Source organism: Sabethes cyaneus, chromosome 3, assembly GCF_943734655.1.
Source record: "Sabethes cyaneus chromosome 3, idSabCyanKW18_F2, whole genome shotgun sequence".
NCBI classification, from domain to species: domain Eukaryota; kingdom Metazoa; phylum Arthropoda; class Insecta; order Diptera; family Culicidae; genus Sabethes; species Sabethes cyaneus.
This window is the reverse complement of record NC_071355.1, coordinates 123,948,917-124,021,005: the sequence shown is the minus strand read 5'-3', so window position 1 is coordinate 124,021,005 and position 72,089 is coordinate 123,948,917. Positions and strand designations below refer to the sequence as shown.

The window sequence follows — 72,089 nt, the reverse complement described above, 5'->3', positions numbered from 1 at the left end:
CCACATGCCAAATGTTGTTCTATTTGCTTGATTAGTTCTCGAGTTAGGAGGAAATTTGTATTTCATTTGTACAGGAGCCCTCCCTCTTAGAGTGGGGAGGGGTCCTAATTCACCGTAGAAAATTTTCTTGCCCTCGAAAACCTTCACATGCCAAAGTTGGTTCCATTTGCTTGATTAGTTCTCGAGTTATGGGGAAATTTGTATTTCATTTGTATTGGAGCCCCCCCTCCTAATGTGGGAAGAGGTCCTAATTCATCACAGAAAAAATTCTTGCCTCCAAAAACACCTACATGCCAAATTTGGTTCCATTTGCTGGATTAGTTCTCGAGTTATGAGGAAATTTGTATCTCGTTTGTACAGGACCCCCCCTCCTAAAGTGGGGAGGGGTCCCAATTCATCATTGAAAAAAAAATTGTCTCCAAAAACACACACATGCCAAATTTGGTTCAATTCGCTTGATTAGTTCTCGAGTTATGAGGAAATTGGTATTTCATTTGTACAGGAGCCCCTCCTCTTAAAGTGGGGAGGGGTCCTAATTCACCATAGAAAATTTTCTTGCTCTCGAAAACCTTCACATGCCAAATTTGGTTCCATTTGCTTGATTAGTTCTCGAGTTATGAGGAAATTTGTATGGAAGTCCCCCCTCTTAAAGGGGAGAGGAGTTATAATTCCTCTTATAAAGAGGGGAGGGGTCTCAATTCACCATAGAATAAGTTCTTGTCACCAAAAAAAACACCCACATGCCAAATGTTGTTCTATTTGCTTGATTAGTTCTCGAGTTAGGAGGAAATTTGTATTTCATTTGTACAGGAGCCCCCCCTCTTAGAGTGGGGAGGGGTCCTAATTCACCGTAGAAAATTTTCTTGCCCTCGAAAACCTTCACATGCCAAAGTTGGTTCCATTTGCTTGATTAGTTCTCGAGTTATGAGGAAATTTGTATGGCAGCCCCCCCTCTTAAAGGAGAGAGGAGTTACAATTCCTCTTATAAAGAGGGAGGGGTCTCAATTTACCATAGAATAAATTCTTGTCACCGAAAACACCCACATGCCAAATTTGGTTCTATTTGCTTGATTAGTTCTCGAGTTATGAGGAAATTTGTATTTCATTTGTATAGGAGCCCCCCCTCCTAAAGTGGGGAGAGGTTCTTATTCATCATAGAAAACATTCTTGCCTCCAAAAACACCTACATGCCAAATTTGGTTCCATTTGCTGGATTAGCTCTCGAGTTATAAGGAAATTTGTATTTCGTTTGTATAGGAGCCCCCCCCCCCTCTTAAAGTGGGGAGGGGTCCCAATTCATCATAGAAAAAAATTTTGTCTTCAAAAACACACACATGCCAAATTTGGTTCCATTTGCTTGATTAGTTCTCGAGTTATGAGGAAATTGGTATTTCATTTGTACAGGAGCCCCCCCTCTTAAAGTGAAAAGGGGTCCTAATTCAACATAGAAAATTTTCTTGCCCTCGAAAACCTTCACATGCCAAATTTGGTTCCATTTGCTTGATTAGTTCTCGAGTTATGAGGAAATTGGTATGGAAACCCCCCCTCTTAAAGGAGAGAGGAGTTATAATTCCCCTTATAAAGAGGGGAGGGGTCTCAAATTACCCTAGAATAAATTCTTGTCACCGAAAACACCCACATGCCAAATTTGGTTCTATTTGCTTAATTAGTTCTCGAATTATGCAGAAATTTGTGTTTCATTTGTATGGGAGCCCCCCCTCTTAGTGGGGGGAGGGGTCTCTAACCATCACTAAAACCTTTCCTGGCCCTAAAAACCTCTACATGCAAATTTTCACGCCGATTGGTTCAGTAGTTTTTGATTCTATAAGGAACACAAAACAGACAGACAGACAGACAGACAGACAGACAGAAATCCTTCTTTATAGGTATAGAAGATGATACATGACATAAGACATCTGTCCTTTAAAATATCACTAACGAAAACAAATCTTACAAAGTTACTACCGTGCAACGTTTACTTCCTATTTTTCATATAACATTTCTAAGCTCTAGTATCTATGGATTGAAAAGAGCATCTATTAATGCGCAAAATTTGTATGAAATTTGTATAAATTTATTTGGAAAAATCAACTCACTAGTATTTTGATCCTATACACCACTATATGTACTTATATACCTAAATTAACTGCTTTTCTCCGCTTTTTGCTTTTCTTGTACAATTGTGAGTAACAGCAAGTGAAGAAAATGACAATTGAAATCTAAAAAAGAAAAGAAAAAACTTTTCGATTGAATCCCACTATTTAATATTTATTTGCGACAGATACGTAGTTCGCCTACGACGTGCAGGCTTCATCAGTGTCTTATTTCAAAGCGTATACGTATCTGTCGCGAATAAATATTAAATAGTGGAATTTACTGCCCATGGATGCATAGTCGACGTAACGACCAGCACCATGATTGTTGAGAAAACGCATTTTTATCGTGAAAAACGTTTAAAGCCATATAATCTTTGCTATAAACTTTTTCAAACGAATAATCTAGAGTAGAGTTTATTAATCAAAACAGGACTGATGGGGTTTTATGATTCATTCCTCATTTATTGTGTTTAAAAAATGCGAACGCCAGTTTATGTGAATAAACAGACTGTTTTTTGAACGATTATTCCCATAACTTGGCGTAAAGCTAAAAAAACAAATAGGTTACTATGCTGATTGATTATGCAGGAAATTACGTCAACCATTAGCAGTACGTGAAACCAATAGCAGAGTAACTCAATTTTCCTAAATTTCTCGAATATTTTCGAAGAAACATATGTTGTTTGAGTATTGGGCATGTGAACAACATAGTTAAGAGTGCGTAGGACCGAAAAAGTATATTTTGGTCATTTTGGTTTTTACGTCAACTATGCATCCATGGGCGTTTAGTCGGTAAAAGTTTTTTTCTTTTCTTTTATTTCAGAGTTCGTATTCCGCTAAGAGGCTTCAAAAACTTCAGACTATTGACATGTTTCTCACTTTTCTTGAATTTCATTGCAAATTGTCATCACATACACATACATACATACATACATACATACAAACAAACAAACATACATACATACATACATACATACATACATACATGAATACATACATACATACATACATACATACATACATACATACATCGCACACATTGAATACAATCAACATTTGATTGATATGTTTTGATTTCACACGTTTTAACGGTTTAATATACGGTGCTAAAGTGTTAAAGTTTGAATAACTTTTGAATGAACCGTCCGATTTTAAATAACTCGGTTTCGTTTGATAGATGTCAGCAGTAATTTTCAAATAATAATAAAATGTGTGATGTTTTTCATTGAATTAATTCTTAAATGTTACCAAAATAGGTTTTAAATACTATTTTTTCATATTTCTTTATGTAACTTTCAAACTACAAGTCCAATCGTCATGAAATTTGGAAGTTAAGGGTTTGCAAGGCTCCTCTTTCATATGCAATCAATTTTGTTCAAATCGGTTAAGGGAGCTATGAGATAATGAAGTCCCATATTTTTCGTATTTTTATACATAACTTTTGAACTAAAAGTCCGATCGGTTGAAATTCAATAGCAACCAATGGGACACCTAGACCTTTCATTTGACACTAAGAACATTAAAATCGGTCCAGCCATCTCCGAGAAAAGTGAGTGAGATTGAAAGCGTTACATACACACACAAAGACACACACACACACACACACACACACACACACACACACACACACACACACACACACACACACACACACACACACACACACACACACACACACACACACACACACACACACACACACACACACACACACACACACACACACACACACACACACACACACACACACACACACACACACACACACACACACACACACACACACACACACACACACACACACACACACACACACACACACACACACACACACACACACACACACACACACACACACACACACACACACACACACACACACACACACACACACACACACACACACACAGGCTGGTGAATGGCTATAACAGTGTAACCTGACCACTTTCAGTTATAGCAACTCTTACCCCTACCTCCTCGTGGTGCCAGCTGGTAATACAACCAAGTCCCGGGAAAAACCAGAAACTCCCCTCTGGTTGGACCCGTGGTTGTAAACAGACAGGGAGAGAGGGACACCTAGACCTTAAACTTCTGGTCTACCAGGTGTCTGAACGGTCCGTTGGGACCCATTGGGGCCGATGCCAGTAAGGTTTCAACTTCGGTAAACTGGCGGCTATGTTATTGGACATGATTCGGACACGATATACAACACGACTTAGGGCTGGCATTTGCGACGAGCTCCCCTAGTAAAGTCACGTGATAGCGACTTGAAACGGCGAGGTGGCAAACGGTGCATGTGTCTCCGTCCCGTAAAACCTGGCAGGCCTTCAAGTACGTTCCAAATCTATCGACCGGCGACCACCGGGCGGGAGTAGGTTCAGATGCTTTTTCCTGATTTACGCCGATCTGGCTCTGAGGTGCAGTTGCCCATAAGGCGCTGCCCCAACCCTCGCATGGTTCTCCCTGTTCCATAGATCGCCATGGGATCATTAAAGCGACTACTTCAAATGGGTTTGGATAGCGGCTTGAAGGGGGACCCTTTAGAATCAGAATGAGTCTTCTAAACAAATTTACAGCAAGTGCGGATACGGTGGAAAACCCGTTCGCGAGGGGAGGCATCCAACGTTCTCCACCAAGGGTGGAGAAGGATGCAACCCGAAGTGCTAGTGTGGGTGGCAAGGGCAGCGGTACGCCTGCCACGCCAGACACAGCGATGAACGGCCCATCGCTAATCAAGGCGATGGGAAAGAATAGAGAGGAACTACCCAAAGTGGTAGCCGCGTCACAGCAGCTCGATTTAATCATCGAGTTCACGTCAGGTCGCGGCAATTTCTCCAAGGACCTGAAGCAGAGCTTGCTCATGCTTCGGAGAACCTTGTGTGCTGCGACCAAAGTGCATAACGACCTCGTGGCGCATGTAGGAGAGGTGAAGACCGTGAAGGCGTCGAAGTCGGTACAAACGGATGCCTGCTCGTTGACGGCGTGTCGCAACGTGGCCCTGGAAGCCACGGAGAGCGCTACCAACAGCGGTAAGGTATCTGCTAAGCGTCTGAGACAGTCCCCGGGGGATGGCACCCCTGGTGGGCCAAAAAAACGCCTGATCGGTAAAAGCCCTCAGGCTAGCGAGTTGGGGGAGCCAACCGACCAAGCAGCGGGAAACACCAAGACGGGTGGCCCGTGGATCGAGGTCACGGCCAAGCGGAAGAAAAGAAGAAGCTCCACCAAAAAGAAAGCTTCACCTAAACCGACAGGGAAGCGAGCGAAGAAGGGCGACGCTCTTATCCTGAAAACCGACGGGTCGAAATACTCGGAGGTTCTGAAGGCCATGAGAGGAGATGCCCTACTCAAGGACCTGGGCGCGGACGTGCGGAGCATCCGCCGCTCACGCACGGGCGAACTGATCCTTGAGTTGAGGAAGGACGCCACCAAGAAGAGTTCCGCATATAAGTCGATAGCGGAAGGAGTGCTCGGGGAGGGAGTGCAGGTACGTGCTCTCACACCAGAAATGACTCTCCAGCTTAAAAACCTGGATGAGATCACCGATGTGTGTGAGGTCGTACAGGCCCTCAAAGAGCAAAGTGGAGTGGTGGTGGCAACCGAGGCGGTTCGCCTGCGTAAGGGTCCTGTCGGGACCCAGGTAGCCACCATACGACTTCCGCTGGCGGACGGAAATGAAGCCCTGAAAGCTGCTAGGCTAAAAATGGGGTGGTCGGTATGCCCACTAAGCGTGCTGAAGCAATCGGAGGCTTGCTTCCGATGCTTCGAGCACGGGCATAAGGCCTGGAACTGCAAAGGGCCAGATAGGAGCCAATTGTGCAGGAGATGTGGCAGTGCTGGCCATAAAGCAAGGGACTGCGCGGAGCCTCCCCAGTGCTTGATCTGTACCGGTAAAAGGGACGCAAAGCACGTAACGGGAGGTCCAAGGTGCCCGGCTGGTGTGCCGGCGACCAAGCCACGATCATAGTGCAAGTGACACAACTCAACCTGAACCACTGCAGCACGGTTCAGCAGCTGTTACACCAAGCAGTTTCCGAGTCGGCAACGGACGTTGCCATCATCTCGGACCCATATCGCGTCCCTGCCGGAAACGGCAACTGGGTGTCGGATGGGTCCGGGACGGCGGCTATATGGACGACAAGCAGGTTTCCGGTTCAAGAGGTTGTGTCAACCGCAGACGAGGGATTTGCGGTTGCCAAAGTGGGTGGAGGGTTCTACTGCAGCTGTTATGCTCCGCCGAGATGGTCTATCGAGCAGTTTACGCGGATGGTAGACCGAGTATCAGTTGTGCTGACTGGTCTAAGGCCGGTGGTTGTGGCGGGAGACTTTAACGCTTGGGCGGTAGAGTGGGGAAGTCGTCGCACGAACCATAGGGGTCGGATTCTGCTTGAGGCTCTGGCAAAGCTCAACGTAGATTTGGCCAACGTCGGCACCACAAGTACCTTCAGTAGGAACGGTGCGGAGTCTATCATCGACGTGACATTTGGCAGCCCTGGTCTGATAGGAGACTGGAGGGTAGATAATGGCTACACTCACAGTGACCATCAGGCGGTCCGCTATGGTGTCGGTCAGATAACGAGGCGGCAGGTGGCGAGTAGAGCCAACACTCCAACCACCCGTGGATGGAAGACATCATACTTCGATCCCGAAGTATTTGTGGAAGCGATCCGGAGAGAGTGCGGTGATCGCGGTATGCCCGATCCGAACGCTGATCATTTGGTTGAGGTACTGTCGCGATCGTGTGACGCTACCATGCCTAGGAAAGGTCGACCTAGGTATGGCAGGTCACCGGCTTACTGGTGGACAGATGAAATTGCGGAACTCCGCGGAGCCTGCTTTCGTGCGAGGAGAATTATGCAAAGAGCTCGTTCGGACGAAGGCAGGGTTGAATGTCGAGTAGCACTTGTTGCTGCACGCGCAGCGCTTAAGAGTGGGATAAAAGCTAGTAAACGAGACTGCTTTGAAAGGTTATGTGCTAGTGCCAATGCGAACCCGTGGGGTGATGCCTACAGGGTCGTAATGGCAAAGACCAAGGGCGTAATGGCGCCCGCTGAGCAATCACCAGAGATGCTGGAGCGAATCATCGAGGGCCTCTTTCCGCGCCACGAGCCAAGGCCCTGGCCCCAGGCCGCTGAGTCGTCCCACGGCCGACGTTCCAGTATCTCAGACCATAGCGTAGGATGGTCGGCCTCCCAGCCGAACATCCAAAGTAACGTGGGCGACGGCGGTTTGGAAGTCGGGGAGGAAGTGACGGTTACGAACGAGGAACTCATCGATATCGCTAAATCCCTAAAGGTGAGCAAGGCACCGGGGCCAGACGGTATCCCGAATATGGCCATTAAAGCGGCTATTCTGGAGGCTCCCGAATTATTCGGGGCAGTAATGAATAGATGCCTGGAAGCTGGCCACTTCCCGGACAGATGGAAGCGACAGAACCTGGTCCTATTGCCGAAGCCGGGAAAACCTCCGGGTGTCCCCTCGTCATATAGGCCGATCTGTCTACTCGATACTGCCGGCAAGGTGCTGGAGAGGGTTATCCTTAACAGACTCGTACAGTACACGGAGGGTACAAACGGGCTGTCAAGGAACCAATTCGGCTTCCGAAAAGGCAAATCTACGGTGGATGCCATCTTGTCTGTCACTAAGACAGCTGAGGTGGCAATCCAGCCCAAGAGGACAGGTATTCGTTATTGCGCAGTTGTCACGCTCGACGTGAGAAATGCGTTTAATAGCGCTAGCTGGGACTCCATAGCCAGCTCGCTTCGGAGCGTCCAAGTGCCGGTGTCGCTGTACAGAATTCTGGAAAATTATTTCCAGAATCGTGTGCTATGCTACAACACGGAGGAGGGTCAGAAATGCGTTCCAATCACCTCAGGGGTTCCGCAAGGTTCCATACTGGGCCCGGTGTTGTGGAACGTCATGTATGACGAGGTGTTGAGGCTAAAGCTCCCGGTAGGGGTGGTGATTGTCGGCTTTGCGGACGATATCACCTTGGAAGTCTACGGCGAATCTATCAGAGAGGTTGAGTTGACGGCTGCCCACTCTATAAGCATTGTTGAAGATTGGATGCGATCCAGGAAACTGGACCTAGCGCATCATAAAACGGAGGTTATTGTGGTGAACAACCGCAAGTCGGTGCAGCAAGCAAATATCAGCGTCGGGGACTGCACTATTTCGTCAACGCGGTCCTTAAAACTCCTTGGAGTCATGGTCGACGACAAGCTCAAGTTCGGGAGCCACGTCGACTATGCCTGCAAGAAGGCTTCCACAGCTATTTCGGCATTGTCTCGTATGATGTCTAATAGCTCTGCGGTATATGGCAGCAAGCGAAGGCTTTTAGCCAACGTGGTCCAGTCCATACTCAGGTATGGCGGGCCGGTGTGGTCATCGGCGTTAAGTACCAAAAGCTATCTAGCCAAGCTGGAAAGCACCTATCGTCTCATGTGCTTAAGAGTGGCGAGTGCGTATCGCACAGTTTCACATGACGCAATCTGCGTCTTAGCGGGTATGATGCCTATTGGTATCATCATCAGCGAGGACGTAGAGTGCTTCAACCAACGTGGAACTAGAGGCATACGGAGTACCACAAGATCGGCCTCGATGATCACATGGCAGCGGGCATGGTCTGATTCCACAAAAGGCCGGTGGACACATCGACTTATCCCGGAACTATCCGGATGGGTCAACAGGCGCCATGGCGAAGTCAACTTCCACCTGACACAGATTCTGTCAGGGCATGGTTGTTTTAGACAGTATCTGCACAAGTTTGGGCATGCGGAGTCCCCCGAGTGTCCGGAATGCGCGGACGTCGAGGAAACTGCAGAACATGCTTTCTTCATGTGCCCTCGTTTCGCGGGCGTGAGAAGCAACATGATGGCAGTTAGCGGACAGGACACTCTCCGGATAACTTAGTCCAAAGGATGTGTTCTAGCTCGGACGTCTGGGGTGCGGTCAATGCGGCTGCTACTCAGATCGTACTTGAGCTACAAAACCGCTGGAAAGCCGATCAACGGCGAATAAACAGCCTAACTACCATAGTCCAGTAGTTGTCTAAGAGTGTGCGTTAAGCACAATAGCCCCTCCCTGAAGTAATACCGATAAGGTGGTTCCAGGGGGGATTGAGGCTGGAGACTCGAGTAGGGTTTTAGTGGGTCTGGATCTTCACGATCTTCACGGGATACCAAACCCCACTCCCTGAGCTGTCTTCTCAGGTGTCTGATAGCAGATTTCCCTACTCGTTAAAAAAAAAAAAAAAAAAAAAAAAACACACACTCACACACACACACACACAGAAAATGCTCAGTTTTCGAAACTGAGTCGAATGGTATATAACATTCGGTCCGCAGGACCTTCTTTCCATTTCCGGTTTTCCAAGTGATTTCTATACCTTTATCTATATCTATAAAGAAGGATTTGTCTGTCTGTCTGTCTGTCTGTCTGTCTGTCTGTCTGTCTGTCTGTCTGTCTGTCTGTCTGTCTGTCTGTCCGTATGTTCTTTATAGAATCGAAAACTACTGAACCAATCGGCATGAAAATATACATGTAGGGGTTTTTTGGGGCCAGGAAAGGTTTTAGTGATGGTTAGAAACCCCTCCCCACACTATGAGGGGGGGCTCCCATACAAATGAAACACAAATTTCTGCATAACTCGACAACTAATCAAGAAAATAGAACAAAATTTGGCATGTGGGTGTTTTCGTTGACAAGAGTTTATTCAATGTAAATTGAGACCCCTCCCCTCTTTATAAGTGGAATTATAACTCCTCTCCTCTTTAAAAAGGGGGGCTTCCATACAAATTTCCTCATAACTCGAGAACTAATCAAGCAAATGGAACCAAATTTGGCATGTGAAGGTTTTCGAGGGCAAGAATATTTTCTATAGTAAATTAGGACCCCTCCCCACTTTAAGAGGGGGGGGGGCTCCTGTACCAAAGAAACACAATTTTCCTCATAACTCGAGAAGTAATTAAGCAAATGGAACCAAATTTGGCATGTGGGTGTTTTTGGAGACAAAATTTTTTTCTATGATGAATTGGGACCCCTCCCCACTTTAGGAAGGAGGGCTCCTATACAAATGAAATGCAAATTTCCTCATAACTCGAGAATTAATCAAGCAAATGAAACCAAATTTGGCATGTGAAAGTTTTCGAGGGCAAGAATATTTTCTATGGTGAATTAGGACCCCTCCCAACTTTAAGAGGGGGGGCTCCTATACAAACGAAATACAAATTTCCTCATAACTCGAGAACTAATCAAGCAAATGCAACCAAATTTGGCACGTGGGTGTTTTTGGAGACAAAAATTTTTTTTATAATGAATTGGGACCCCTACCCATTTTATGAGGGGGGGCTCCTATACAAATGAAATTCAAATTTCCTCATAACTCGAGAACTAATCAAGCAAATAGAACCAAATTTGGCATGTGGAGGTTTCTGCAGGCAAAAATATTTTCTATGGTGAATTAGGACCCCTCCCAACTTTAAGAGGGGGTGCTTCTACACAAATGAAATACAAATTTCCTCATAATTCGAGAACTAATCAAGCAAATGGAACCATATTTGGCATGTGGGTGTTTTTGGAGGCAACCATTTTTTCTATGATGAATTAGGACCCCTTACCTTTTTAAGAGGGGGGGCTCTCATACAAACGAAATACAAATTTCCTCATAACTCTAGGACTAATCAAGCAAATGGAACCAAATTTATCATGTGGGTGTTTTTGTAGGCAAGAATATTTTCTATGGTATATTTTCTATGGATATCCCCACTTTAAGAGGAGGGGGGCTCCTATACAAATGAAAAACAAATTTCCTCATAACTCGAGAACTAATCAAGCAAATGGAACCAAATTTGACATGTAAGTGGTTTTGGACGCAAGATTTTTTTCTATGGTGAATTGAGACCCCTCTCTTCTTTAGAAAGCGAGTTATGGCCCATCTCCCCTTTAAGAGGGTGGGCTTCCATACAAATGAAATGCAAATTTCTTCTTATCTCGAGAACTAATCTATCAAATGGAACCAAATTTGGTATATGGGAGTTTTAGATGGCAGAAATTTTTTCTATGGTGAATTACGACCCCTTCCCCTTTTAAGAGGGGAGCTCCCATACAAATGAAATTCAAATTTCCTTATAACTTGAGAACTAATCAAGCAAATGGAACTAGGATTGGGTAAAATTCCCGAAAGTATCGATAATTGAATATCAATATCAAATCCGCCGCTTTATCGATACCGTCGATATATCGCTCGTGAAGCATCGATATTAGATTTATCGATACTATTTAAGGCGGCATTCTGGGATTAGGAAATGCTACTCAAAAAAAGGGATTCATAAAAATTAATCAATAAAAAACATGTTGAGCAAAGAGAGGGCCCCCAAAACACGCACGCAACACATCACTCGCTCCAGTACAACTCTATTTCGGACACGTCGCTTTGTACGGAAAACCGCACCACAGCTGTTCACGCCCGACTGAATCGTATGCTGCCCCGGAATCCACAAAAATATGATGGGTTGTACTCCCGACACATCTAGATGACATGCCGAAGAGTAAAAATTTGATCCGTATTAGCACGGGCCTTCAAAAGCCAACCTGGTACTACCCTACGAACTCTCCAGCCACCGGGGATAGATGACGTAACAAAATCTGTTGGTGACTTTGACCAGCGTTATGCTGCGGTAATTGCAGCAATCTATCCGATCCCCCTTTCTGTAGATGGGACAAACCACACCCTCAATCCACTCATCCGGCAGCTCTCTCCCAAACCCCTGAAACCAACCAGTGATGTGTCGTTGCTGGCGGTTCTTGGCCATTCCTGCAGAGTTCCGCCGGGAGTTGCTCCTTTCCGGTTCTAGCTCTGCTCGATCTCTGTCCCACCTCTGCCACTTTCACCGCTATTATGGCGCGTAAAAAACTGGAAAATCTTTATGCCTTCAACGCCCAATACTACTCTATGTGCTCTCTGGTCAGTTTTGCATTGCTGAAAATCGCATATCGTACGCACTTACTGTTCAATAAGCGTTAAACACGTAAGTGACATTGTACAAGGTTTTGCATAAGAGTCAATTCCAAGGGGTCGGACACTCAGCACATTGCACAGCACGGTTGCCAGATCGATAAGATTATAACGAATTTAACAAATCTTGCAGTTCGGCACTTGTACCGAAATCGACACAGTTCGGCTCGTTTCAAGTCGTCTAACATAAAAACGGCTGTGTCGAGGTCATTTCTAATAAAGTAAATTTGAGAATTAAGCTTAGAAGCTACCCGAAAAGAAAACAGTGCGAGAAAAAATCCTAAAAATTTTGTTTTTTTGAGCATTTCCTGACCTAGTTTTAGTCTATATTTTTTCAGCTGCATATCCCGCTTTATCAGAACAGTATCGGGATGAAATTATCGATTTAGCATAATATCGACGTCGTAAGTATCGATGAAATATATCGAAATATCGGCCTTCGAGTATCGATATCGCGGGTATCGATACGGTATCGCCCAATCCTAAATGGAACCAAATTTGGCATGTGGGAGATTTTGGAGTCTTGAATTTATTTTACGATCGTTAGAGACCTCTCACCCCTGTGGGAGGGGGATATGGACTCATACAAATAAAACAGAATTTTTTGCGAAACTCAAAAACTAATCGAACTCGAGAAATTCGAGACTCTTCCATCAAACATTAGTCAATACAAGACCACAAAAACTATCTATAGTAACACTAGATCATTCAGGACGAGACGGTCGCGAGTGTTGCCGGTGACCCGCCGTCGGAAGCGCCGCCCACTGGGGGGCTTGCAAAACTCGAGATTGTGACAAAGATCATCCGAGATTCATGATTTATGTACAACACAGATTAATTTGTGGCAATACGAAGTTTGTCGGGTCAGCTAGTCTACTATATAAAAATGGATTTCTGTCTGTCTGTCTGTCTGTCGGGATGTTCTTTATAGAATCAAAAACTACTGAACCAATCGGCGTGAAAATTTGCATGTAGAGGTTTTTGGGGCCAGGAAAGGTTTTAGTGATGGTTAGAGACCCCTCCCCCCACTAAGAGGGGGGGCTCCCATACAAATGAAACACAAATTTCTGCATAACTCGAGAACAAATCAAGCAAATAGAACAAAATTTGGCATGTGGGTGTGTTTGGTGACAAGAAATTATTCTATGGTAAATTGGGACCCCTCCCCTCTTTAGAAGGGGAATTAGGACTCCTCTCCCCTTTAAGAGGGGGGGCTTCCATACAAATGAAATACAAATTTCCTCATAACTCGAGAACTAATCAAGCAAATGGAACCAAATTTGGCATGTGGGTGTTTTTGGAGACAAACTTTTTTTCTATGATGAATTGGGCCCCCCCCCCCCAAATTTAGGAGGGGGGCTCCCATACAAATGAAATACAAATTTCCTTATAACTCGAGAACCAATCAAGCAAATGGAACCAAATTTGGCATGTGGGTGTTTTTGGAGACAAAAAGTTTTTCTATGATGAATTGGGATCCCTCCCCAATTTAGGAGGGGGGGCTCCTATACGAACGAAATACAAATTTTCTTATAACTCGAGATCTAATCAAGCAAATGGAACCAAATTTGGCATGTGGGTGTTTTCGAGGGCAAGAATATTTTTTATGGTGAATTAAGACCACTCCCCACTTTAAGAGGGGCGGGTCCTGTACCAATAATATACAAATTTCCTCATAACTCGAGAACTAATTAAGCAAATGGAACCAAATTTGGCATGTGGGTGTTTTTGGAGACAAAAATTTTTTCTATGATGAATTGGGACCCCTCCCCACTTTAAGAGGCGGGGTCCTATACAAATGAAATACAAATTTCCTCATAACTCGAGAACTAATCAAGTAAACGAAACAAAATTTGGCATGTGGGTGTTTTCGAGGACAAGAATATTTTCTATGGTGAATTAGGACCCCTCTCCACTTTAATAGGGGGGGGGCTCCTATACAAATGAAATACAACTTTCCTCATAACTCGAGAACTAATCCAGCAAATGGAACAAAATTTGGCATGTGGGTGTTTTTTGAGGCAAGAATTTTTTCTATGATGAATTAGGACCCCTCCCCACTTTAGGAGGGGGGGGCTCCTTTACAAATGTTATACAAATTTCCTCATAACTCGAAAACTAATCAAGCAAATAGAACCAAATTTAGCAAGCGGAGGTTTTTGGAGGCAAAAATATTTTCTATGATGAATTAGGACCCCTCCCCACTTTAGGAGGGGGGCTCCTATGCAAATGAAAAACAAATTTCCTCATAACTCAAGAACTAATCAAGCAAATGAAACCAAATTTGACATGTAAGCGGTTTTGGAGGCAAGATTTTTTTCTATGGTGAATTACGACCCCTTCCCCTTTTTAGAGGGGGCTCCTATACAAATGAAATACAAATTTCCTTATAATTTGAGTACTAATCAAGCAAATGGAACCAAATTTGGCGTGTGGGGCTTTTAGGGGGCAGAAATTTTTTCTATGATGAATTAAGACCCCTCCCCTGTTTAGGAGGGGGCGAAGGGGTCCCATACAAATGAAATTCATATTTCCTTATAACTTGAGAACTAATCAAGCAAATGGAACCAAATTTGGCATGTGGGAGATTTTGGAGTCTTGAATTTATTTTATGATAGTTAGAGACCTCTCACCCCTGTGGTAGGGGGATATGGACTGTCATACAAATAAAACAGATTTTTTTGCGAAACTCAAAAACTAATCGAACTCTAGAAATTCGAGACTCTTCCATAAAACATTAGTCAATAACAAGACCACAAAAGCTATCTATAGTAACACTAGATCATTCAGGACGAGACGGCCGCGAGTGTTGCCGGTGACCCGTCGTCGGAAGCGCCGCCCACTGGGGGAAGGCAACTCCCCGCAGAAATCACTACTGTCTAGGTTTATTTGTTTTCCTAGGTCTACCTGGGTTTCCTGGAACGAGCGACAGCGAGTAAGGAGAGGATCGCGAAATGGGACTTTCCACAAAAAAGTTTTCCGTGAAATGGTACATTGCACTTTACGTTTTTCGCAAAATGATATTCGGCGAAATGTTGTACAATCATGGCGAATATTACTATCCGCTTTCTGGCTATGCAATGAGGGGACAGGGGAGTTGTTTTCTACTTTACTGTATAATTTGTATATTAAACTACCCATTCCTGGTAACTAATAAGCATTGACATAAGCAGCAAATCAGCGTATCTGGCATTTTATACTGCACGTTGTTGTATATTATGTTTTTGACTGCATAGGTGTTGTAAATTGGCATCTAAAATTGTATTCAAATTCTTCGTGTCGGTAATTAGCTGTAAATTAGCATTGTCAGCACTATAAGAAGGTTATCAGTAAAGTAGCTGTATATTTTGCCAAAATAGCATTTAATTAGCATTTAAGGCGACTTTAATGCTTATTAGCCTACATTTAAATAGCATTGGTGATGCTTATTAATTACCTGGGATGCTTTCATAGTTACGTAACTGAATCATCTAAGGTTGAACTCCTCAGAAACTTGCAAAACTCGAGATTGTGACAAAGATCATCCAAGATTCATGATTTATGTACAACACAGGTTAATTTGTGGCAATACGAAGTTTGTCGGGTCAGCTAGTACTATATATTTATATAGTAGAAAGGCAAAACATATCAATCAAATGTTGATTGTATTCAATGTATGTATGTATGTATGTATGTATGTATGTATGTATGTATGTATGTATGTATGTATGTATGTATGTGTGTATGTATGTATGTATGTATATATGTATGTATGTATGTATGTATATATATGTATGTATGTATGTATGTATGTATGTATGTATGTATGTATGTATGTATGCATGTATGTATGTATATATGTATGTATGTATGTATGTACGTGTGTATGTGATGACAATTTGCAATTTTCTAATTTGCATTGAAATTCAAGAAAAGTGAGAAACATTTCAATTGTCTGAAGTTTTTGAAGCCTCTTAGTGGAATACGAACTTTGAAATTAAAGAAAAGAAAAAACTTTTACCGACTAAATTCCACTATTTAATATTCATTCGCGACAGATACGTATACGCTTTGAAATAAGACACTGATGAAGCCTCCACGTCGTAGGCGAACTACGTATCTGTTGCAAATAAATATTAAATAGTGGGATTCAATCGAAAAGTTTTTTCTTTCTTTGATTTTAGATTTCAATTGTCATTTTCTTCACTTGCTGTTACTCACAATTGTACAAGAAAAACAAAAAGCGATAAAAGCAGTTAATTTAAGCATGTCGCTAAAGTCGTGTATAGGATTAAAAATACTAGTGAGTTGATTTTTCCAAATAAATTTATACAAATTTCAAACAAATTTTGCGCATCAATAGATGCTCTTTTCAATCATTAGATATTAGAGCTTAGAAATGTTATTTGAAAAATAGGAAGTAAACGATGCACGGTAGTAATTTTGTAAGGTTTGTTTTCGTTAGTGACATTTTAAAGGAGAGATGTCTTATGTCATGTATCATGTTTTAATAAATAAATCCAAAATGACAAGCGCTGGAAATCATGTCGATCATATTTTTCATTCTCAAGCATGTTTATGGCGCAGCTTTTGCACTATTTTTCGACTTCTTCTTGTTTTCCTAACCCACTAACATTGTAAAAACGATGCGATCAGGCTAATGACTATCTTTTCATGAAAGTACATTCAAAAGAGGCTCAAGTTTTGATCTTTATGTAAAAAAAATTATCTGAAGAAGCACCAGCTGAGAAATTTCCCTTTTTCATATCTAATGCTCTAATCAGTTATTTTTTCTAATTCAGATATGTTGCAAAATTGAAGCCAAACAAACTAATAGTAAAATTTTCAGATTAATTATTTTGTTGTAGATATCCTATTTCTTCAAAAGTGAAGTATAATAATAATTTTTCTGAATTCTTGTTTTTCAAAGATGCTAACTTTTGAACGCATGGTATTAATATCAAAATATCAAAACATCTGCTATGAACACATATTTCATATTGTCAACTCAAAACCAAACAGTCTAAGTTAGTTAGATACTGATGAAGGTCACACGTCGAGACCGAAATACGTATTTATCAATAAAACACACACACTTAAATTTTTTTTACCGAACTCTGAGCAGCCGAACGTTCGGTAAAAATCGATGGTGCCAATCGACGTTTACGGATCATTAGTAATGTTTGGCATCATAAAAAATTTTTACCGAACGTTCTGCTACTCAGAGTTCGGTAAAATTTACGATAATTTACCAAACTCGGTACTTTTTTTAAGTGTGCAGTAGTAGAATTAAAGGATATAAATAACTTTTTGTTTTTCTTCTTTTTTATCAATTCAAAACAAGTTTCGTATGTGGCTCTGAAGCCCGAAAGTTAAGGCCGTCCGTAGACCCGTTAGAGGGTTAATTTCTAATTTTCTATATATATTCATTCAAGTCTGCAAAAATTATCTTTTGTGTTAACATTATTTTTCTGTTCTGTTCAGATGTTTCTGAGAAATTAAATAATGATTATTGTGGCAGTAGAAAGGCTAGGTCACGCCGCTAGGTGGATTAATTCGGGTTTTGATATTATTCATACTGCAAACAGCCTCAGCGAGGGCCTCAGCTAATGTCAAAAAATCTTTATATGTGTGCGTGGTGGAATACTTCATACCGTGTTGATAATAATCATCTAATATAAAGCCCTATAACCACAGACTAACAGACGTAATACTGAAGCCACATTCCATCGCCAATAAAAACGATCATTTCAAATGTTCACTTAAGTCAAGACTCAAACAACAGTCGCTGCGCAGGAACGCCGCTCGCTTGCACTGGCGCTGTTGTCAGGTAATTTATAAGGTAAGGTGCTAAATTTATACTAAGCTGCTTTGCGTAGCGCGAAGACTGCACTAGGTGATGCCACAGAGAACAGACATCTATTCAGGAACAAATTTTTCGGGAATTCTTGGATAAAATTTCAAATTAAAATCATCCAATATGCTAGCGTCACCACCACTATAGTTTCCCAACTAAATGATTCTTTTGATTTGCACACTGACAACCTTTGGCTCCTCTGGCGCTAGTATATATGGACTGTAACCGTTATGCTAGCGCCAGAAGCTAGCTGTTGTGAGTTTAGTGTGGAATTTTATGCGTCTTTAGCGACATCATCACTATAGTTTCCCATCTGATTTGACATAAGTTTTATCCAAGTGGGGACCTTTCGCTTGGATGTCTGTTCTCTGTGGTGATGCTAGTGTTTTTTCCAAGTTTTAAGGGTGTCATTGAAACGATGTTTTGTTAGAAAATTTGTTCGAAGTGTTACGTCTGAACTGTTACGTCTGTACGGCTTAGACGCTTTACTATCACTCAAAAAAATCGACACGTCGCATCCACGTGAAAAATCATGTAAAATTCTGTATAGCAACTTACGTGAACTTCATGTACTAGTTAATGGGAAAATTGATAAAATTTACCGGGCTTGCACGTAAACTGGTTAGTATGAGTGCGAGTTACCAACAATTCGCGTGAATGTTACATGAAAAGTGTGATGGATGAGAATTACCTATGTTTTCACGTAAACTTGACGTGCTGATTTTTTTGAGTGTAGGTGGGCCAGATTTTTTATGTACACGAAGAAAAATGTATGCTAAAAACAACCATATTTTAGGTTGTTTCAACCAGATTTTCAAATTGAAATTTGCGTAAATATATACTGTCAATTGCAAGGAAAATTGTACCATCCAAAGTGCGATATCGCTCATAAAAGTGCTATTTTGCATTAAATCGTTTCGGTCTCTTCGGCGCACTTTTTCGTTATCTTTCAAGCAATAAGTGCGCCGAAGATACCGGAACAATTTAATGCAAAATAGCACTTTTATGAGCGATATCGCACTTTGGATGGTACAATTTTCCTTGCAATTGACAATATTTGGTTGCTTTGACAAGCCGCGATGTTTGAAATTAACTAAAATATTAGGTTGTTTTTGCTTTAGGAATTAACTTCATATTCAACAAATATTTGCTTGAAGTAACCAGAATCTTGGTTGTTTAATTTTGACAGCTGATATTTTTTAGGTAATATCAACCAAACTGTATAGGTTGATCTAAACAGATTTTAGTTTTAAACAAACTGATTCGTCTGTTAAGTTGAACATTGAAACGTTTGAAACAAACTAATATTGTTTTTTGAAATAATCCTTGCAGCGTTAGATGTAACAAACAATGTTGTTTGAAACAACCAACAAACTTATTGAAACAGTTTTTTTAAACTTCGTTATCTTATAAGTGTATTTTCGTAAGATGAGATAATTTCATGCAAAATTCATGAAAATTGATCTGGCTGTAATTCAACAGTAAGCGCAGGAAATCGGTAACTTGTTGCTAATGACCCGAATTAACTGCTTCGCCTCACAATCCACTTTCAAACTGTTCGGGAACGTCAGCTTGTCCGGATCCTTCTCATCAACACCCAGATTACTGCGATTGTACTGTATGGTCGCCTGATTCCAATAATCGACGCCGCTCTGCTGGACCAAGGTGAAAAACTGAACGTCGTTTTTCGAATTTGGAAATGAACGATTGACCACCCTTGCCTCGGTTTTCGATCGGTTGGAAAGATTTTACCACGCCAGATTCGCCAGATTGTTTCGTTTTGTAGTACCGATGCAGGGACTTCGAAATTCGTAAAACTAGACTTCGGATGATAGAAAACCATACATCACGATGAACTGGCAAAAGAGTCATGCCAAATGCTCCATCCGTATACTACTGTTTTACCTGACTCACTGCGAATATGCGTATTATTGAAATAAAACTTAACCATACGTTTTATTCGTTTATAACGCATGTGCAATTAATATCGATACCAACGATTTTTTATAAGTTGTGCTTTTGTTATTGCATTTAATTTGTAAAATGTTGCATGAATAAAAATTCAGTTTCATAATCCAATTATTGCGTACTACTGGCACTTGATATATAACGTTTAAGTACGTTATTGTGCATTTACTTGATCGATGGATTCCGAGGGGAGTTCAGATATTGTTTCAAACAGGGGCTTGCGATGGGTGCCATGTTTTTGTTGCCAACATCCTCAGCACATCTCGACAAGGTTGGCAGCAAATTTACCTGTCAGACGGGCGCTATTTCCTGCATTTCCTGCAAATAGCGCCCTTCGTTAAGTCGACTGTCAAACACTGTTCGTTAAGATAAGGATAGCACCCCGCTGGTTTCAAACGTTCCAAAGGTAAAAAATGACTAAATTGGCAACACAGTTCGTAATGTTTTATCGCCATAACTGGCAACACAGGCTCATTGCGTTTCTGTCGCAACCTTAATCGTGACTTCGTGTTAATCATACAAAAGCATTAAACAAATTGTTTTCGAATACGAACGTTATTGCTTTGTTATTGCTTGTTTGGATAATGAAGGATAAACTACGCTTTATTCACTATGAAATTTCGGCAAACCGGCGTTGAAAATACAAATTCATTTCATGCTGAATTTCATTCCGTTTCTTCTGATAGAACGGTAATTCCTAGGTTTATTTACTTTGCTCGATTGGTTCCAATAATGAAACAGCGATGATGACACAATTTGACATTTTATCTGTCAAAAGCTAAAAACGACCCTTTTTACGACCGTTCAGAAACACGACTGTTTCAACCGTCGTGTCCAGTAAAGGAATGCGCGCACAATATTTTTAGTGATCAAAATTAACGATATTTTCGATACAAAGGCGATATTTTTCGAAACCTTTCGAACCAACACGATCCCGCGAACACAACGCATATTCGCAGTGAGTCAGGCAGGCATGGGTAAAACACCGAACCGAGCTTACACGTGGGCACCATTGCTCAAAACCACTCAACAAACTTAATTTCGTTTTGCACGCCGTTCCCGTACATACAAACAAACACGAAGTGTAAGAAGCATTACACCGGTGGCGTTAGGTTTAAAAAAATTTCAGTCTAAGTTTTCAATGGCCTCGGTTTTGCACATTTCCGAGTGTTATCGATATCGGAATCCACCGTAGGCGAGTACTTTCAAGCTTGCAAAAACACGCATGGAGGCGCTTCATACTTATTCTAATTGGCCGTGTGAGTGAAAGAAATAGAAAAGCAAAAAGACACGAGTTCACGCTGGTCGTCCAGCATATATCCGAGAAACTTTTACGAAGTAGAAATACACGCCATCCCGAGTGTTCCCGAGTGTTTCCGAAGTGTTAATACCCGGTGTGCAAAAAACAACACTGAAAAGGCTCGCGGTTGCTTTTTCACAGCGTACGGGTTGTTTTATCAGGCACGGCAACAGCGTACCGTCTCAATTAAACTTCGTGGTAGTTTTCAAATGCGGCACGCAGTTTGGTTCAGTTTTTAGACATGCCTGGAGTCAGGTAACACAGTAGAAGTTCAAATCCTAGTTGTCCTGTAATCGTTGGCGAATGGATTGGGATTGTGTAGGTAGTTGGGAATCCTCCAGCGCTTGAACTCATGAAGCTGAAAACAGTGATTAAATCTGATTAAATCTTTGATGAATATTATTCATTTAGGAACCTACTTCCGAGTATTATCCATCAAAGCGCATTGAAAATTTTCTGAATGATCACGTAATTTTGATTCTTCCGTGGACGCTGTCCCCGCTGTTTGCTGGTTGATTTTTTCCATCTTGGTTTCTTCAACCTGCTCTATACTGGCCGTATCTTTGCCGGACACGATCTGAACATCTTGAATTGTATTAATCATTAAAATTTCGCGCTCGATTCTTCTTGAAAGCCTAGCCGTTTCCGCCTTTTGATGATTTTGCTGCCCCAGTTTTGTAGTCGATTTTTATGCTGCTGGATAAATTAGAACTACCACCGGTATTTTCAATGAACTGCTGCTTATTGGTACTGTGTTGGTACTCTTCGGCTACGATCCGTTGCTTTTTGTTGGCATTCTGATTCAGCTAGGGTTGCCAAGTCCGAAAATTTCAAAAACCGGCCGATCGGTCCTACCTTAAAAAATTGCGGGAGGGGGGGGGGTTTGTGGCAGCATATTACTAGAGGATTTGCTTGGAATGTGTAATGTGCGGTAATTATTATTATTTAGGTAGTCGTGGAATCGAAACCACAACGAACATTGGCATGGATTATCGAAGATACTAGAAGACAACTAGTTGCTTCTGGTGCTGGTGGATAATTTAATGTATATTACCGCCAGAAACAAAGTATTGTCACTGCAAAACTGGCTATCTTCAATAATCCACTGCTCTGGATTGCTAATAAATTTATCAGAAAATTTAACAAATCAGGAAAAAAGTACCAATCTGGCTTCCTCGGAAAACCGGCTTTGCAGGTGAAAAACCGGCCGGGCCGGCCAAAAACCGGCCACTTGGCAACCCTAGATTCAGCTTAGCATCGTTGTCAGCGTTTAGTTGGTTGTAATCTTTGATATTAGTAGAAGTAGAAGTTGCAGCAGATAAAACTACTGGTAAAGATCGTTGGTTGCGTAAGATTAACAGTCGGAACGGAGGAAGGCATCATATGGGAAGGTTGATGTACGTGAGATTTTTGCGCAGATTGTTGTTCGGGTAAAGATTGATAGTTGTTGAATCGACTGATTAGCTTACAAAAATGTTTCCTGTAAAGATCGCGGTAGACCTTCGGTCAGATACGATGCACCGCCACTACCAAAGGGTGAATACATTTCAGATATGGTTGGTTGATAATATTAATATTGCTGGCTGCATTCTCCGATGGAACTTTGCTGTGACTGGTGCTACGGGTTGTTGAAACTAATACCCAAAAGGCAGTGTAGGTCCCACAAAATTGATATTGTTGTAAAATAACTCATAATCGTAACATCTTCATTGGATTGATGGTAAACTTTAATGAAATTTCCGAATCCATCGGATAGCACGGTGAAATTGCTCGCAATTTGACGATGGACCATAATTAAAACTAGAATCAGCGCTCGGCTGAAAATAATTATTTGAAGTTCCACTAGTCGATGATCCAACAGGTGTAACAAAATGCTGCTGTTGTTGCGATGACATGTGATTACGTTGATAAGAAGCCCACAATGCTTCATTCTGTTCATTACCGACGTTTGCCATTGGAGTGTTGGTTGATTCCGTCGGAACGACAAAATAGTTATACGCACGCACTTATTTCGAGCACACACCGGCAGCCATGGCGACCACAGTGGTGGTAATTTCATTCCAGCCAGGATTTGACCTTCGTAATAACCTTTTCAACTCACAACACCTGATCTCAAAATAGTCAAAATGCTTTCAGCATTCGCTTGCTGTGACTTGGTTTATTGTTTCCGTTTTCCTCTTGTGACGACGAACGCGACGAACAGACCGCGTAAACGCGAGCGACGCGACGACATACACGGCAAAAAATAATGACATCATCGCAACTTAAATTTTGGTTGGAATAAACATGTTTATGGTTGAAAATAAATAAACTTTTAGTTTGGATCAACTGATATTTAATTTGAAACAATGCGAGTTAATCAAGTTGAAATAATGTGTAAAAGTCGTTACTTTCAACTACACTCAAAATAATCCACACGTCCTTTCCACGTGAAAAATCACGTAAATTTCTCTACAGGGATTTACGTGACTTTCAGGTGATTTTTATTGGAAAAAATAATAACATCTATCTGATTTACACGGTAACGCATTAGTATGCGTGCGAACTACCTGAAAATCACGTAAATAGTACAGGAAAACCTGGGTGGAAAATATTCACATAACTTTTCAGGTAACTTCGACGTGAAATATATTTTGAGTGTAGATTTCTGGATTTAATTTCGATGTTAACGTAATCAAAACTTTAGTTTGATTCCAACCAAATTTTTGGTTGTTTTAAACTAGCCACATTTGTAAACGCAAACTAAGAACAAGTTTATTTTGAACTATTTTTAAGGTTGGTATTTGCGCAACCATAAATTTAGTTTATTTATACCAACGGTTTACGTTGATTTAAACTAACACCTCAATTTGAATTCAGGTAAAATTAACTGCACTTTGCAAACTAAATTTTGGTTGAAATAAGCAAGATTATGGTTGAAAAAAGCAAACTTAATTTGGATCAACAGTAGAATCAATATATATAGAATGCCAGTGTCGCTGTTTTTCTATACACTCTACCAGCACGGAGAAAAATGTGGCTAGTTTAAAACAACCATAAATTTGGTTGAAGCCCAAACTAAATTTTTGATTACGTTAATATCGGAATTTGTTTAAATTAAATTCACTAATCTAGTTGAAAGAAATGACTTTTCCACATTATTTCAACTTTATTAATTCGCATTGTTTCAAATTAAGTATCAGTTGATCCAAACTAAAAGTTTGCTTTTTTCAACCATAATCTTGTTTATTTCAACCAAAATTTAGGTTGCAAAATGTAGTTATTTTACCTGAATTCAAATTGAGGTGTTAGTTTAAATTAACCTAAACCGTTGGTACACATAAACTAAATTTATGGTTACGTAAATACCAACCTTAAAAATAGTTCAAAACAAACGTGTTCTTACTTTGCGTTTACAAATGTGGCTAGTTTAAAACAACCATAAATTTGGTTGGAGCCAAACTAAAGTTTTGATTACGTTAACATCGAAATTTGTTTGCATTAAATCCACAAATCTAGTTGAAAGTAACGACTTTTACACATTATTTCAACTTGATTAACTCGCATTGTTACAAATTAAATATCAGTTGATCCAAACTAAAAGTTTATTTATTTTCAACCATAAGCATGTTTATTCCAACTAAAATTTAAGTTGCGATGATGTCATTATTTTTTGCCGTGTAGGTCGTCGCGTCGCTCGCGTTTTCGCGGTCTGTCTGTTCGTCGTCACATCACAAGAGGAAAACTGAAATCTGAAACAATAAACCTCTTGTGGGAAATATGGTTTGTCCTGGGTCGTGTATGAATACGCGGAGGTAGGTTCCGAAATAAGTAACATTCTTTAAAGATTATTCATTCTATTTTCTAACGTTTTCTTACATGATTTGCCATAGGACTTTTCGGTGTCATGCAGATGGATTTATATTCCGTCATGGAACGATATATCAATCACGTCTTCATCACTACTCCCCGCTGGAATCCTGGTGTTCCTGCGACTTTATCCTATATGCCGTCACCGATAAAAAAAACCCCAGCACTCCCTGTAGTCCGCATCCGGACTGGAGCTTCTACACCACCCCACAATCGGATTCTGGGAATCCTGACTGTAGCAAGTTGGTTTCATTGTACCGAATTGACGACGATAAATGCGATCCACTGTGGGTTCTGGACGCCGGAGTTATCGACCCACTAACAATTCTGCAGCAAATTTGTACTCTCAAAGTGCTTGACCTTCGACCTCCACACCGACAAGGCGCTGTTGACGTACGTTCTGCTACCGGATCAAGTCAGGCAGGACTCGTTGGATATGAATCTGGTGGTGGACATCCAGAGGATGGTCAGTGTAACGATGCTTTTGCCTACGTGGCCGACGTGTCGCGTTTCTGCATCATCGTTTTTAGTTTGTGTGAGTTCAAAAGCCAGAATATTAGCAACTATTCATACAAATTCAAAATCCTTTCGTCAGCAATTGAACTATTTGGACTTGAACTTCCATTGATCGGATGGAATATTTCGGATTTCCCTTTCGCCAGTTCATCCTGATGGTTATCGAATGTTTTTTTTATCATCCAATGTCTAGTTTTACGGCGTTCGAAGTCCCAGTGCCGGTACTAGAAAAAGAATCTTGCGAGGTTTTGGCCTGGTAAAACATTTAAACTGATCGGAAGCCGAGACAAGGGTGGTCATTCGTCTACTTTCGAGGTGGCAAAAACAACAATTTAGTTTCAGTTTATCTCTTTGTTCCAGCAGAACGGCGTTAATTGATGGGATCTGGCGAAATCGTAACAATCTGGCTGGTGAGAAGAACTCGTACAAGCTGGCGTACCCGAATGATTTCAAGGTGGACGGAAAGCCGAAGCAGTCGATTTGGGTCATCAGCGACAGTAGCTGACATAAATTTAAAACTAGTGATAATTTATAACTTTTTATTTTCATGAAATTGTCTCGTCTTCCGAAAATACAGTTATAAGATATTGCTGATGCAGTTGAACACCGTAGTAATCGACCTGCGATAATCGATTTTATTCTTGTTCTGTGTGTCGCAATTAAGTCGAAAGCGGTGAGCTGTAATCGCACAGTGATTTAGCACACAACTTGCGACGTACAGAACAACAATAAAACCGAATGGTAGACTCGGTTTTGAACTGCAACGGCAATGCGTATGTATGTTTAAAACCGCAAAAATTGTTTCAATAAATTTCTTGGTTGTTGCAAACAACATTTTTGGTTACATTTAACGTTCATTTCAGGTTTATTTCAAAAAATAATATTAGTTTGTTTCAAACGTTTCAATGTTTGACTTGACAGATTTAATCAGTTTGTTTTAAACTAAAATCTGTTTAGATCAAACTATAAAGTTTGGTTGATATTACCTAAAAGATATCAACTGTCAAAATCAAACAACCAAGATTCTGGTTATTTCAAGCAAATATTTGTTGAATTGAAGTTAATTCCTAAAGCAAAAACAACCTAATATTTTAGTTAATTTCAAGCATCGCGGTTTGTCAAAGTAATCAAGTATATATTTACGCAAATTTCAATGTGAAAAGCTGGTTGAAGCAACCTAAAATATGGTTGTTTTTGCCATACATTTTTCTCCGTGAGGAAAGTACCTAATGAAAACGTCGAAATCACCTAAATTTAGGTAAACCTGTATGTTTATACCAGTTAGGTAAAAATTACTAATGAAATTTAGGTAAAAATTACTAATCGCATCACTAAACCTAATTTACCTAATTTTATGTGAAAAAGTGTTAGCGTATTTTTTCGTTTTCTGCACGCCAATTTGTCTTACGCTGCGGTTGCATCAGGTTGCGACGCGCAAAGGAAAACAGGTAAATTAGTTTATTTTATCTTATAGCACAGACAAACAGACGTAACTCTTGGAAGAAAAATCAACAAAAATTATCGTACCTCACATTTAGCCTGAACACTAGCACCATCTATGATCGACATTCCCAAATATCAAATAGCAACAGGAGTATCCCTCGAAGTAGCAAGTATTTTTTATGGGAAATTTTCCTTCTTTCGTCAAAAAGCGCAACTTTGACCAAAACGGAGACATTCCCAACTAAGCCCAAATTTGAAATGACGGTTTAATCGGTACGAAGAATGGAAAACGAGTGTTATGTCTGTTTGTCTGTGCTTATAGTTTATTATTGAATCTTATTTTTTATTATCCGTTTCAGATATCGTGTTCGGTTTGGAGATATTTTTCTACTGTCGTCGGCTGTTTGCTGCTACTTCCGTCTGCTGTCGGCAGCTATATTGTATCATACTGGTAATTTTTTTAATAGATTCATTTGCCTCATTTCTGCATCCCGATCGGGCCCGTTCCGATCAGAAACCATATTCTGGATTTTGATTGGAACTGGCTCCGACCGGTATGCAGAATAGAGGCGGCCTCATTTCTGCATCCCGATCGGGCCCGTTCCGATCAGAAACCATATTCTGGAACCATATTCTGGATTCTGATCAAAACCACCCCATAAAAAGTTTGACAGATGGCATTTTACGCGTCTACCGACAAAATAGGGTGCCTAAGACATCAACCTACTAATCAACCTACATCGTTGGGTTTCGTAGGTAGGTTCATTTCGTCACCCGACTTATTGGCGAATTTAATCTGTTTTCGTAGGGTATCAATTAAATCGGTCAAAGAGTCGGTTTAGTTTGCAAGGATTAGTTTGTCAATTAAGTGCATCGATCAATCATCAAACGGGGTCGGTTTTCGTCGCCCGACTCGCCACCCAATTTATTGGTGAATTTAATCTGTTTTCGTAGGGTATCAATTAAATCGGTCAAAGAGTCGCTTTAGTTTGCAAGGATTAGTTTGTCAATTAAGTGCATCGATCAATCATCAAACGGGGTCGGTTTTCGTCGCCCGACCCGCCACCCAATTTATTGGTGAATTTAATCTGTTTTCATAGGGTATCGATTAAATCGGTGAAAGAGTCGGTTTAGATTGCAAGGATTAGTTTGTCAATTAAGTGCACCGATCAATCATCAAACGGGATCGGTTTTCGTCACCCAACCCGTAACCCGATTTATTGGCGAATTTAATCTGTTATCGTAGGGTCTCTATTAAATCGGTCGAAAAATCGATTGAGCCTGTATAGAAATACCTGTATATACCTGTTGACAAATCTGAGTATCGAGAAAATGGCGCTACGGGATGATGTTTGTGGAGTTTGCATCAATAGTTGGTAATTTTACAATGTTCGAGTGTAATTATTTAGTCAACAATTTTAACAAAGTGTTTTCGTAGGTACGAGCGGTTTGAATTGTGCTTTATTTGCAGTTGACAGTGACGGTGCCATCGGAGGTCATTGCATAGCAAAGGATAAAACACAGATTGCAAACTTATCAAGGAAGCAGCTGCCGAACCTGGGTCTAACCCAGGTTTAGCTGCTCTGATTCCGGCAGGGCAGTATTACCGATACAACGATCACTGGCACTTTCTTACCCAGCGGGTAATTTTCCTAGTTGCGCTTACAGTCTACTCAGAAAAGGAGGTTCTTGTGAGCAGAGATGCAGCGGAAATTTTGGGAAGTATGTTTCGGATGTGCAATAAATTCTAGAATTATATATAACATAGTTCATTGATTTCAGTGAAAACCAATCAAGTCGATGGCTTTCATTTGGATATTGAAAATTATTCTGTGGGCGTTCTTCATATGGCGCCCGAACTGGTAAAAGTTTTGTTGCTACTGAAGCGGCCGAGGAGCCATAAGGTATTACAATTACAAATTTTAACAGTGAAGCAATAATAAAGATCTGAGTTTCAGGATAAAGAAAAATCTACCTGCTAAAGCCATTACACGAGGAGATACGGCTTGAACGGAATCGCAGTGGCAAGAAAGCAGGGACTGAGAGAGCAGAGACTTCTGTAATGATTTTTTAAATAAAAGATAAAAGAACAACGAGAGTGTGATTTCCGATCGACTAGTTCTGAACGAAATGGGTTTATTAATCGGGATATAAAATTGATCAACACAGACGAAATAGGTGGATTAATAGGTGCATAATATTGTGTATCCATCAGCACTAAATTGGACTTCCGAAAAAACGACAAACGATTTTTCTTCCTTACCGCACATTAAACCTAATGTCGGAAGTAGTGCGCTGTATAGCAAATGAGACGCGCTATACAGCGCACTACTTCCTAATACACTAGGATTAATGTACGGTATGAAAGAAAAATCGTTTGCCGTTTTTTCGGAAGTCCAATTTAGTGCTGGATGCACAATATTATGCACCTATTAATCCGCCAATTTCGTCTGTGTTGATCAATTTTATATCTCGATTAATCAACCTATTTCGTTTAATTCCGTAGGTTGCAAAATTTTTTGCATCGATTAATCCGCCTATCAAGTTTGATTTACTTATTTCGTCATCCGATTCCTCCTCCGATTTGGTAGGGAACTCAATTGCATACACCTATTATTCCACCTACTTCGTCGGGTTGCGTAGGTTGCATAACATTCTGCCTCAATCCATCCGCCTATTTAGTTTGATTTACTTACTTCGTCATCCGATTCCTCCTCCGATTTGATAGATTTTAGTATGGAGCCCAATTGAATACATCTATTAATCCACCTATTTCGTCTAGTTCCGTAGGTTGCATAACTTTCTGCCTCGATTCATGCGCCTATTTAGTTTGATTTACTTATTTCGTCATCCAATTCCTCCCCCGATTTGGTCGGTATTAGTAGGGAGCCCAATTGCATGCACCAATCAATCCACGTATTTCGTCTGTATCGATAAATTTTATCTCCCGATTAACCAGCCGATTTCGTGTGGTACTGTAGGTCGGCTCTAATTCATCACCCTACTAAACAACCAACTTAGTCGGTTCTAGTCGGTCGATTTTGTATACCTGAGAATCGGTATATTCCCCTGTAAAACTCCCATAAGCGTAGGCTGCTATATGTTGCAAAAATCGGCCGATCCGTAGGAAGCAAAATAGGGCGATTCACCCTACGCGAACCTACTAAATAGGGGGAAAAGTAAGAGGGATTTTTTATGGGGCAGCTTCGACCGGTATGCAGAATAAAGGCAATATTCAGAAACTATTTTCTAATTTTTTTTTAATTTTAGGTCATGGAAAACGAAAATTTTAATGGTAAGTAAAATTCTTAATCTGCACCTTAAATTTTGCATAATTGTAATGTACGTATGTGGAAGGTTTCTAGTGGCGACTCGTGGGTGTTCAGCTTGCCTGTTCAATCAACGAAATATACAAATCGTCGTAATCAAGTGCTTCACTCGATTACTACCGAACGTTGTAAGTGCAAACGCATTGTTTATTTGTTCCTTAGTGCTTAGAATGGGTCTTCACATCTGCAGAGAAATGATTTAAATCTGCAAAACTGAACTTTGGCCACACAGCAAAAAATTTGATGACAATATTACATCAAAACGATGCACATCACTCTTTCCATCCATTTGTTGAATATTACACGAATATGCTTTATATAGAATGCTGTACACAAAATCGTGTAATGGAAACAACGTAATGACAAAAATGTAAAAAAGTCGATGTGCGTAACAATAACGTAACGACAAAGATGTAAAAAAAATCGATGTACTAACAATAACGTAACGACAAAGATGTAAAAAATCGATGTATTTAACAACGACGTACCGATAAAGATGTATAAAAATCGATGTAATTAACAACGACGCGGATTTCTTTCAAATAATTTAAATTGGACAGATTTAACAAAAGGGTGAATGTCGCAAATGTAAACAAAACGAATGAGAGTTATTCTTTGCTGGACCAGCATAGGAAAATCAACTCTCACTCGGTTTGTTTCCACTTGCGAAATTCGCCCTTTAGTTAGTTCTATCTCCAGATTTTATACTTGACATATTTATTCAATATTTAATAATCTATACCTATAAAAATGGATTTCTGTCTGTCTGTCCCTATGTTCCTTATAGAATCGAAAACTACTGAACCGATCGTCATGAAAATTTGCAAGTAGGGGTTTTTGGGGCCAGGGAAGATTCTCTCGACGGCAAAATACCCCTCCCCCCACGAAGAGGGGGGGTGGGCTCCCATACAAATCTATGCCTATAAAAATGGATATCTGTCTGCCCTATGTTCCTTATAGTATCGAACACTACTGAACCGATCGAAGTGAAAATTTGCATATAGGGGTTATTGGTGCCAGCGCTTCATACATCCACAATTTGAGTGCGTTGTCCATTCACCTGGTGTTTTCAGCGTTGGGTGCTGTATATCCAAAGATCCCATTCCTGACGAAATCCGCAGCTATAGTACCGCTCACTGCGAGGACCACCACGCAACTGGAAGCAATGTCTTCGGTCGAGAACGGAAGCATGTATCGAAATGTACTCCGATTGCACCATAGTAGACATAACAGTATGATTGAGAGTAGCCTCTCATGCGATTGCGTACCCCGTAAGCCACCCTGAACGCGTTTCGAACGCTCTAGCTTGGTGATGAATCTAGTTCGCTTCAGCGGGCTCGATCGGAAAGAACTGAAAATATGAGATCTGTTAGTCGTTTGTCATGAAGCGTATGCGAATGTGAATAAACCGTTTTGATAATGTTGTTGCAGTTGAAAACCGTAATAATCGACTCACGACATTCGCTTTTATTCTTATTCGCTTATAGTTCATTTTATAGAATGCATTTGGTAAATAAATTATCGTTATTTCTTTTGTTCAAATAATAATCAATCGCCATAAAACATATAAGGCATATAGTTTAATTGACTAAACTTATAACTATTATTAGCAAATCATTACAAATCTGTGCAATGGTTTAAAACATATTGATCTTATGTGTGGCATCTATGGAATGTATTATCGCCAATACAATCCAATTCATTTGGTACCATTTCTACTGAATTTGGTCGCCACATTTTTTAAAGGGTTACCGAAAACGTCATTGTCAAGTCAGACTGCGCAGCGCGAGTACAGTCAGTGCTTTTCCGTTTTTCCCCGCGTTGTAAATAAAATACAACCTCGTCAATATTTCGGTTTCGGATTGTCCGTAAAACATCTCTTGTATCAATCAGCAACCTCATGAAAATGGGAGAATGTATACCAATCCAACACGGTAGCATCGCAAATTAAGAATCAACCGTCGTTTAATGACTTTAGTAGCAAATCCTATCACAAGTTTCATCATCAGGCGGCTTGGGCACCAAGTCCAGCCATTCGCAGGGCGGACTGTGTAAGTAATTTTATCTCCTGAAGGAAAATATATGATTTTGATCTCTTTTTTCCCACACAGTCTTATAATACAACTTTAATGGTGGAATTTATGCTACATCTCCACAACTATGTGGTGATACTTCGGGAAAATCGAAGGCAATGGTATTATTTCCGCCAAAGACGTCCGGACTGAATACTGCAGTATTCTTTAAATTTATGCTCTTTCAATTCACTATTTTAAAAGTGTTTTTAAAATAACTTGTAAAACAGCAAATTTCTTACAAAATCTGACAAAAATTTAGTAAAGTTTTCAATCCAAAACCAGTTAAAAATTAAATTCACAGAGAACTGGTAGTCTGTTCTCTGTGAATTTAATTTTTAACTGGTTTTGGATTGAAAATCCAAAACCAGTTAAAAAACCAGTTGTAATCGACAAAAAGTGTGTAAAAGGTTTTTATGTAATCTACGAGTAATCCTTCAATAGAGCACCCCTCGAGCAGTAAGTGGCAAACTAAATCTTGATGTCGCTGCCATCGCTGCTATGTAACTTCAGCACAAAGAAATTTTGATAAAGGTATTGTGCTTCCCGAGAAAATATTTCGTTTTCCAGTTTAATATAGTTGTGCGCAAAGGTAAATCATATATTATTGACAGTGTAAGCACGTGTAAGTTTTTTATGTTTATGCTCTTATTCTTTGCTTAGATAATATTTGTTTTGTCCTATTACGTACAGACTTACAAACAACACAGTTACAATGTCTTACGTTAACCGAAAATAATAAAATTTAAATGCTGATTGCGTTTGTGAAAAATTTGTCCATGTTTGAACGGGCAAACACGAAGCAAGCTACCCTAGCATTCAGCTGATGAGCGAGAGAGAAATATTGTTGTTTTTCTCATCACTCTTGCGTTGACAGTTTCTTACGAGATTTCGTAAGAGTGTAAAAGAGATACTTTGACTGCGAGCAACCAGAACAGAGCTGCGCGCAACTGTTAGGCGCACAACTAAACCGACGAAAGAAAAATTTTAGATAATAATCGCAATACGTGGATATTTTTTGATGCGTTTGGCAAACTATTTCTGGAGAGCGCCACCAACAGATTTTACACACAAAAAATCGATTATTTCCTTCGAGCCTGTTAATCTGTTCTCTGTGTTAAATTTACTGAAAACTTTTTATGAAATGTACCGCATCTGACATTTGTTTTCGTTTTTCTCACCATCGCAGCAGGTAGCGACACGCCGGCAGTTTTTACTCAAATTTGTCAATATCGCTCTATTGTGCAAACACAGAGAACAGACTACCAGGTAATTGACAAAAAGTGTGTAAAATGGTTTTATGTAGAGAACCTTAGAGAGTCGCCATCTTAAACCTAAAATTCCAATCGAGCAGAATCAGTTGTCAAAAGTAAGTCCAATCGAACAGGAGACTTGTCAAAACACCGATTAGAGAGCCTTAAAAAGAGTAACGGCTAGAGAGCCTGTTAAACATAGAGAGACGCCATCTCAAATCAAGAACATTTTTTGAGTAGATTTTTCTAAATTTTTAGCAGATTTTTATTGCGATTATTATCTAAAATTTTTCTTCCGTCGGTTTAGTTGTGCGCCTAACAGTTGCGCGCAGCTCTGTTCTGGTTGCTCGCAGTCAAAGTATCTCTTTTACACTCATACGAAATCTCGTTAGAAACTGTCAACGCTAGAGTGATGAGAAAAGCAACAATATTTCTCTCTCGCTCATCAGCTGAATGCTAGGGTAGCTTGATTCGTGTTTGCCCGTTCAAGCATGGACACACTTTTCACAAACGCAATCAGCATTTAAATTTTATCATTTTCGGTTAACGTAATACATTATAATTGTGTTGTTTGTAAGTCTGTACGTAATAGAACAAAACAAATGTTATCTAAGCAAAGAATAAGAGCATAAACATAGAAAACTTACACGTGCTTACACTGTCAATAATACATGATTTACCTTTGCGCACAACTATATAAAGCTGAAAAACGGAATATTTTCTCGGGAAGCACAATATGAAATATCAAAGATAAAAGCTTCAGAGGAAGGTTCCTTGAGGATGTTATTATTATGGCTGTGAACCATTTCGCGAAATTTTTAACTTTTTGGTTAAAATTTGACAGTTCGATGGTTATTTCTCCTTGAGTGGTTAAAATCAGTTCAGAATGTGAACCATTTCATATTTGACGGATTGATAGTTTTTTTTTTGCTCAATGAGAGCATATAAGGTGAGGATGAAAATATTGTTTTTTCTGTCCGAGTTAAAATCGGAGGAATTTTTGATGTTCATTTGCTTTTTTTGATAGATAAAATTCATCTCATTTCAATCCGGGTTGTTTGAACAAATTTGTAATGCGATAAGCATCCATACCAATGTAAAACAAATCTATCGAAAAATCAGCGAAACTTGTCGAAGCTCTCTTCCTCACCTGTGCATATCTCATTGGCTCTCAGAACTTGGTTAAAACTAACCATGCTCCCGAGCAGGGTTATTTTCGGAAAACCATCGAACTGTCAAATTTTAACCAAAAAGTTAAAAATTTCGCGAAATGGTTCACAGCCTATATGTAGCATCGAGGAACTCGAAATCTTTAATTTAAATCGCTGGTTCTCAAAAGAATTGGCAATAACAGACAACAGCAGCATAATTATTTACGGTACGACCATTAACTGTGGTAAAATTATCATGAAAAGGAATTACATATCCAGATTTTATAAAAGTTATTTATTCCAAATGCCTGTTGATCACAGAATAATCTGTGCGTGCGGCAACACTGACATACGCATCTGCCTTGTTGCTAGATTATTTGTTTCAGATGGCGACTCTCTAAGGCTCTCTAGTTTTATGTAATCTACGAGTAATCCTTCAATAGAGCACCTCTCGAGCAGTAAGTGGCAAACTACACGGAGAAAAATATATGGCAAAAACAACCATATTTTACATATTTTAGGTTGCTTCAACCAGCTTTTCACATTGAAATTTGCGTAAATATATACTTGATTACTTTGACAAACCGCGATGCTTGAAATTAACTAAAATATTAGGTTGTTTTTGCTTTAGGAATTAACTTCAATTCAACAAATATTTGCTTGAAATAACCAGAATCTTGGTTGTTTGGTTTTGACAGTTGATATCTTTTAGGTAATATCAACCAAACTTTATAGTTTGATCTAAACAGATTTTAGTTTAAAACAAACTGATTAAATCTGTCAAGTCAAACATTGAAACGTTTGAAAAAAACTAATATTATTTTTTTTAAATAAACCTGAAATGAACGTTAAATGTAACCAAAAATGTTGTTTGCAACAACCAAGAAATTTATTAAAACAATTTTTGCGGTTTTAAACATACACGGAGAATAAAAATGTAGTTTCAACCATATTTATGGTTGTTTTACGCACAAACAAAAATTTCGTTTTGTTTCAAACTTAAATGTATGATTGAAATGAAAATATTTATTGTTACATCAATGTCAACTTCAAATTTGAAAATATTTTACTTTTAATTCAAAACTGTTATTTACTTGATTCAAACAGAATCTCGTTTGGAAACAACAATATTTTCAGGTTGTTATAAAAATATTTTATTGAGGCTTAAAACAACAATCATTTTGTTTGAAACAAACTGGAGCTTTTTCGCTCCGTGTACATACGCATTGCCGTTGCAGTTCAAAACCGAGTCTATACCATTCGGTTTTATTGTTGTTCTGTACCAAAGTAAATTGATATATACCAGGTATATGACAATGCGAGCTGTCATATACACTTTGCACTAACACATTTACACTAGTTCTGAGATTTCGAGCATTTTGTATGGAAAATTAGTTAATTTTTTAAAAAAATCGTTGGATACGCAAGATTTGTCTTTTTTTTTTCTTACAGCTTTTATGTTTATGCTTAGAACATTATTTCTAGTATGTATTTTCATGAATACAATGAAGTACAACATTCCAAATTGCAAGCAGAAATTTTTTGGTCAAAGCGGTATCAAGATCCCAAGGAACAAAACGGCAGCAGTTAAAAGAGCAGGTGTGGAATAAGAGTTGCGTGGTAGCATCCAGTGCTGAATAAGCGAATTTGCTGAAGTGCGTGTTGTCTAAACGTTATATCCCACATTTTTCCTAGCTTTTAATCAACATCTACATGTTGTTATTTAAGTGTGGAACGAGAGTCGAATAGGCATTGTGCAAACGTATCAGCAGCACAGCTAAGAGCAGGTGTGGAATACCGGTCGCTTAAAAGCTACCGTATCAGCTAAGAGCAATTGTGGAGAAAAAGTGGAATTAGAGTGGAATAAGCATTGTGCAAACGTTTCAGCAGTATTACAGAAAGCACATGTGGAATAGTAGTGGAATAAGGATGGAATAAACGTGGCGCAAACGTATCAGCAGCATTGCTGATAGCACGTGCAGAATAAAAGTGGAATAAATGTTACGCAAACGAATCAGCAGCATTGCTGAGAGCAACTGTGGAATAGTGATGGAATAAGGGTCGAATGATAGTTGCGCAAACGTATCTGCTGCATTGTTGAGAGCAAGTGTGAAATATGTGTTGATTAATCGTCGTACAAACGTATCAGTAGCACCACCAAGAGCAGGTGTGGAATAAATAGTGCTTGATGGCAGCCAATAACACCAATAACTTGAATGACACTTTATACTTTACACTTTATAATTTATATAAATAAATTTATATTAGGTACACTTTATTTCTTTTTTTTACAGATTAAGAATAGAAAAAATTTTCATCACCACTTTTAGCAGACAAGTCTTTGCTGGTCGTGGCAATCCTTTTATTTGTTGTTGTCTGGACGGTATGTATCTTCTCCCTCGGCGTGTCGTTATCCCTCGTCCAAGGCAACCAGCTCTGCTTGACGCTTTGCGAGTTACTCACAATAGATTTGCTCAGCGAGATGAATTGCGTCGGGCTAAAGCCACCAGAATTGTTATGGTCGGGTGGCATAGTGGCGATACCACCACTGCTGGTAGCGCCGTACCGTAATCGCGTGATCAGCTCCCGCTGCCGGTGCGCAAAAAAACCACTTCTGCTCTTGCCATCAACTGCTGCTTTTTGTTTCTTAGATGAAAAAAACTAAATCCGATCCGATGACAAATATACGTAGCGTTTAGCTCAGGAAGCAGTACTATCTGCGTAAACTAATGACGGGGTGACAAAAGTACTATTCCTCTGCGGTACTGGCACGAACCACTTCTGCTGTTAACTAATCACTACTGCTGCTAACTAATAACATCACTGCTAACTAACTGAACAATCGCACACAATGTTCGCAGCTAGCCGAAAGTTCTGGATTTCCAGTTTCCAGTGAATTTCACTCAGTAGTACCGCTCACCGTCGTCAATATTCAAGAGAAAAAAAACTTTGCGTTGTGAGTGTGTTATGTTGCTGGTATTGCTGGTGGTACAAGCGAAATACTTTAGCACACATAGTTTATTAAATGTTTAACATGTGCAGAATAAATACTTCTAAAGCAATCTTGTACAGCAGATGCCAAACATGATTTAAGAAACTACTTTTCAGCACTTAAATGTATTTTAGCCCATTTTTGTTCCATGCTTGACAAACTTAAACTGGTAAATACACATCGGCTAAAAACTCGGCGCCTGTCATCTGTCAGATTATCTCAGATGTGTTCGTCGATGGCTTCCGATCGTCAGGATGTAAGTTCGAGTCCGGATGAATGAAAAAAGTAAATGGCAGGCTTGATAAATTTTGAGTCAACCAACGATTTCCTACTAAGTCTCTCATTAAATTATAAAAATACGAATACAAAAGTGAACATGAAAATAACGAAACCCACAAAATAAAATAACAGTAGCTACTTCCTGCATATTTTATTCTTTTTGCTTGTCTAAATATTGAACTGCTGTGGAATAAACGTAGCTTCAGTGTCATTAGCAGCAGTTTAATAAACATCTCTATGCGTACTGAATAAACGTTTTACTATACGTTGATTAACAGTCATACAAACGCATCTTCCACGTCCATATTCAGCACTGTGCTGTTTAAATTCTCCAAAACCAACTGTATAAGCATTGAACAGAGGTGTTTAGATATACTTTAAAAGCAGCTATACAGCATGTGCTGAATAAAAGCTGTCGGTGAAACGTTTAATAAGCAAAAATTGTTCCTTGGGATATCTCAAAGAAATGTCCTTATATCGCTTTCCTACAAGTAGTAAAACAAAAAAGAAATTCTTTAAAATGCTCGGACATGATTGTTCAATAAGCAGCATGAGCAACATTGTAATCCGCCCGCGATATTTTTCGTCTGATTTCTGGTAAGCTTTTAAAGTGTTAATTATCATCTAAGACTGTTTTGTAGCAATCTAAGATTACTTTTTATGGTTTTCTACGTAGTGTTGAGACAAGAGCATATATATCAAACAACGTGAGCGGGCAAATTTATGATAAAAAGGTATCATCTTGGAATAGTGACTTCAACTTAAGGATTTTCAAGCAGTAGCACAAGCATCTATTCGAATAAAACTATTTTTTAAAAGAAGACATCAGAGGCAGATATTCAAGAACATCATGCAAGCAAAATGTTGGACGGAACGCGTTTTAATTTAAGCAACCGTATACCGTATTGATCGTGAAGTATTAGAAACATTAATTCATTTTTCAATTGTACATCGAAATAGTTAGTCACCCATGTTCTCAAATTTTTTACGCATAATTAAAGAAGGCTACAAGTGCAAATGACTTAAAAATATATTCCTTACATTTCATTGTAAATGTTCAAATATTTCTCTGGAATAATATAGCTGCATTCATTAATTACAATTAATTTAGTTTTAATTTTCATGCAAGTTCCACCATATTTCAGAACTATTTCTTCTTCTTTCTACACACACTAATGCAACCCTCGATGGTCACATACCTGGTATATATCAATTTACTTTGGTTCTGCACGTCGCAAGTTGTGTGCTATATCACTGTGCGATTACAGCTCACCGCTTTCGACTTAATTGCGACACACAGAACAAGAATAAAATCGATTATCGCAGGTCGATTACTACGGTGTTCAACTGCATCAGCAATATCTTATAACTGTATTTTCGGAATACGAAACAATTTCATGAAAATAAAAAGTTATAAATTATCACTAGTTTTAAATTTATGTCAGCTCACTGCCCAAGTAACCAAGAGTTCGAATAATGGTGTCTAACAAGGGTTAAACAGCTTTATGTATATCAATCTATAACTTGCTAAGCAGCGTCACTTTTAAGTAATTAACCGAACTTTCAAGCTGTCTTGGGTTCACTGCATAGAACGCTAAGCAGCTTCGAAATAAACTGTCAAAAACTAAGAAAAAACAAATTTAGCTGCACTTCTATGTTCTATTTTTATACTTCTACCTAACTTCTATATTCGTTGCATTTGCCTGCTGTTGGGTTTGAACCCGGGTGCTCCGCGTTGTAAACCTATACCGATCCACTGCGTCACCTTTGTCGTATACAAGCGATGTGAATTTTGCCAATGAGTTGTTAAGTAAAAGTTCGATTTAGAACTTGCAGCAGCTTTATGCAGCGCGAGTTAATTATAGAACATAAAGTTTGGAACCAGGCAATTAACTGTAGTAGTGAGATACCGACAGCATATGCTACACAACACAATAATGAAGAGCATTACATTCTAATTTATATTTGTAATTAGAAATGTGCGAGGATTAAATTTATTCAAGTGAAATAAAAATTAATCTCCAATAGTTTCAGGTTCTGCTGGTTTGATCACCAGAAATATAAACAAAAAAGCAACACGCAGAACTTGTTAGCAATTAAAGTTACTTCAGAACTTCATGTAGCATCCTAATAGCTTTGAAGTATCTATGAAGTACTCGCAGCACTTCTTAAAGCATTTAGTTCCACATATACTTGATATACACTACTAATCAGCGTGAAAGCCAGCCACGGAACTGAATCTGAACTAATTATGAACTTTCGAGTTCGCGTGTCAAGTAATATTCGAACTTTTGGTTGCTTGGGTGATCGCTGATGACCCAAATCGACTGCTTCGGCTTTCGGTCCACCCAAAGTAAATTGATATATACCAGGTATGTGACCATCGAGGGTTGCATTAGTGTGTTTAGAAATAAGAAGAAATAGTTCTGAAATATGGTGGAACTTGCATGAAAATTAAAACTAAATTAATTGTAATTAATGAATGCAGCTATATTATTCCAGAGAAATATTTGAACATTTACAATGAAATGTAAGGAATATATTTTAAAGTCATTTGCACTTGTAGCCTTCTTTATTATGCGTAAAAAATTTGAGAACATGGGTGACTAACTATTTCGATGTGTAATTGAAAAATGAATTAATGTTTCTAATACTTCACGATCAATACGGTATACGGTTGCTTAAATTAAAACACGTTCCATCCAACATTTTGCTTGCATGATGCTCTTGAATATCTGCCTTTGATGTCTTCTTTTAAAAAATAGTTTTATTTGAATAGATGCTTGTGCTACTGCTTGAAAATCCTTAAGTTGAAGTCACTGTTCCAAGATGATAGCTTTTTATCATAAATTTACCCGTCTCAACACTACGTAGAAAACCATAAAAAGTAATCTTAGATTGCTACAAAACGGTCTTAGAAGATAATTAACACTTTCACCCTTATTCTGCGAGTCACGTGACTCAATACGACAATTGTCACTCGCCGTGACTCGCCACGGTGAGTCGAATTGAGTGCTGTCAACTAGGTGACATCCGTGCCACCTAAATGACAAACCGTGTCACCTAGGTGACAAAGCGAGTCTCCAAATTAGTTACGTCACTCGCCTCGCAGAATAAGGGTGTTTAAAAGCTTACGAGAAATCAGACAAAAAATATCGCGGGCGGATAAAGTATAATCAATATATATAGAATGCCAGTGTCGCTGCAGTGCGCGTGGTAAACATCACACATGTTCAGATAATGTATTTACATTATATATGCAAAGGTGTGTGTGCCTGAGATTCATCAAAAGGGGAATCTCATTGTCAAACTTTGACAACCAGTTTAAAATTTCAAATATGGCTGCCAAGTAATGTGATTAAAAACTTCGCTGTCTTCAAATTTCTGAAAAAAATCGGTGCGAAAGGACGCAGTTGTGAGATTCAATTCATCCAGATGAAAAGAAAAAGAGCGTTTAAAAACATTTCACTGGCATGAAAACACAGGGATGAGCGCACTGATGACAGCACCAACCAGCGCACAGATAAAGAACAGATAAATAACAATGAGCAACTTTGACAATGAAGTTCCCGATTCACAGACTTGATACAGATTGTTAGCATCATGTTTACCACAATGAGTCCTATAGAAAAACAGCGAGACTGGCATTCTATATATATTGATTCTACTGCGGATAACAATGTTGCTCATGCTGCTTATTGAACAATCATGTTCGAGCATTTCAAAAAAAAAATCTTTTTTGTTTTACTACTTGTAGGAAAGCGATATAACGACATTTCTTTGAGACATCTTGATACCGTTTTGACGAAAAAATTTCCGCTTGCAATTTGGAATGTTGCACTTCATTGTATTCATGAAAATACATACTAGAAACACTGACGAACTGACATGACACATAGAAGAAAATCCTTTAAAAACCATCGTCCTGCACATTTTGCTTGCACACTAGCACCCTCTGTTATGCATGTTGCGGAGTAGCTGTATTTGCAGGGTTTTATGCTGTAGGGTTTTGTACATTAGAATGGTTTTATACTGAAAACTCAAAGCAACACTCGCGCGCCGCGGTGTGGCCTTGTTGCGAAACATGCTTTTTTGAAAAAATGAGTGGTTTTTGATTGGACGATGGAATTATCGCGAGTGTCTTGTCTGTTTGTCTGTGCTAGAAATAATGTTCTAAGCATAAACATAAAAACTGTGAGAAAAAAAATTGACAAATCTTGCGTATTCAACGATTTTTTTAAAAAATTAACTAATTTTCCATACAAAATGCTCGAAATCTCAGAACTAGTATAGATGTGTTAGTGAAAAGTGTATATGACAGCTCGCATTGTCATATACCTGGTATATACCAATTTACTTTGCGGTCCACCTTGAAATCATTCGGGTACGCCAGCTTGTACGAGTTCTTCTCACCAGCCAGATTGTAACGATTTCGTCAGATCACATCAATTAACGCCGCTCTGCTGGACCAAAGAGATAAACTGAAACTGAATTGTTGTTTTTGCCACCTCGAAAGTAGACGAATGACCACCCTTGTCTCGGCTTCCGATCAGTTTAAATGTTTTACCAGGCCAAAATCTCGCTAGATTCTTTTTCTAGTACCGGCACTGGGACTTCGAACGCCGTAAAACTAGACATTGGATGATAAAAAAAAACATACGATAACCATCAGGATGAACTGGCGAAAGGGAAATCCGAAATATTCCATCCGAACAATAGAAGTTCAAGTCCAAATAGTTCAATTGCTGACGAAAGGATTTTGAATTTGTATGAATAGTTGCTAATATTCTGGCTTTTGAACTCACACAAACTAAAAACGATGATGCAGAAACGCGACACGTCGGCCACGTAGGCAAAAGCATCGTTACACTGACCATCCTGGATGTCCACCACCAGATTCATATCCAACGAGTCCTGCCTGACTTGATCCGGTAGCAGAACGTACCTCAACAGCGCCTTGTCGGTGTGGAGGTCGAAGGCCAAGCACTTTGAGAGTACAAATTTGATGCTGTTGATTCTATCAACGAAGGGAAACGAGAGAATTTCCTTAATTTTGATCCCAATTTATTATTGAAGCACTATTCCACAAGTGCACGATAAAATTAACCTAGAAATTATAAATGTTGGTTGCATATAACCTAAGATGACAATTTTAACGAATTATCTTACGTTTAGTATCTCTCGTAGCTTGTTACTTTGTTTTTTAACTGCTCTACGCACAATCTTTTAGTAACTATAAATATATTTTATATCAATTAACAATACGAAATAATCAAGGTTTTCGATTCTCACCACAGCGTAAATGTATGCTTTTTCGCTACCTTTGTATATAGAATCCGTACCAAATGGGAATAACTCACTGCTAAATATTTCTAAATATAATTTTATAAGCTTATTATAATTTTAAGAAATCAATTAATCACCTTAATCTGTTAAACAATCTTCTGCCACGAAATAAATAACCGTTCGGATATTATCAATAGAGGTTTTCCGTCAGATCATACCCCTCCTTTTCTTATTTTTTCTCAAAAGTACTCCCAATACGAGTGACAATGGTGCAAAAATATATTTTTTTCGTTGACTCTAGAATTTACTACGATTTTTTAAACAATGCAAATTGCAAGAATGTTGAGTTTCTTTTCACCAAATCACGAATGTTGAGTTTTAAAAAATTCGTTTCGGCTGCACTGTTTATCAAAATTTTCAGATTTTCTGGCAGCATTGCATAATAGTTTTTGACATATGTGTATCAGCGGTAGAGTGAAAAGGATAAAACGAATGAAAAGCTAATGATTACCTTCTTTTTCATTTCGTTTGTTGCTTGCCACAAGAGTAAAGAGTGGCACAAATGGTTTCGAAGTGGTGAAAATAGAGGACACTGGTACAAAAAGGCATGTAAGACATCCGAGAAGTGACCGGTTGAAATATACGTATTTTAGTTTTTCATTTTTACAGTAGTTACACAGAGAACAGATTAACAGGCTCGAAGGAAGTAATTGATTTTTTGTGTGTAAAATTTGTCGGTAGCGCCCTCCAGAAATAGTTTGCCAAACGTATCAAAAAATATCCATGTACCTTTATCAATATTTCTTTGTGCTGGAGTTACATAGCAGCGATGGCAGCGACATCAAGATTTAGTTTTCCACTTAGTACTCGAGGGGTGCTCTATTGAAGGATTACTCGTAGATTACATAAAAACCTTTTACACACTTTTTGTCAATTACCTGGTAGTCTGTTCTCTGTGGTAGTTAGATGCTTTAATAAAGAAAGTTTTATATGGGTATCATTTCTAAGAGTCAAAACCGAACATTTAGTGAAAAAAAAATTTTTGACGGAAAACCTCTATTGCTAACGGAAATAGCTTATTATAATTTTAAGAAATCAACCTTTTTATCTGCTTAAGTTTATCTGACATTCAGTCATCCCGACCAGGGTCCTGACTTAAAGGCCTATTGCTTGACGTGGCGCAAATGACACTCCCCCCCATAGTACGGGGAGGTCTCTCCTGATCCGAACTACTTTCTACGCCTATGTCTAGCACAGCCAGTTTTACGGCAGGACGTTCGTAAATGCCCGAGCTAGTTTGTACCGTTGCCCTCCGCACTTGTCCATCCTTGGATTTGTTAACCGCAATAATTCTTCCCTTGGGCCAACAATTACGCGGGAAACCGGGGTCTACGATGATGACAATATCGCCAACTGCCAGCGGTTTGACTATTTTAAACCACTTAGTCCTTCGGGTAATGACGGGAAGATAGTGATTTAACCAACGCCGCCAGAAGACGTTCGCGAGTAACTGTGACAACTGCCAGTTTCTTTTAACCGCAATGGCACTGTCGTTGAATTCTGCTAATGGTTTCAGCCCATCCGATGACCCCAACAAAAAATGATTTGGTGTCAATACTTTAGCTGTATCATCGTCCAACGGGATGTGGGTCAACGGCCTGGAGTTTACTGTATGCTCAATTTCCACTAACGCATTTCTAAGGACTTCATCGGATGGTAACTTCGGTTCCATTCGTACAAGTTTTTCTTGATAGATTGGATTAATCTCTCCCACGCACCCCCCATGTGCGGGGAAGCAGGTGGTATGAATTTCCAGGCTGTATGCGGAGAAGTTATCGCAGTGATTAACTTATTTTTATCCAAACTTTTAAGCGCGGTTTCTAACTCCTTTGATGCACCTTGGAAATTAGTACCGTTATCGCTTATTATTTCAATCGGTGCTCCTCTTCTGGCCATGAAGCATCGCAATGCCATGATGCAAGAATCTGCACTTAAAGAGTGCGCAAGCTCGATGTGAACGGCACGCGTGGTCAAACACGTGATTAAAACACCCCATCTTTTTTCCGTTCGACGACCTACAGACACAAACAAAGGACCAAAATAGTCGATCCCCACATACGAAAAGGGAAGACTGAATGCAGCGAGCCTAGCTGCCGGTAGGTCACCCATCATCGGAGGATTTGGTTTTGCGGATTCAAGTTTGCATCTTTGGCAATTGCCGCGCAATTTGCGATACAACTGCCTTAAGCGTGGTATACGATAACGTAGATTAAGCCTATTAATGGCTGTTTCGTGATTTCTATGAAAAAGATTGCAGTGATAATGTTGCACAATAAGATGTGTAATTGGGTGCGCCGACGGAAGAATTACTGGTCTTTTCGACTGCGGGTCAGCGTAGGAGCATTCACCGATGCGGCTACTTGCTCTCATTACTCCATGCTCATCCAAATAAGGAGATAAACTGTACAATGAACTGTGTTTGTATATCTGTATTGGTTGACCTCGCTGTGAAGCATCCAAAAGAAATGAGTACTCATCAGGGTATGCCTCTAGCTGCGCCTGTTTATATAACCAGTATTGAGCGCAACTCAATTCGCATTGTTGCAACACGTGTACATCTCGACTTTGTCTTAATTTATGCTGCTTACGGTTTACTCGCCAATGCTTTATATTTATTAATCTGTCTGCGGCGCGCAGAACGGTAGCTGTTACTCTATATAGACGGGTCCAACTAGAAAATTTCTCGAATTGTATAATGCGTTTCGGAATTCGAAGATGAAGCAATAGACGAGGACGAAGTTCTTTGTCTGTTGTCCCAATAGGATTCGGTAATGATGGCCACTCATCCGCTGCACGGTGAAGAAACTGTGGCCCTTTAAACCATCTACTATTCGATGAAAGATCTGGCTTGCCGTGCCACTTCGTTCCGTCATCTGCGACATTATGTTTTGTGGGCACCCAACGCCATTCCGATATTTCTGTCGAATCCAGGATTTCTCCGACTCGGCTTCCCACATATTGCGTATGACGTTTATGGTCAGACTGCAACCAGCACAGAAGATCACGGGAGTCCGTCCAGTAGAACCGTTTCGCGATTTTGATCGTTAGGGATTCAATAATGTTGGCAGCCAACCTGACTCCGATGACACCTGCTTGCAACTCAGCTCGCGGTATTGATAAGTATGTCAGGGGTGCGACGCGAGTTTTGGATCCAACTAGAGTACATTCAATAACATCTGCCTGTTCAAACCGCAGATAAACTGCTGCTGCAAAGCCGTATTCGCTCGCATCAACAAATGTGTGTAGCTGCACATTATTTGCATCATCTTTCGACGTTTTTACTCTGAAGCATCGAGGAATCTCAACCTTTTCAACCAGCGGCAGGATACTAAGCCAAATCAACCACTTTTGTAGCATTTTTCCATCAATTAGATCGTCCCAATCAATGCCGGCTCTCCAAATGTCTTGGAGCAGCACTTTTAAATACATTAGCACATGAGCTATAAGCCCAAGCGGATCATAAATCATCATTAAAGTCCTCAATACTTCTCTCTTTGAGGGCGATCGGGCTCCAGAAAGCAATTCTGGATCGTGTCGCGGGGAAAGTTTAAAGGTGAATGTATCAGATGATGTTCGCCAATACATTCCGAGAATTTTCTCGGTAGCCATGGGTAATCCGAAATCCAAGTTTTTCTCTTCAACATTATCCTCACACATAGCACGTTGCACCTTGCTCGAATTAGAGATCCAATTTCTTAAATCGAATCCTCCGCTTGCGTGTATCAACTTGACCTCCCTGGCTAGCTGAATCGCCTCCTGATCTGTTTCAACGCTCGTAAGCATATCATCAACGTAATGCTTTCGTATGATGACATCCACCGCTGCTGGATATTGTTTCTCAAACCGCATGGCATTTAAATTTTTAATATATTGCGCACTGCTCGGCGAGCAACATGCCCCAGACGTCATTACACGCATTGCATATACACTAGGCTCATTTTCCGACCGATCTGCTCTCCACAGGAATCTTTGGCTATGTTGATCCTCCTCTCTTATGAGTACTTGGTGAAACATTTCACGAATATCGGCGCTGATGCCTACTTTATACTCTCGGAATTTATGCAAAACCGCCGGGAGCGAAGTTAATTGATCCGGGCCTTTTAGTAAAACGGAGTTAAGAGAGATACCATGTGATTTCGCTGCAGCATCCCACACGATCCTAATTTTGGCAGGTTTATTAGGATTTACAACGGGAAATATTGGTAAATACCATTCTCGCGGGTGATTTGTGGTAAGCTCTTCTGGTTTCAGCTTCCGGATGTATTTTTTATCCACATACTGCTCAATTTTCTCCTGCATAATTTTAGCCAAATTGGGATCTTTCGCTAGCCTCTGTTCCAAGCAGTTCCATCTCTTGAGCGCCATCGTCTTGCTCTCTGGAAGCCTCACTCGCTCATATTTCCACAGCAATCCGGTCTCGTATTGATTTACCAACGGTCTTGTCAGCTGCACGAGTAAGTCCTGAGCTCGTTGGTCTGCTAGCGACAGAGTTGGCATAGGTTGGTTCATTATACCTAAACTATCCAGTGCAAAATAAGTTTTCATTTCACGGTGAAGGACATTATCGATCTCGCAGTTGCACTGGCAGACTTGCACAGAGTGATGGTTCATATAGTGAGGTACGGTTTCTTTCCTGCAGCTGCTGCCATAAACTGTCCATCCGAGACGGGTCTTTACCGCTATCGGATCACTCCGAGCACCTTCGCGACATTTCAACGTATTACCGAGAATTGTATGATCTAATCCGAGGAGCACGCGAGGTACTGCATTTCTATATGACTCTATAGGGATGCCTCTTAAATGGGGGTACTTTTGCCTTAGTTCATCGATCAGAAGCGTCTGTGTTGGCAGTTTCAATTCAGGTACGGTATGAATTCCTTTCAAAGGATGCACAGCTGTCCCGGGGCCTGAAATGCCTACATCTACCTTTCGTGATGATTTTTCGTAACGTTGAATATCTCCTGTCCACTTAAGGCACAGCGGTTTTTGCGGTCCTTCGAGGTTTAGCTCGTTTGCTATAGAATCTTCAATCAGCGATAATTCAGAACCATCGTCAATAAACGCGAAAGTATGGATCTCAGTGTTCTTGCCATATAGGGTAACAGGAACAATTCTAAAGAGAACCTCATTCGTTTCCGTTTGGTGTATGTTGCAATTTCTTACTAACTGCGAAGCGGGAGGTTTACTTCCTGACGGTACACCGTGATTGGAACGATCAGATGGGGAATGCCATATTCGAACTTGTGGGTTGTGCAAAAGCGGATGATGCTTATAGGTACACCCATCCCTACCGCACTCATTTTGTTGTCTACAGACACCCTTGTGCCGACGCAGGCATTTTTTACAATAATGACCTTCCTTTATCGCTGCCCATCTCGAATCGTAGCGCAGTTCACAGAATCGCTTGCATTTCGCTAATGAGGGGCATTGACCTTTACACACAACGCATTCTTTCCGATAGCTGGCTTCTACACCTTTTGTGCTACCGATCCTCTCCGGATGAACTGGCGCGTCTGCATGAACGTTGATGTAACTCGCGCGTGACTTTCCTTGTGTGGGTGCGGACAATAGTACCACACTGGCATCTTCCGCCATCGAATATAGCCACGTACTAAAATCGGAGAGTTTTGGAACTCGGATATTTCTCGCAAACTTCGCCCATTCCATTTTCAGAGTCGATGGCAACTTTTCGATAAGCTCATATCGCAGTGAGGCATTATACATAAACTCCTCTACTTCGCAGGCGTCTATAGTAGCGCACAAATTCTCAACGGACAGTGCAAAATTCACGAGCGTTTCTAGTTTGTTCATATCGGGTGAGGGCAGTGATCTGATTTTTGCAGTGACAGCGTGGATTATGGTTTCTGGTTTTCCGTAAAGCATTTTTAGTGTGGATAGTACACCAGATACGTTAGACGCATGTAGTAAGCGACATCGCACTGCTTCTAATGCACGACCAGATAAACATTTTCTTAAACGCAGCATATTTTCTTCATTTGAGAAACCGCACATCTCTGTTGAAGAGTTAAATGTGGAAAGGAACAGTGGCCAGTCTTCGGGGTTACCATTGAATTCAGGTAGGTCCCTCGGGACAGCCTGGCGGGCTGCCAACTGACTTTTGTTTAATATTAAAGTGTCTCCAACGTCTACACCGGAATTTCGATTATGGGTATCACTTGCCCTGCCTGTTCTATTCGGAGTAGAGCCTTGCCTGGGTTCGAATGTTACCGTACCCGTGTGAGGGACCGACATCAATTGCTGCTCGTCATCCTCGTCATATGGAACTTCGCCTCTTTCTTTTAATATTTTAGATTGCTTCTCGAAACATTTACGTTTATCTGCAGGAACTTCGATGGAAGATACCCATTTATCAGTCCGGGAATGATTACTTTCTACTTCGATTTCGTCACATTCTTCCTCATCTGCCGCCTGTAATAGCTTGTCGTATTTACTATTTAACCGCTTTTTCGCCAGTGTTTCCTCGATTTGCAACCTCCGCAAGGCAAACTGTTCCTCCAATTTATGCTCTTCTTCTAACTTTTGCTGTTCCAACTGCATTCGTAGCTTATAGCTTCTCTGGGACGACGTTGACATTGCAATATTATGCTGCGTCTCTTTATTTCTAGCGTGTACCTGTCTGGAATTTAAGCCTGCTGTATCGTTTGCTTTCTCGCAATTATCACAAATCCAGTCCATTTCAGCTATACCTTCGGTTACATCTACGCATAAAAAATGAAACCAAGTATCGCATTGGTCGCATTGAACCATGGCGTCATTGTCCGGTTTACCGCAATCATGTCCACAACTTTTAGTACCTTGGACATTCGATTTAACGATATTCTGATTACCTGTTGCAGCTGCAGTTGCAGTGGGCCGCTCAGAAGATGTTTCACGCCTTTTACTCCCGTTAGCAGTCGCTTTAGAGTTGGCAGATTTTGGAATCGTGCCGGTATTTTTCCGTTTGTCTGACGATTTAGCACCCTTCACAGAAGCCGGAGGATCAATAATGGGTATCTCTTTAGACAGCAGCACTGGAGCATCAGTCTCACTTAAAGCTTTCTTTGATTTCACCCTTGGCATCTTTCGAAACGTTTTAGTAAACGTTAATTTTATGATGTTGATTCTATCAACGAAGGGAAACGAGAGAATTTCCTTAATTTTGATCCCAATTTATTATTGAAGCACTATTCCACAAGTGCACGATAAAATTAACCTAGAAATTATAAATGTTGGTTGCATATAACCTAAGATGACAATTTTAACGAATTATCTTACGTTTAGTATCTCTCGTAGCTTGTTACTTTGTTTTTTAACTGCTCTACGCACAATCTTTTAGTAACTATAAATATATTTTATATCAATTAACAATACGAAATAATATTATCAAGGTTTTCGATTCTCACCACAGCGTAAATGTATGCTTTTTCGCTACCTTTGTATATAGAATCCGTACCAAATGGGAATAACTCACTGCTAAATATTTCTAAATATAATTTTATAAGCTTATTATAATTTTAAGAAATCAATTAATCACCTTAATCTGTTAAACAATCTTCTGCCACGAAATAAATAACCGTTCGGACATTATCAATTGCTAACGGAAATAGCTTATTATAATTTTAAGAAATCAACCTTTTTATCTGCTTAAGTTTATCTGACATTCAGTCATCCCGACCAGGGTCCTGACTTAAAGGCCTATTGCTTGACGTGGCGCAAATGACAGATGCAGAATTGTTAGTGGGTCGATAACTCCGGCGTCCAGAATCCACAGTGGATCGCATTTATCGTCGTCAATTCGGTACAATGAAACCAACTTGCTACAGTCCGGATTCCCAGAATCCGATTGTGGGGTGGTGTAGAAGCTCCAGTCCGGATGCGGACTACAAGGAGTGCTGGGGTTTTTTTTATCGGTGACGGCATATAGGATATAGTCGCAGGAACACCAGGATTCCAGCGGGGAGTAGTGATGAAGACGTGATTGATATATCGTTCCATGACGGAAAATACATCCATCTGCATGACACCGAAAAGTCCTATGGCAAATCATGTAAGAAAACGTGAGAAAATGGAATGAATAATCTTTAATGAATGTTACTTATTTCGGAACCTACCTCCACAGAGAACAGACATCCAAGTGAAAGGTCCCCACTTGGATAAAACTTATGTCAAATTAGTTAAGAAACTATAGTGATGATGTCGCTAAAGACGCATAAAATTCCACACTAAACTCACAACAGCTAGCTTCTGGCGCTAGCATAACGGTTACAGTCCATATATACTAGCGCCAGAGGATCCAAAGGTTGTCAGTGTGCAAATCAAAAGAATCATTTAGTTGGGAAACTATAGTGGTGGTGACGCTAGCATATTGGGTGATTTTAATTTGAAATTTTATCCCGAAAAATTTGTTCCTGAATAGATGTCTGTTCTCTGTGCTACCTCCGCGTATTCATACATGACCCAGGACAAACCATATTTCCCACAAGAGGTTTATTGTTTCAGATTTCAGTTTTCCTCTTGTGATGTGACGACGAACAGACCGCGAAAACGCGAGCGACGCGACGACCTACACGGCAAAAAATAATGACATCATCGCAACTTAAATTTTGGTTGGAATAAACATGCTTATGGTTGAAAATAAACTTTTAGTTTGGATCAACTGATATTTAATTTGTAACAATGCGAGTTAATCAAGTTGAAATAATGTGTAAAAGTCGTTACTTTCAACTAGATTTGTGGATTTAATGCAAACAAATTTCGATGTTAACGTAATCAAAAATTTAGTTTGGGCTTCAACCAAATTTATGGTTGTTTTAAACTAGCCACATTTTTCTCCGTGTAATCAGTAAAGTAATCAAAGGTGCGTAGTAATCATTGCTGTTGGAAACCCCTAGCAAACAACTCTTTGACGTAATTACTTGTATTTGAGCCCCTAGAAATAGGATTAATATAGTTTTCGAGCAATTTCAATTATTTTAACTAAACAGATAACTCTGTTACTTCTGACTGGCTGCGTTGTTTGATTTTTGATATAACATTGAATAACTGAGTTCGAAATGGCGGAGGAAGCTGACCGTAAGAAAATTGTAATTACTGTTAAGACTCCAAAGGATAAAAAACTAATTGAGATTGGTGAAGATGTAGAAATAAAGGAGGTATGTATTCCTTAACAGTTTTATTTAGAAGGCCGAACAATTGCATGAATCAGTGCAATAGATTGAATTAAAAAGTATTGATGTTTTTTAATTTATTTGCTTAGTAGTGATTACAAAACTAAGAAGTATGAAGCCTGAAAGAAATGGTCTTCGTACGTGTCATTACAAAAGTATTGTGTATCCAGCGCTAAGTTGGACTTCCGAAAAAACAGCAAATAATTTTTCTCGTATCGTACATTAAACCTACACTCCAAATAATCCGCACATAACTAATGGAAAATTTCCATATGAAAATCCTTATGATTATTATGTGCCACATATAAACACAATCCGCCCAGAAGTACACATGAAAATTATATGCATATGAATAGTATGTGCAAATTTTAAAAACACAAATGGTAACTGTTCGGCACATAAAGTTCATTTACTCCGCACGTGGAAAAAATCTATGTGTGAAACACATAGAAACTATACGAAAAGTTTTTGTATTTTAGGATAATTCATAAAGCGACATATCAAATCACATCGGCTTAATAAAATAGGACTGATGGAAGAAAAACAGTGTCATTTAGAAGCCAAATGGCAACTTTACCATCGGTTCTGGAACATCCGGTGCCAGTTTCGGGCGAATATTTTTGGATTTAAAGATAATTCACCATGCGGCACCTCAAATCACATCTCGTTGATAAAATAACAATAATGGAAGTACAATGGGGCGTCAGTCGCATATAATCCGGTACACGATATTTATAATGAACCGTAAAATGGGGTAACTCGGGGCAGATGAATTACCCTGCAATCCAAAAATGTCCTCAAAAACCGCGTACCGCACAGTCCGGAACCGATGGTGAAATGGCAATTTTGGCTCCAAAATTTTTCCATTGTACTTCCATTAGCGTTATTTTATCAAGCCAATGTGCTTTGATGTGCCGCATGATGAATTATCCTATCCAAAAATGTTCTCAAAAACCGTGCACCCGAAGTTTCGGAACCGATGATGAAATGGCCATTTGTCTTCAAATTGTCCTCAAACCTCTTGTAACTATCTTATTTGATCAAGGTGTTGTGATTCGATGTGCAGCCCGATGAGTTATTTCAAAATCCAAAAATGTCCCGCGGAACCAGGTACCGGATGTTCCAGAACCGGTGGTAAAGTGGCCATTTGGCTTCTAAATGTCTTTATTATACTTTCAATAGTCTAATGATATCAAGCTGACGTAATTTGACGTGTGGCAAGTATAGGGTTGCCAAGCCTGATAATTACAAAAACCGGCCGGTCGGTCCTGCCTTCAAAAAATGCGGCGGGGGGGGGGGAGGGGTGTTGTGGCAGCATTTCAGAGGATTTGTCTGTAATGTGTAATGTGTGCATTACAGTCGCCGGTAGCATGTAACCGGCATAGAGAGAAAGTGGGAGCCGCTTGACAGTTTCCCGTGTAAGTTATTGAAGATAGCTAGTTTTTGAGTGACAACTAGCTGCTTCTGGCGCTGGTGGACAGTTTAATGTATATTACCGCCAGAAACAAGGTATTATCACTACAAAACTAGCTATCGTCAATGATCCACTGTTCAGGATCAGGGATGCCACATATAATTCTGTGTTTTTTGTTGGAAAAATCTGGCAGTCTGTACGGCGAGGAAAAATATCTGTGCAAAAATCTGTCCAATGTACAACAATAAGAGTGAAAGAGATAGAGTCATTTTCCGTCTCTTTCACTCTCATGTAAAAGCTCAAAAATCTGTTTAATCTGTGTAATTTGGCGAAAATCTGTATTCTATGCATACAGATTCTGTGCAGGCGATTTCTTTCAAATATCTGTTAAACGCAGAATAATCTGTGCTTGTGGCAACCCTGTTCAGGATTGCTAATAAATTTATCAGAAAATTTAACAAACCAGGCAAAAAGTACAAATCCGGCTTCGTACGTCGGAAAACCGGCCTTTTTGCCGGATTGACCGGCCACCGGCTTTGCAAGTGAAAAACCGGTCGGGCCGGCCAAAAACCGGCCACTTGGCAACCCTAGTGGCAAGATAAATCATCCTAAAATTCAAAATTGTCCTCAAAAACCAGGTACCGGATGATCCGGAACCGATAGGAAAATGGCCGTTTGAGTCCAAAATGTCCCCATTGTACTTCCATTAATCTTATTTTATCAAGCCAATGTGATTTGATGTGCCGCAAAATGAATTATCTCAAAATATAAACATGTCCCCCGGGACCTGGTAGTGGGTGTTCCGGAACCGACGCAGAAGTGGCCATTAGTCTACAAATATCCCCTAACATACCTTGGGTGCCAGTTTTTGGCCACAGCTTTCAAACGAGGTAAAGAAAACGAAATTCGGATTGAAAATGGATAAATGAGAGCAATTTCAAAACTTGGGTCGTTTTCGACCCCAATATATAATATGTAACTTTTTTCTAATGCATTAGGAAGGTTAAGCACCGTATATTAAACCGTTAAAACGTGTAAAAGTAAAATATATCAATCAAATAATCAAATGTTGATTGTATTCAATGTGTGTGATGTATGTGTGTATGTATGTATGTATATATGTATGTATATATGTATGTATGTATGTATATATGTATGTACGTATGTATGGACATGTGTGTATGTGATGACAATTTGCAATTTTAGAATTTGCATTGAAATTCAAGAAAAGTGAGAAACATGTCAATTGTCTGAAGTTTTTGAAGTCTCTTAGTGGAATGTGGAATACGAACTCTGAGATTAAAGAAAAGAAAAAACTTTCCGACTAAATTCCACTATTTAATATTTATTCGCGACAGATACGTATACGCTTCGAAATAAGATGCTGATGAAGCCTGCACGTTGTAGGCGAACTACGTATCTGTCGCAAAAAAATATTAAATACAGTAGGATTTCGAATTTGGCAAGAAATGTGTGTCACCTATGTTGCCAAAATCGAAACCGTGCCAAAATCGAGATCTTTTTTTGATATGACAAAATCTTGAATGAAATTGACTAAATGTTATCAATCAACGATTGCAACCTTTTTATGTCAAAAAATCCGCCAAGAGCTATCCGTGCGGTGCAAGTAAGTTTTTGGCGACCTACGGTAAGACGTAGTCCTACGGCAATAAAAATATTATTGTTCGAAACATTCTATAACCGCAAACTTTTGTTCATGAACACACTTAGGCCAATAGTTTTTCGTTATTTAAAGTAATGCGGAAACTGACTGATATTTAAGCATACTTTTGCAAGTAAAATGTTTTGTGTTGCCAAAAACGGATACTTTTGTTACCAAAAGCGAACCATGCCAAATTCGAAATCCCACTGTAGTGGGATTCAATTGGAAAGTTTTATCTTTTCTTTGATTTCAGATTTCAATTGCTATTTTCTTCACTTGCTGTTACTCACAATTGTACAAGAAAAGCAAAAGGCGAAGAAAAGCAGTTAATTTAAGCATATGTAGGAATAGTGGTGTATGGGATTAAAAATACTAGTGAGTTGAGTTTTCCAAATAAACTTCAAACGATTTCGGCGCATCAATAGATGCTCTTTCCAATCAATAGAAACTAGAGCTTAGAAATTTTATATGAAAAATAGGAGGAAAAAGATCGTACGGTAGTAATTTTGTACGATTTGTTTTCGTTAGTGACACTTTAAATGACAGAAATCTTATGTCATGTATCATATTTTACCGAATAAATCGAATTGACAAGCACTGGAAATCATATCGATCATATTTCCCATTCTCAAGCATGTTTATGGCGCAGCTTTTGCACTATTCGACCTCATCTTGTTTTCCTGACCCTCTAACGGGATACATTGTAAAAACGATGCGATCAAGCTAATGACTATCTTTTCATGAAAGTACATTCAAAAGAAGCTTAAGTTTTGATTTTCATGCAAAAACATTATCTGAAGGAGCGCCAGCTAAGAAAAAGTTCAATTTCTCTTTTTCATATCTAATGCCCTCCCATGGGTAGGTGGTTTGTCGCGTACTTCGGCAGACTCCTAAATTTAATTCCGCATGTAGAATGTAATACAGTTTAAGTTAGATATATGTGTAGTATGTAGTATAGTATTGCATAATTTAGCTTTATGTGTAGCATGTGGCTCGTAAAGCGGAATGGAGCGAAATCGAACGGATTTGATTTTAAATTCAATCCGTTTGGGCCGAAGCACCGGGAGGGCTTACTCAGTTCCCTAGATGAATTGCTGGTATGCACAGAAATTTCTCTAGAAAACTGAAACCAAATCCTACCCACCATTCATGAGATTTTGACTTACTCATGAAAATTAAAATTTATCGCTAGTTAGAACGAACGAGTGTTCAAAAATGATGTGATGTCTTTATTTGCGTAATCGAGACATTTTCTATGAGATTGCCATAGAATTTGTGGCTGTTATGTGATTATGGACAGCACTGAAAAATATACACACACGTACATGTATACATGTGTATGCACGTATGAGTGTGCATGGGTGTATAGGTACGAATGAATATATGTTTGAGTGTTCTATGATGAGTCGGAAATTCTTCTTATACCTATGCTGCCAACTACAATTATTAATGGTCAGGAAGTTATAGTCAGTAGCTGTGTTTCCTGTGTCAGTTTCCTATGCTATTACTATTATTACTAATATTGCTATCGTTGCTGTTACTGTCACCTCTATTGTATTGTTTTGGATGTAATTATAATTATTTTTTTCTTATTTCCCTCCTTTATTAGAATGATTTGCATGTCTTGTGACTAACCGCGTTAACGGTATTCAACTAACAACATAAAATAATCATGAATGACGCTGTTTGTCTCCCAAGGGCCCTCCTAATGCTGATGAGCCTCTGTCGGAGAGTCCATCAAGTCGAACGGTGGCAACTCACCGGCGGCCTGCTCCTCTCCATTCTTGCGGCTGTCGTCGCGGTCGGACTTAGTGGATCTCTCGAAAAGCTTTATAGCCACGATATATATTTTGTTCTGTCCATTGCCCAATGCTGGCAGACTTCAACTGAAATTCCATTTCTAACTAAATCTTTTTAGAGTTAAAACTTCTTCAAGTAAAAACAGGCATTCGATTCTCTGGCTGATTCAAGCGATAGCGAAGGGCTGTCCTCAATATACCATCATTCCCACTTCCTAAAATAGGGTCATAGTACATAATATATGGCCATGGTATGAGGATTTTTTTTCGATTCAATACCATCCTCACAGAATTATCAACGTCGTTAACATCTTATTAAGTCTTGTTTCAGTGATAGCTTGCACTTAAGACTTAACACGGCATATATACATATCTCCAAGTCAAGTTCTTCTTGATCCACCTCATCCCTTCTTAGTTACAGAATCATTTCAATTGACCACGGTCTGAAGAGCATACCGACAAATCGGTTGACTACCGCTACAAATATGCAATTAATGCCACCGGGAATAATACGAGCGAGTCCCAGTCCCCATTATATCGCATCTGCTCTATTTTTCGGAAGTTCAAGTAGTTTTTCGATAGTTCTGAGCGATAATATTGCTCTTGAATAATATTCCGCACAAAATATTCGAAAATTTACGCCAACAGCTACAATACTGCAAAGATGGTAGATAAAGAGGCGGCTGTGGCTTTTAATGAGCATAGGTTGTTGGACAGCGCTGGGCCAATCGTGATGACATGGGTATTTGGGAGATGAGTAGCGTCTATCCTAGCGAGTAGTTAGTCGGTAGTAGCATAGGTGATGGACAGACATAGAATTCTCGTGATATTACTAACTCGAAAATTGCGATCAACATGTTGACTAAAAATTTCTTCTTTTCTTTTCTTTTCCTTCTCTGCCTGATCTCTATCGCTTCTTCTCACGGCAACAATGTTGTCGTGAGGGGAGGCAAGAGATCAGCCACAGATGACTGCACTGGTGACAACGATGGAGAGGACGACCGGCGTGGAGCTTGCTTTAGGCTTAATTAAGATCGCCTACGAACAAGACGAGGAAACAAACAAAGGAAGGAGAAAACAAGATAAGTACAAGCCATCTTATTCTATATTCACCAAGTACACAATTATAACGAGCCAAGTTCTGTCACTCTTCTTCCTCCTCATTAATCCATAATCACCAACGCATTATGGCGCTAGCGTTATCCGCAAGGATTCTTTTATCATTATCACAACCACCTTATCTCAGCCCTGGACAGACTTGGCTCTAACTGCCCCACCTCGTGCTGCAAACAGAAACAGAACAGAAATAATTTATAACGATTTCATCTAAAATGATTTATCTAATTTGAATTATTTTGGCATCAAATTAGAGATTTTAATGCTGCAAATATATCTGCGAAATTTCAGAAGAATTGGTTTTGCCGATCAAAAGATATTAACCCTCCAACACTCGCGCCAACTTTTGTATACGGTTACTCGCGCGCACAATGGCCCAAAGCCAAAAAGACATGCGCAATAGAATTTTGACTAAGAAAACTTGGTGTTAGGTTTATGGAACCTTCGCAAGAATTTCTTGAAATTGAAAGTTCTATCGTCTGGTGCAATTTAAATTTTGATTAATCCCCCTACAAGTAAAATAAAAAAAAATTATTTTTCTTCAGTTTCAATATAACACATTGATGTGTTCTACAAAGTTTTAGAACATATTATTACAAGAAATTTTGTTGAATACAGTAACCTTCTATCTACTCAGCGAAGGTAGAAAAATCTTATTCATTGTATATGAATTTGTAAAATCAGTTTTTTCTATTTTAGCTCTTTTTGTTATTGTTGTATGACTTCTTCATGTATTACAAAATTGTATAAATAGTAAAAATACACAACTATGCTGAACATAGAATATCTCTATGTTTGCTTGTTTAGGAACTGTAGAACTTTGATTATAAAAAATACCCTGATTTTGACCCAGAATTACTCGACTACTAACAGACGGATACATTTTAAACATTTTACATTTGCTGATAGTTTTGCTGCATACAGACACCATTTTTCATATGAAGAAACGAGAGAAAATTCCAGTTGAGGCCAATTGCGGTACACCTCACATGCTACTTGCTTCGTTTCTGTGATGTCGGTTTATGCTAATCTATTTTCCTAACAATTTAAACTATCAATGCCTTGAATAATTCCGACATTTTGCTCATAACAAGTTTATTAAAGAATACACGTTAGTATATACGTACGTAATATACAATTTGTAACTTTATAACAATATGGCATTCAAAAACCTACACATAGTGTACAAAATACAATAGCGTGAGTAACCGAAGGTTAATAAAAATTTATGAAATTTATTCAAGAAAGCTTTATTGTTGTGAATCAAATAGAATGGCATTACAGGAAATTATGCATAGTTTAAAAACCTATAAACTAGACCTTTACTACGCAATGTAATGTTAAAGAATATTTCATCTTACAACTTACTTTTACTTGCACTTACCCTCATTAGTACCAACTTACTCAGCAATTTCATCAGAAAAAAAACTCAAAATTTATAAGTGCTTCTATTTGGTTCAAATTTTGTAAACTTATTCAACTTCCAAAAATTTCATGTAAGCCAAACGTTGTAGGTTTTTCTTCTGGTATCCAATTTCCATGTGCAGTATTAACACTCGTATTGGCTATTAACACTAACTTATTTTATGCTTACCTATTAACAAGGTCGTGTGGATCCGCCGTCTGCTCAAAACCTCGATTTTCAGATCAGGCAGCCGGGAACCACCCAGTATTGCACCTCCTAGCTTGGCTACTCAATAGAGCATTACCGGGTATGGCCAGGTGGAGGCGCTAGGTAGGGGCTTGGGAAAGCTAGAGTTATATTGGACGCTCCTCATTTGCCTTCCCCATTTCATACCCACCATAGAATAAATTCTTGTCACCAAAACACCCACATGCCAAATTTTGTTCTATTTGCTTGATTAGTTCTCGAGTTATGCAGAAATTTGTATTTCATTTGTATGGGAGCCCCCCCCTCCTAGTGGGGGGAGGGGTCTCTAACCATCACTAAAACCTTTCCTGGCCCCCTAAACCTCTACATGCAAATTTTCACGCCGATTGGTTCAGTAGTTTTTGATTCTATAAGGAACATCCCGACAGACAGAAATCCATTTTTATATATAAGACTAACTGACCCGACAAAATTCGTATTGCCACAAAATAACCTGTGTTGTACATAAATCATGAGTCTCGGGTAATCTTTGTCACAATCTCGAGTTTTGCAAGTTTTTGAGGAGTTCAACCTTAGATGATTCATTTTGGCAGTTACGTAACTATGAAAGCATCCCAGGTAACCAATAAGCATCTCCAATGCTATTCAAATGTAAACCAATTGGCATTTAAGTCGCCTTAAATGCTACTTAAACGCTATTTTGGCAAAATATACCGCTACTTTACTGATAACCTTCTTATAGTGCTGACAATGCTAATTTACAGCTAATTACCGGCACGAAGAATTTGTATACAATTTTAGATGCGAATTTACAACACTTATGCAGTCAAAAAGCTAATATACAACAACGTGCAGTATAAATGCCAGATACGCTGATTTGCTGCTTATGTTAATGCTTATTAGTTACCAGGAATGGGTAGATTAATATACAAATTTGCAATTTTTCCTCACAGTAAAGTAGAAAACAACGCCCCTGTTCTCTCATTGCATAGCCAGAAAGCGTATAGTAATATTCACCATGATTGTACAACATTTCGCCGAATATCATTTTGCGAAAAACCCTAAGCGGAATGTACCATTTCACGGAAAACTTTTTTGTGGAAAGTACCATTTCGCGATCCTCTCCTTATTCACTGTCGCTCGTTTCAAGAAACCCAGGTAGACCTAGGAAAACAAATTAACCTAGACAGTAGTGATTTCTGCCCGAAGTTGCCTCCCCTCAATGGGTGGCGCTTCCGACGGCGGGTCACCGGCAACACTCGCGGCCGTCTCGTCCTGAATGATCTAGTGTTACTATAGATAGCTTTTGTGGTCTTGTTATTACTAATGTTTTATGGAAGAGTCTCGAATTTCTCAAGTTCGATTAGTTTTTGAGTTTCGCAAAAATTTCTGTTTCATTTGTATGAGAGTCCATATTCGTCTACCACAGGGGTGAGAGGTCTAACTATTATAAAATAAATTCAAGACTCCAAAATCTCCCACATGCCAAATTTGGTTCCATTTGCTTGATTAGTTCTCAAGTTATAAGGAAATTTGAATTTCATTTGTATGAAAGCCCCCTGCTCCTAAACAGGGGAGGGGTCTTAATTCATCATAGAAAAAATTTCTGCCACCCAAAAGCCCCACATGCCACATTTGCTTGATTAGTTCTCGAGTTATGAGGAAATTTGTTTTTCATTTGTATAGGAGCTCCCCCTCCTAAAGTGGGGAGGGGTCCTAATTCACAATAGAAAATATTCTTGCCTACAAAAACACCCACATGCCAAATTTGGTTCCATTTGCTTGATTAGTTCTAGAGTTATGAGGAAATTTGTATTTCGTTTGTATGGGAGCCCCCCCTCCTTAAATGGTAAGGGGTCCTAATTCATCATAGAAAAAAATGGTTGCCTCCAAAAATACCCACATGCCAAATATGGTTCCATTCGCTTGATTAGTTCTCGAATTATAAAGAAATTTGTATTTCATTTGTTTAGAGGAGCCCCCCCCCCCCCTCCCAAAGTGGGGAGTGGTCCTAATTCATCATAGAAAAAATTCTAGCCTCCAAAAACACCCACATGCCAAATTTGGTTCCATGTGCTGGATTAGTTCTCGAGTTATGAGGAAATTTGTATTTTGTTTGTATAGGAGCCCACCCTCCTAAGGTGGGAGGGGTCCTTATTCACCATAGATAATATTGTTGCCCTCGAAAATTTTCCACACCAAATTTGGTTCCATTTGCTTGATTAGTTCTCGAGTTATGAAGAAATTTGTATTTCATTTGTATAGGAGCCCCCCCTCCTAAAGTGAGGAGGGGTCCCAATTCATCATAGAAAAAATTTTGGTCTCCAAAAACACCCACATGCCAAATTTGGTTCCATTTGCTTGATTAGTTCTAGAGTTATGAGGAAATTTGTATTTCGTTTGTATGGGAGCCTCCGTCCTAAAAAGATAAGGGGTCCTAATTCATCATAGAAAAAATGGTTGCCTCCAAAAACACCCGCATGCCAAATATGGTTCCATTTGCTTGATTAGTTCTCGAATTATGAGGAAATTTGTATTTCATTTGTGTAGAAGCCCCCCCTCTTAAAGTGGGGAGGGGTCCCAATTCATCATAGAAAAAATTTTGGTCTCCAAAAACACCCATATGCCAAATTTGGTTCTATTTGCTTGATTAGTTCTCGAGTTATCAGGAAATTTGTATATCATTGGTACAGGAGCCCCCCCCCTCCTAAAGTGAGAAGGGGTCCCAATTCATCATAGAAAAAATTTTGTCTCCAAAAACACCCACATGCCAAATTTGGTTCCATTTGCTTGATTAGTTTTCGAGTTATGAGGAAATTTGTATTTCGTTTGTATAGGAGCCCCCCCTCTTAAAGTGGGGAGGGGTCCTAATTCACCATAGAAAATATTCTTGCCCTCGAAAACTTTCATATGCCAAATTTTGTTCCATTTGCTTGATTAGTTCTCGAGTTATGAAGAAATTTGTATTTCATTTGTATGGATGCCCCCCCCCCCCCTCTTAAAGGGGAGAGAAGTCATAATTCCCCTCCTAAAGAGGAGAGGGGCCCCAATTTACCATAGAATAATTTCTTGTCACTAAAAACACCCACATGCCAAATTTTGTTCTATTTGCTTGATTAGTTCTCGAGTTATGCAGAAATTTGTATTTCATTTGTATGGGAGCCCCCCTCTTAGTGGGGGAGGGGTCTCTAACCATCACTAAAACCTTTCCTGGCCCCAAAAACCTCTACATGCAAATTTTCACTTCAATTGGTTCAGTAGTTTTTGATTCAGTAAGGAACATCCCGACAGATAGACAGACAGAAATCCATTTTTGTATAGAAGATATACAAACACATTGCCAGGCATGCTCATTATGCCCCTTACAGCTATGCTAATCAAAAATATTTATAATAATGCGATAAAACAAAAAAATATCTCAATTATAAAAAATAATTGTTCATATATGGTAATAGTAACCATATATGGAGTGGAGAAGTTCATAGCACGCAACAAATGGCTATAGAGCTTACTTTGTGGGTTGCAATTCTTATAGTATTTTTACAATCCTGTATAGGCTCGAGTTTTTTCTCAATAACTCAGACGTGTCAACGAATTTGGACGCGATTTTTGTTGTGATGCTTATTAAGAACATTATCAACAAGTTCATTAATCAAATTAGCGGAATTGATTTCCAATATGCCTAAACGAACGGTGGCCCATTTTGCCCCGTATGCTCATCATGCCCCTATTACCCCTAAGCCTTATCTGTTAATTAAAATCTTGTTATTTTAAATTACAGCTACGTGCAATTGTTGCCCAAAAATTTGAAGCCGATCCTGATTTAGTGTGTTTGATTTTCGCTGGAAAAATTATGAAAGATACAGATACCATGAAGACACATAACATTAAAGACGGACTAACAGTACATTTGGTGATTAAGGTTGCACCTAGAAGTGAACCGGAAGGACCTCGACGTCCGCCTGCTGATATTAGTCAAACTCCTTTTGAATTGAATCAATTAGGTGGCTTAAGCGCTCTGGGAACACTTGGTGGAAATCAGACCAATTTTATGGATTTACAATCTAGGATGCAGCATGAGCTACTTGGAAATCCAGAATTGATGAGAACGGTTTTAAATAATCCGTTAGTTCAACAAATGATGAACAATCCGGAAACAATGCGTCAAATTATCACATCGAATCCTCAGATGCAAGATTTGATGCAACGTAATCCAGAAATTTCGCACATGCTTAATAACCCTGAACTGTTGCGTCAAACAATGGAATTAGCTCGCAATCCATCAATGTTGCAGGAGCTGATGAGATCCCACGACCGGGCGATTTCCAATTTGGAAAGTGTTCCAGGAGGATATAGTGCACTGCAACGAATTTATCGGGACATTCAAGAGCCTATGCTCAATGCGACCACGAGGAATCCTTTCTATGGTTCCGCGGACTCTGGCAGCGCAGGTATGCATTTATAAATTTTATTATTTTCTTCGTGTTACTCATTACATTTGTAGAAAATCCTCAGCAAGGCTCAGAAAACCGTATACCGCTTCCCAATCCTTGGAGGGATAGTCAAAATGGTTCAAATAATTCTACGGGAAATCCACCGCCAAATATATTGAACACAACCAGTATGCAGAGTTTGCTACAACAAATCGCTGACAACCCAGCGTTGATGTCTAACATGATCAACGCTCCGTATACACGTACCATGTTGGAAACGCTTTCGGCTGATTCAAATTTAGCATCCAACGTACTATAAAATACGCCTACTTTTCTTTTGATTTTTCTTATTTTCATACATAATTTTTTCAGTTAATGAGCCAAAATCCTCTGCTGTTCAACAATCCTCCGCTCCAGGAACAGATGCGTGCTATGATGCCACAGTTTCTACAACAACTGCAGAACCCAGAAGTGCAGCAAATGATATCGAATCCACAAGCAATTGAAGCAATACTGCAAATTCAACAAGCAATGGAACAATTGCGGTCGGTTGCGCCAGGACTTGTAAATACAATGGGAATTCCACCGTCACCTTCAGCAACCATCACAACATCCGCTGATTCCGCTACGACTCCTGTAACTACAACTTCTCAATCAAATCCAGCACTTTTTTCTGATTTTATGTCACGCATGATTAACGGTATGAGTTCTGGCGTTAATACTAGTGTCCCTCCAGAACAACGGTATCAAACTCAATTAGAGCAGCTCGCTTCGATGGGTTTTGTGAATCGTGATGCTAATCTTCAAGGTATGACATCGTTATTATACGACCATGCATTTATTTAAGCATTTATGCATATTCACATATTTCAGCTCTTATTGCTTCATTTGGCGATATAAACGCAGCCGTGGAAAGACTTCTAGCTTTGGGTCAGCTTTCGTTAAGTTAACGTGTTTCCGTTTTAAACGGAACCAAAAAATCTTCACGATACACTAAAAATAAATAATCAACAACTACTAGCAATTATTTGCGTCTTATCCGAACCTCGCCCTCTCTTTACATGAAACACTTCCATTATTTATCTCCCAGGTGGACCAGTCGTCGCATGCTTGAATTTCGATTTGCAGAGGTTGTAATGTAACCTACCCCGTAACAAAGTGACAGTTATTAACAGTTTCCCATAGATCATTACACGGGAGCTCCTAACCACACTTTTTGACAGCACTTTTTGGTTTGTTTACATGGTGTTAAAGTTTGAATTGAGTTTTCTATCTTTGTCCGGCAGATAATGATAAAAAATTATAGTTTTTATTTAAGAGAAAGCACCTTACATGCATTTTAAAGCACCTGCAGTCGAATTCCGGTGCTTCAAGAAAATTTCCGAAAAATCTCTACGAAAAGAAATTCTTAGAATCTCTTTCTCTTCCAATAATTCTCTTTTCTTTTTACCGTATTCCGAGCATCTAAAGAGAAAGAAAATTATGATGTCTGCGGAAAGAGAAAATGTAGTTTTTTCTATTCTCCGCTAGATGGCTTCGAGAGCTTTTCTTTAACTTCTCCCTAATATGCGTTGAAAAAATCATCCAACTTACTTTTTTACAGCTTTTGAATTCATTTATAATAACCAGAATGTTTCATAACATATTGTACTGCCGCCAAATTTCGAACAAAAAACTTACGAAGAGATTTTTTAAATTTTCTTATTTTGGAATTCCGGTGAAATGCCCTAAGAAAACTCTTTGACGTTTAAAAAAGAAAAAGAGATTTTTAATCTCTTCAAGATTTTTCGGGTCAGAGAAACCGAATAAAATTTTTACTTACATTGAAAATGTTTGATACATCTATATAAAACAATAAAAATGTATGCTCCGAGTAATGGAAATAGCAATTTTATTATATTTTTATTGTCATTTTGATGCAAAAAGGAGAAATAATCATCACGCAGCGGTTTAGATATCTAAACCGTGCATAGCGTGCAAACATCTGATTTTACGGAGGTGTCTTTGGTGAGGTTTATTAGTTAAAAATAGTCTATCTTTCTGAAAACTAGTTGTGTATCCACCTATTAGGGTAATGTAAGTTTCGTTTTTGTTTTTAATGCATGCAAAGTTGCTTACTTCAGTATGGCGTCACAAACTTGTAGAACATATTTTAAATATACGTTTTCGGTGCTTTCAAATGTTCTCAATTGAGCTTGCTGGCGTTTATCGTTCGCACACATCGATGCGCGATTTGTTGTTGCTGTTTTACACGTTTTACACATTGATTTTACACGTTTGTTTTTGTTTTCCCCCAGTTATACCCCGGTAAAAAAACATACGTTTGAGTGATAAACGATAAGTTTTTGTAGCCTTTTGAACTGGGCTTAGCAAGCTCTATATGCTGAAATACATATTTTATAAGAAAGGCTGTTATCGTTAAAATGTATATTAGACAAATTATAACATATTAAAAAACACATTTCAATAAACAATCGCTCGTATTTTTAAACAGTTTATAAGATTACACCAACCGCAATCAATTATAGGGGTATTGTATTCAACAAAGTTGATAACTTTGGCATGTTTTGCAACTTTGTGAAGACTTTGTGTACATACGTTCAAATGGTCTATTTTTTATGTAATATATGCTGAAAATCAGTGATTCATTACCGCCATCTAGCGAGGTTGTTGCCGCAATTTATTAACGCTATCGAAGTAATAGCTTTACATCGAGAATAGTGTTCGACATCGGAACGTAAATTGAAGTCCGGGTTCCAGTCCGGAACCGGAACAGAGCCAAATTGGACCGGAATAAAGTCGGAATGAAAAAGTTCGTTCCGATTTTGATTCGGACCAATTTTCGTTCCGATGTTGATTCGATAATACTGCAACGCTTTAGCATTGACTATAAATATTGTGACTATGTGAAAAACTTATCATTTTGGTAATAAGATTATTTTATATCCTTAGTTTATTATTGTTAATATTTACTATTGCTACTATTTAAAAAAAAACCAAAAAATTGATACTTATTGATATCCATTTTTACCGTGATTTCCCGTTACAGAAAAATAGTGATTGATGCATTATCTACAAACGATTGCTTATTACTCGCAGCGTAACAAAAACTAGGTTATTATCACCCTAATGAGTGGATATCTATAACGTCCACAGACAGACTATTTTTGATTAATAAACTACTCCAAAGATCACGGACTATCACTGACGAACTGACATGACATAGAAGAAAATGTTTTAAAAACTATCGTCCTACACGTTTTGCCTGCACACTGTACCCTCTGTTATGCATGTTACGGAGTAGCTTTTACTTGTATGGTTTTATACCGTAAGGTTTTTACATATGTATGGTTTCATACTAAAAACTCGAGTGCCGCGATGTGGCCATGTCGCGAAACATGCTTTTTTGAAAAATGAGTAGTTCTTTAATAGACGATGAAATTAACACGAGCGTCTCGTCTGTTTGTCTGCAGTAATATCTTCTTTTAGAATTAAAATCTCGATTAAAATGTGATAACATCGCTGTCTTCATTACTCTAAGTATAAATTTTTATTGTTTTACAATAGATTTAAAACACACTTAATGCAAGTAAAGAAATGATTCTAATTCTCTTACACGAAAAATTTCGAAGAGATTAAAAATCTCTTTTCCTTTTTTAAACGTCAAAGATTCTCTTAAAGCTTTTTGCCGGAATTCCAAAATAAGAAAATTCTAAAAATCTCTCCAAAAATGTCTTTTCTTTTACGTCCGGAATTCGGCTGCTGCTGGATGTGACAAAAAACATGTAAACAAACCACCAAGTGGTGTCATTTGACGGCAAAATGACGTCATCGCGAAATGATCTATTGGCCTTGCCAGCGTTGCTGATATTGTTCAGGGTTTTGCGTGAGAAAAAAAGAAAGGAAAGTATTTTTGCTTTTGTCAACACTCACGCGTTGACAGTTCGGCACGAGATTTCCTGTAAGTGCGAGCAGCCTTCGAAATCTCTTTCAACGCTGGCAAGGCCAATTATAGATCATTTTGCGATGACGTCATTTTGCCGTCAAATGACACCACTTGGTGGTTTGTTTACATGTTTTTTGTCACATCCAGCAGTTTGGATTTGAAATTTCGTGAAGGATTACTGCATCAATTTCTGTAAACCGCATGTAAGGCACTTTCTCTTCAATAAAAACTATAAATTTCTATCATTATCTGCCGGACAAAGATAGAAAACTCAATTCAAAATTTAACACCACGTAAACAAACCACCAAGTGCTGTCAAAAAAGTGTGGTTAGGAGCTCCCGTGTAATGATCTATGGGCAAAAGCGAGCTCGTAATCCCCAGAATTAGAAACCGCTGGTTTTGAATCTAACAAGATACCTATTCCTTTTTTACATAGGAATAGGTATCTTGTTGCTTGTGCTATTCCTTTTTTACATAGGAATAGGTATCTTGTTAGATTCAAAACCAGCGGTTTGCGGTTGCAGGAAAACGATTGATGATGGATTCATCCTGCGCAGACTTCGGGAAGTGGTTATATTTTGCCCTATTATTTCCAATCTCGGTTCTACCGGAACTGAATTGGCCGTTTTGAGTTCCCCTCAGTAACATGGCAAATGGGGTATCAAATTTTTTCAACGCAAGTTCTTGCGTGGACTTTTGGATGTATTTTGGCCCGATTTGCACATTCCGGCATATCCGTTTTCAGCAGTCGGTTCTACCGGAACTGAAAATCGGCCATTTTGAATTCTCTTCAGTAATATGGTAAAAGGGGTATAAAATCAAAACATTTTTCAACGTAAGTTCTTGGATGGACTTTAGGATGCATTTTGAGCTGGTCTGGACATTCCGCAATATCTTTTGTCGGTTCTACCGGAACTCAAATATGGCCATTTTGAATTTTCATCAGGAATATGGCAAATGGGGTATCAAATCAAAGGATTTTTCAAGGCGAGTCCTTGCGTGGACTTTCGGATGTATTTTGACCCGATTTGGACATTCCGGAATATCCGTTGTCGGTTCTACCGAAACTCAAAATTGGCCGTTTTGAATTTTCATCAGAAATATGGCAAATGGGGTATCAAATTGTAAAACTGTACGGGGAAACACTTTTCGGAGGGTTTTAAAACACGGATTTAACTTGTCGCAGCGACGTATATTTTAGCGTCTGTTCAGTTCGGATGCTCGCTAACAATGATTCGGATTCTCCTGTGTCTAAAAACCGTTGCTCGCGTGGCTCGTGTACCCTATCGAAGAATAAACTTTTATTTGTACCAACAGTCGTATCGATGTTCCGAATCACTACAAACTCACCTACCGAATAATTTATCGCAGGCCTATGTTTTTTTCCGGAAAATGTTTAGATTTTTCTCCTGCGACTCTTCAATATGTCCCGCTGCGGCGTTTCTTAACGATAACAAGTCCCTAATAGCATCATCTTCTTGCTTCTCTTCCAGAAATTCTAAAAGCCTATCTATCTTTCGACCTCGCTGATCTACGCCGAAAAAAAGCATGTAAGGGGTTTGTCGTGTAGTTGAATGGACGGAATTATTCAAAGCATATTCCACTTTCACCAACATTTTAGACCAATCGGAATGCTGAATCGGCTCAGATACCTTTGCGAGCATAGATTTGATAATCCTATTTACCCTCTCAACTTGTCCATTTGCTTGTGAGGACGCAGTCACGGTGCTCCAAATAGCGTTATTATCAAAAAAAATTCTCCATAGAGTCTGAGTATACCAGTCGATTTGTATTACTTTCCACCATCTTCAGTCAAAATTTTAAAAAAATCGTAGGCACAGTTTTGGAGAAACGGCCATTTAATGTCAAAAAGGCATAAATCTCGTAGAAAAAGACAAAATACATACACAATTGTGCTTATTTTATCACACAATGATTTGAAATAATCATACTGTTGTCATTATAAAAAAAACATAGTAGGCCTTGTTCTGCACTACAACAAAAGTTAATGTAGGATTTATTTCTTTGAGATAAAGTAAGGTGGGCAAAAGTCCGATTCAAGGATTTATCAGTGCCGATTCCGCATAATTTGACAACATTGATATGGACTTGACATACTTTGACAGCTTAAAGTCCATCGTATACATTTACTATTTACGAATCATAATTGCAGAGTTAAATGGAAATGTTCAATTAGTGCGGTTTTGATGTTTTATTTCGTAATACGGGAAACGCAATATAAACATAGTTGAAGCAGCATTTCACATTACTCAAGCATCTCTTTTGAATATGCGGTGGGAAAAATTTACAAAATATATTCTATTAATCAAATCCCGCCAAGCACCAAATGGGACAAAAGTGCAATTCAATTAGTGTATTGGGAAGTGCACTAATTTCATAAATTCAAACTTCGAACTTTTGCCTCGCGGTCAACGCACGTTTTCCGTGCTAATTTGGCAAAAAATGCGATTCGGCACCTGATCAGAAAAATGATGAATTTTAATACTATTGCTCCAGATGATTGTGAAGATGTTGAGTTGTTACATCAATATTAAATATAGTTTATATAGTATAGTTTATTATAGTTGTGCTTCATTTCATAAAAATTGAAGACAACTTCAAATGTCGCACTTATGCCCCACCTTACTCTAATGGATAATCACGAAGAAAATCGTAGGAAAGTTTTACGAAAAATAAAAATGTCCACTAGCGTGGCAAAAGTTCGTTTGAATCCAATTCATAATTACCAACGCATTATTTAATTGTCCACGAGGGGTCAGTCCCGGCGTAGTGGTTACCCAAGGAACAAAACGGTAGCACCTAAACAAGCAGGTGTGGAATAAGAGTTGTGTGGTAGCATTCACTGCTGAATAAGCGAATTTGCTGAATTGTCTGTTGTTTAAACGTCATACCCTATTTTTTTCTAGCTTCTAATCGGCATCTATACGTTGTTATATAAGTGCGGAATAAGAGTCGAATAAAGGTTATGCAAGCGTATCAGCAGTACGGCTAAGAGCAGGCGTGGAATACTGGTCGCTTAAAGGTTACCATGAAAATGCATGTCGAATAGACGTTGTGCAAACGTGTCAGTCAAAAGCAATTGTGGAGTAAAAGTGGAATAAGAGTGGAATGTGCATTGCGCAAACGTATCAGCAGCATTACGGAGATCAAGTGTGGAATAATAGTGGAATAAGCGTGGAATGAGCATTGCGTAAACGTATCAGTAGCATTGCTGAGAGCAAGTGCAGAATAAATGTGGAATGATAGTGGAATAAAAGTTGTACAAACGAATTTGCAGCATTGCTGATAGCAAGTGTGGAATAACAGTGGAATAATTGCTGCGCAGCATTGCAGCGATAAGGTATGAAATAAAAGCTGCCCAAACGCATCAGCTGCATTGCTAAGAGGAATTGTGGAATATGTGTCGAATAATCGTCGTAGATACGTATCAGTAGCACCACCAAGAGCAGGTGTGGAATAAAAAGTGCTTGATGGC

General features: G+C 39.3%; 1 protein-coding gene, 1 long non-coding RNA gene and 1 pseudogene across 2 annotated transcripts; 1 reads left to right on the top strand and 2 right to left on the bottom strand.

The window, feature by feature from the left end:
* Positions 1-41,377: 41,377 nt before the first annotated feature.
* Positions 41,378-51,572, bottom strand: LOC128740098 (protein yellow-like; annotated as a pseudogene).
* Positions 50,558-50,927, bottom strand: LOC128741761 (uncharacterized). The gene is made up of 3 exons (XR_008412230.1): positions 50,846-50,927; positions 50,718-50,781; positions 50,558-50,655 (listed from the first exon to the last, which is right to left on the bottom strand). It is a non-coding gene; the product is annotated as an uncharacterized LOC128741761 (long non-coding RNA).
* An 877-nt stretch (positions 51,573-52,449) lies between the features above and the next one.
* Positions 52,450-65,655, top strand: LOC128741824 (ubiquilin-1). The gene is made up of 5 exons (XM_053837897.1): positions 52,450-52,594; positions 63,995-64,664; positions 64,718-64,956; positions 65,019-65,454; positions 65,520-65,655. Exons 1-5 carry the CDS (start codon positions 52,496-52,498, stop codon positions 65,594-65,596), a joined length of 1,521 nt encoding a protein of 506 aa, XP_053693872.1. The 5' UTR covers positions 52,450-52,495; the 3' UTR covers positions 65,597-65,655.
* Positions 65,656-72,089: the final 6,434 nt, after the last annotated feature.

What these genes read in the sequence shown, in the direction of transcription:
- LOC128741824 (XM_053837897.1), top strand. Translation starts at nt 52,496, where the DNA reads ATGGCGGAGGAAGCTGACCGTAAGAAAATTGTAATTACTGTTAAGACT. An exon ending in ATTCAAATTTAGCATCCAAC is followed by an intron (nt 64,957 to 65,018) that starts GTACTATAAAAT and finishes TAATTTTTTCAG; the next exon opens with TTAATGAGCCAAAATCCTCT. An exon ending in TCGTGATGCTAATCTTCAAG is followed by an intron (nt 65,455 to 65,519) that starts GTATGACATCGT and finishes CACATATTTCAG; the next exon opens with CTCTTATTGCTTCATTTGGC.